This window comes from Canis lupus, chromosome 16, assembly GCF_011100685.1.
Source record: "Canis lupus familiaris isolate Mischka breed German Shepherd chromosome 16, alternate assembly UU_Cfam_GSD_1.0, whole genome shotgun sequence".
NCBI classification, from domain to species: Eukaryota; Metazoa; Chordata; class Mammalia; order Carnivora; family Canidae; genus Canis; species Canis lupus.
The window spans coordinates 30,556,707-30,628,795 of record NC_049237.1 but is presented as its reverse complement, the minus strand read 5'-3'; the positions used below and the strand labels follow the sequence as shown (position 1 = coordinate 30,628,795).

Sequence of the window (72,089 nt, the reverse complement as noted above, 5' to 3'; positions counted from 1 at the left end):
TTTGTTTAAAATTCAATCTTTGCTCCATTGTATAGCCTTTGCTCCATTTTCAAAGATCTTCCAACTTTGTTATTCTCCTTCAATATTGTGTGGACTATACTGGGTCTTTTGCCACTCCATATAAACTTTAGAATTAGCTTGTCAATATACAGAAGTAGCTTAATGAGATTTTGATTAGGATTGTATTGAATCTATAGATTAACGGAGGAAGAAGAGACATCCTTACAATGAGGATATCCCCATTCATAAACATGGAACATCTCTCTACTTATTAAGCTATTCTCTGATTTCATTCATCATACTGTTGTAGTTCTCTTCATACAGACCTTATACATATTCTGTTAGATTTATAGATAAGAATTTAACTTTTGGATGCTAATATAAATGGTATCATGTTTTCTTTTTTTAAGATTTATTTATTTAAGAGACAGAGTGGGGGAAGGACAGAAGGAGAGAATTATTCAAGTAACTCCCCACTGAATGTGAAGCCAGACTCAGGGCTCAATCCACATCCCTGAGAGCATGACCTGAGCGGAAACCAAGAATTAATACTTAACCAACTGAGCCACAAAGATATGTTTCAATTTCAACACCTGCTTGTTAATTGGTGGTATATAGGAAAGCAATAAATTTCATATCTTAACTTTTTATTCTGTGACTTTGCCATATTAGTTCCAGAAGGTTTTTTTGTTTTTTGTTTGTCAATTCTTTCAGATTTTCTGTGTAAATGATTATACAGTTTGTAAACAAGGATGTTTTTACTTCTTCTCTTCAGATTTGTATCCTTTTTATTTTCCTTGTCTTATTACATTGGCAAGAATGTCTAGTAACATGTTGAAAAGGAGTGATGGAAGGGATATCCTTACTTTGTATCTGATGTTAGTGGAAAGCTTTGAGTTTCTCACCATTAACTATAATGTTTGCTGTACAGTCCTTGTAGATATTCTTTACCAAGTTAAGAAAGTTCCTTTCTATTCCTAGATTATAGAGAGGGATATATAGGGATATATATATATATATATATATATATATATATATATATGAATTTTATTATGAATGGATGTTGAATTTTGTCAAATGCTTTTCTAAATCTATTGACATAATCATGTGAGTTTTTTCCTAAGGCCTGTTGGTGTGATAGATAACTTTGTTTTTTAAGGGTTGAACCAGCCTTGCATACTTGAGATAAAGCTAATCACGAGAAAAACTTGGTTATATTGTATAAATCCTTTTCCAAAGTGTTGGATTTAATATTTCAATAATATTTTGTTGAGGCTTTTTATATCTATATTCATGAAAGATATTTGTAGTGTTTTGGATTTTTTTTCCTGATTTGGGTAGTAAATAATGCTGGCCTCATAGAATGATTTACGAAGTCTTCCCTCTGTTTCTGTGCTCTAAAAGAGGTATTGTGGAATATTATAATTGTGTCCTTAAATATTTGGTAGAATTCCATAGTAAACCGATCTGTGCTTAGTGTTTTGCCTTTGGGAAGGTTATTAATTGTTGATTCGATTTCTTTAACAGATATGGACCAAATTAAATTGTCTAGTTTTTCTAGTGAGTTTTTGCAAATTGTGTCTTTCAAGAAATTGGTTCATTTAAATTATTAAATTATGGACATAAAGTTGTTCATAGTATTTCTTCATTATTCTCATAATTTCTATGGAATGTGTATTGATATTCCCTCTTTCATTTTTGATGTTTGTAGCTTGTGTCCTCTATTTTTCTTAGTCAGTCTGGCTAGACGTTTAGGAATTTTATTGATCTTTTCAAGGGCTAGCTTTTGGTTTCATTGATTTTTTGCTGTGATTTCCTATTTTAAATTTCATTGATTTCAGCATTAATTCTTATTATTTCTTTTCTGCTGCTTGCTCTGGATTTAATTTGATCCTCCTTTTTAGTTTCCTAATATGGAAGCTTAGATGATTGATTTTAGATCTTCTTTCTAATGTATGTACTTGATGCTATAAATAGCATTAAAGATTGTTAGAAAATTGAACTTGTTATATGACAGTCCCTGTACTTAGACCACTGATGTTCACAATGATTACTAATATTGTTGGATTAATATCTATTCTATTTGTTACTGTTTTCTCTTTGTTGTCCATTTTTTTTGTTTCTGTCTTTTACTCTTTTTCTGCCTTCCATGGTTTTAATTGAGCATTTTATGTGCTCCATTTTCTCTCCTTTCTAAGCATATCAGTTATGCTTCTCTTTTTTTAAAGACTTTTTTTTAGTAGTTGCCTTAGAGTTTATTTATTTATTTATTTTTTTGCCTTAGAGTTTACAATATGCATTCGAATCCAATTTCAAATAATACTATACCAGATTAATGGATAAAGAAGAGATAGTATATATAGATAATGGGATATTATTCAACCATAAAAAAGAATGAAATTTTGCCATTCACAACAACATGAATGGAGCTACAGAGTATACTTGTCTTAGTGAGCACTGGGTGATGTATGGAATTGTTGAATCACTATACTGTACACCTGAAACTAATATAACAGTATATATTATATGTTAACTATACCAGAATAAAAATAAAATACTATACTACTTCACAAGTAGTGTGAGTACTCTATAATACCAAAATAATCTTAATTCTTTTTTCCTACCCTTGTATCATTGCTGTCATTCGTTTCATTTATATATAAATACATATGTAAGTTACAGATATGATGCATACATGAGCACCCCTGGAGTATGTAGTTACTATTGTTGTTTTTAACAAAATTCTATCAATTAACAAGAAAAATAAAAATAAAAGTTTTTTTCTTTTACCCTTAAGACTTCTTTGATGCTTTTCCTTTCTTTGTGTTGATCCAAGTTTTGTTTATTTTTTATTATATATGTATTATATATATATATTTATTTTTTATTATATATGTATTATATATATATATATAATCTTTTAACATTTCGTGCAAGGCAAATCTACTGACAAAAAATTCCCTCTTTTTTTTTTTTGTCTGAGATAATCTTCTTTATTTTTTCACTTTTATTTTATTTTATTTTTTTTAAACTTTTTATTTATTTATTTATTTATGATAGGCACACAGTGAGAGAGAGAGAGAGAGGCAGAGACACAGGCAGAGGGAGAAGCAGGCTCCATGCTCCGGGAGCCCGACGTGGGATTCGATCCCAGATATCCAGGACCGCATCCTGGGCCAAAGACAGGCGCCAAACCGCTGCGCCCCCCAGGGATCCCTATTTTTTCACTTTTAAAGGATAATTATATATGGTACAGAATTCTAGGTTGGTACTTTTTTTTCTCTCAATACTTTTTAATATTTTACTCCACTCTTTTCTTGCTTGCATGGTTTCTGAGGAGAATTCAGATGTATTTATCTTTGTTCCTATATAAGTAAGGTGTTTTTTCTTTCCCTGGCTTCTTTCAAGACATTTTCTTTAGCTTTGGTTTTTTTGTAATTTGCAAATTATATACTTAGGCTTATGTAGAATTTTGGGAGTTTGTTTTAGTTGTTGTTGTTGTTATTCGTGGTAGCAGTAGTGTTTTGTTTTGGTTTTGGTTTGCTTTTTGCATTTAGCATTTATCCTACTTGGTGTTCTCTGAGCTTTCTGATCTCTGTTTTGGTGTCTGACAATAATTCGGGGTATTTCTCAGTCATTATTATTTCTAGGATTTCTTCTGTTCCTTTCTCTCTTCCTTCTCCTTCTAATGCTCCCATTGTGTATATGTTCCACCTTTTGTTGTTGTCCCACAGTCCTGGGATATTCTCTTCTGTTTTGTTTTGTTTTGTTTTGTTTTTCATCTTTGTTCTCTTTGCTTTTCAGTTTTTGAAGTTTCTATTGAGATATCTTCAGGCTCAGAGATTCTCTCCTTAGTTCTGCTTCTAAGTCTTTCAAAGACATTCTTTATTTCTGTTCTAGTAATTTTTTCATCTCTAGCATTTCTTTTTGGTTCTTTCTGAGAATTTCCATCTCTCTGCACTCATTGCCCATCTGTTCTTGCATGCTGTCTACTTTATCCATTCAAGCCCTTAGCATACTTGTTTCAAATTTCTCATCTAATAATTCCAATATCCCTGCCATATCTGGTTCGCAGGATTGCTCTCTCTTCAAATTGTGTTTTTCTTGCATTTAGGTATGTCTTATAATTTTTCTTTTTTTTCTTTTTTTTTTTCTTTTTTTTTTTTGATAGTGAGACATGATGTACTGGGTAAAGAAACTGCTGTAAGTAGGCCGTTAGTACTATGATGGTGAAGTGTAAGGGGAGAGGAAGCTTTATATAGTTCTATGATAGGTGTCAGTCTTTTAGTGAGGCTGTGCCTCTGGACTGTGAAATTCACAAGTGTGTCTTGGTTTATTTTCTCTTCCCTCAGGTAGGAGAGGGTGGCTAGAGTGGGCTGAATTTAGGTATTTCCCTTCCCCCAGGTCAATTAGGCCCTGATAAAATGCCAGCAAGTTAGGTTCTGGTTAATTAGTTTCCCTTGAGGGCAGACCTTATTTGTTTGTTTTTTTAAAGATTTTTTAAAATGCATTTATTCATGAGAGATACAGGGAGAGTGAGGCAAAGACACAGGCAGAGGAAGAAACAGGGTCCCTGCAGGGAGCTGGATATGGACTCAATCCTGGGACTCCAAGATCACGCCCTGAGCTGAAGGCGGAGGCTCAACCACTGAGCCACCCAGGCGTTTGAGGGCAGACCTTGTTAAGAAGGACAAAGTACTCTCTTATTTCAAAATGGTTCCTTTTCTCCTCTCCCTGACAGGTGTTTGAGGGGATGTTTCTTTATAATTTGCTGTGGGAATCTGATTTGATCTCCTGGAGGTAAATTTTACGGTATTTGAGGGGCCTCCCTATGACTAGTTTCCTGCTAGTTTTTAACTCTCAGAGTTGTCCATACTAAGCCTCTGGTAGTTCAACTATAGTTTGAGCTTTCTCTGTTCTGGCACTGGTTCCTGCAGCAGTTTTCACATGAGTCTTGCTCTAGTGAGTTGTTATTCTCTGTATTTTCCTGTCTTTCCAACATTGGTTGCGGTGGTTTATCCTGTGTCCTCCTCTTTTATGGGTGCTACAGGAGTTCTTGATTTTTCGGTCTGTTCAGACTTTTACTTGTTATCAGGATGGGGTGACAACTGCCAAGCCTCTTATCTGTGGAATGAGAAACCATAATTCATAATTTCCTGTTTTAATGCATCAGTCCCATTCCCAGTCACACATGCTTTCATTCTCTTAACATCTCTTTCAGCATTCATTTTTCTCTCCCCCTTTACAAGAAAACTTGTTTAAAGAGACATGCTTATTGCAGTCAATTAGGTTCCTCCCATTTCCCTTGGGTCCACACCAGTCAGGCTTTCACCAGTAATGCTTTACTGAAATTGCTGTTATCAAATTCACACAAGCCCTCCATGTTATATGTTAATTATACTGGAATAAAAATAAAATAAAATACTATACCACTTCACAAGTAGTATAGGCAGGTCTGATAAATAATTCTTAGTTATCTTTCTTGAGGTAACACTAATACTTTGCATAATCAATCACTCCTTCCTCTTGGAAACATTTCCTCTACTTGACTTGAAGGACATCATACTCTATTTTTTTCTTCTCTTTGCTGGGGGCAGCTTCTCAGTTTCTTCATCTGGTTTTCCCTTCTGTCCTGGCCTTCTAGGTAATATAGGACTTACTCTTTGGAGCTCCATCCTTTTGTACTTACTCTTCTCATTTTGTGGTCTTATCTAGTAGCCTCACTTTAAATAGCATCTGTAGGCTGATGTTTCCCAAATTTGTATGGCAGCCAGGTCTTCACTCTTCCAGACTTGTAATTCCAACTCCCAGCTGTTACACTCAGCACACCCACCATTAAAAAGACATTTCAAATTGAGCATATGACCTTCCTCTCTAAACATACTCCACCCACAGTCTCCATTTCAGTTAGTGCTGAATGTACATGTCACGTAGCTTAGGAAAATCTGTCAGGAATCGGTTAGGAAAACCTCCTGTCTCCACCACAGTAGATATCCAGAATCCTCCGATAATTATCACAATTCCTACTATAAGGCCTTTGCCAAAGCAGCATTTGCTCTTCTCTGTTATTGACATATTTTTATAACTTGTCTTCATTTTTTTTTCTCTTTGCCAAACCTCAGGATGCAACCAAGTAGGCTAGATCCTCTTACTTCTCTGCTCTAAACCCTCTAATGGCTTTCCACACAACCTAAAGTAAAGGTCAGGATTCTTTCAAAAGCCTAGAAGGTCCTACACAATCAGCCTCATCCATTACCTCTCAAATGTCATCTCTTCACATCTGTTTACTTAATCTGCTCTGGCCACATTGGCCCTCTTGCTGTGTGTGTGTGTATGTGTATGTTTCCCACATTTTATACACAATTAGAACTTGATACAATGTTCCTGTTTCCTCAGATACTTGTATGCCTTGTTTTTTTCCTCCTTCAGATTTTTACTTACACGTATTATTAGTGAGGTCTCCCATAATCATTTTATTTATAACTGGAAGCTTTCAACCTCTCAAACTCCTTTATTTTTGATTTTGGAACTTAAGCCCTCCCACTGTGCTGCATGTGTCTATTTATCCATTTATTTTTTTGTCTTCCCCTCACTCAGTTCCACTTGTGGATAGATGTTTGTTTATCTATTCACACATTTAAAATAAATATATATTTATGGCTAAGCACTAATTTTTCTAACCAATGGAAGATGGATCTGAAGTGTGAATAATGAGATAATTTCAAGTGTTGAATAATTAAAGTAGCTTTTATGTGCTGAAGATTTGTAATATGTCAGCCTCCAGATGAAGAGCTATTCACATAGTATCTCACTTAATCATCACAGCCATCCATTTAAGTACATTGTTTTTTCCTCAAATTTTCAGGCAAGGAAACTAAACAAGAGATAGTAATTACCAGTATGATGGTAAGGTTAGTATTGGAACCCAGGTGTTCTGATTTGAGAGCCCATATTCTCAGCCATTACAGGAACATCTGACATGTTCTACCAGGGATTCTTCCTGAGTTTTGCTTTTGACTTGCTTTTTATGGGATATTATAGATATTTGTGAACAAATACTGTTTATTTCTCCTATAGATTACACTCTGTCAGTGAGAGATCCTTTCTTAGTCAACTTTGTATATAATGTCCAAAGCAGGGTCTTTCACAAGGAAAGAGCTCATTAAGTGTTGGCTTAAGAAATGTAAACCAACATTTGATGACTGATTGAAATTAAAATAGTAACTTCGCATTATGGAGGTTTGATTCTAGAAACACAGGGAAGCTGTCCAATTTCTATCCTTTTTCTTTCAATTAATCCTTTTGATCTATTGTATGCTAAGAGATAGAAGGAATACTTTCTCTGGATATTGCCAAGTTTATCTTAAATGTTGAATAGCATACAGTTTTCTGCATCATTCATAAAATTGAAGGGATTGATGTCCATAAAACTTCAATTATGCAGGTTAAAGACTTCATAGTTAATTCATGGCAAAGCACTCTCCTAGCTTTGTGATATATAAAAAGATGATATAAGTAAATTTGTCTTTCAATTAACTTGAAAAAAATCTAATTGCCATTAAGATACTTCTCTCACCCCAAACATAAACTTTCTTTAAATATTATTCATCAGGAAAATAAAAGCTTCTAAAGTGTTTTTGAATTAAAATTATAGAACCATCACACTTTGGTAGGCTCCCCATCATGAGTTATGTAATTGTTATAGTTACATTTTTTCTGTCATGGGCAGCTTTGAATTTACAGCTCTTAAAAACTCCTAAAAGGACACAAATAAAATTTTAATGGGCATTTCAGCGAAGTCTTTCTGAATTTTGTATTAGATTTCCCTTTAGCCTTGGGTAAAGCCATAAAAAAAATTGCCTGCTTAAAAATGTAATCATCACACAGGAACCTTCCTAAAGTCAGCATCAAATAGAATAAAATATATTTTATTAATGATACAATTCACAAAATTACCAGCCCTGCCACTCTCTGCCCTCCAGGGACACCTCCTCCTCCTCTTACATGTACACCAGTCACTGGTGTTTGTTCGGTGTAATTTAACCTTCTGATTGCCTTGAATGTTTAATGAGCCAGATTAAGTGAAATGCTGATGAGGAGTGTTGACTCCTGTTGGTAAAGTGGACTAGTGAAATCCCTTTCTTGAGGCACAGCCCAAGCAAGGCCCAGTCCTAAATAAAGAACTAGAATCAGGAAAGGACAGGCAAGCTTTGTTTGTTTTCACTTCTAAAGACAAGTTTTAATAAATAAATGGAGCCCATTTTCAAAAAGATCCAGTCAGACCTGGAAATCTGAGCCCTTTTCCAGATGCAGTGACCACATTCTCTTTACATGACTTATTTATTTCTCAAGGTATATGTCTAGGACTCATACCAAATTATAAGTGATCTCTCTTTTCTTTGGCCTCAATTTGTTTGGTTTATTCTAGTCTAAGAACTAAATATGTTTCTTCTTCAAATGTGTTTTCAGAGAAGGTGGAGGTGTACCTTCCTGGGAAACTAGTCCACGAGCCTGAGATTAGCTCCATTGCGAAGCTAACACCTTACTCTTACAGACTCCCAGTGAGGTTCTGTGCTTTCTTAGAGAGATAGAAAAAAATGCTATTGGTTAATACTTATCATTTGGCAAGCAATAAAATTTGATTGTAGTGATTTAATCTGGGATTCATTAAACACTGAATATGTATTATTTGTTAGATATTAAAATTGATTAGGCTTTGTCGGCAAACCAAAAAAAAAAAAAGGAAAATAATTTTCTCAAGCAGTTCATAGTCTTTTTTTTTTTTTTTTTTTTTTTTTTTTTTTTTTTTTTTTTTTTTTTTTATTTATGATAGGCACACAGTGAGAGAGAGAGAGGCAGAGACACAGGCAGAGGGAGAAGCAGGCTCCATGCACCGGGAGCCCGACATGGGATTCGATCCCGGGTCTCCAGGATCGCGCCCTGGGCCAAAGGCAGGCGCCAAACCGCTGCGCCACCCAGGGATCCCAGTTCATAGTCTTAATAACACCTGGTGAATAAAAACATAGTAACTTAGAAATATCAAGTACAAATTTAAAGTACTGTTGACATGTTCAAACTCAAGAATTGAAATGCAAAATATAAAACCAGGGATATTTACAATAACAATATCCTAATATCTAACATGAACTTTACTATTGGAATTGAAGAAATGGTCAAAATGGCATGTTGATTGTCCTAAGAGTAAATTTCTACTGGCTATCTAGACTTCTACAGAAAAATAATTTTATTTACTGAACTTATTTAATCCTTGGTGAAATTATGTCTCCACTTCAGAAGACATAAGCCAATGAGAAGATAAACTCTTGCTTCCAGGTATCTTAGAGTAGAAGAATAAGTTACTTCTAACAGACAGAAGCTTTATGTGTATGTGTGTGGGGATTTCTAAGGGACATATATGGCAGCAAAGCCACAGTTACACACAGGAGCTTATATGATTATCCTTCTTTCCATCCTGTTCAGAAACAGCCCTAAAGACTCAGCTCTCCAAAAATAAAACCATGTGAGATTCAGAAGAAACTTTTAACAAGCATCATATCTGCTGTAAGATATATAGTTCACAAAAGTAGAATGTCTATATGATAATCCTAGCCTTAGTATAGGAGTGGGAAATTGGGAAATACTTAGCACTACTTTCAACTATTCCTCTATTCTTATGCTCCCAATAAGGTGGATTGTGAAGACAGTAAAAAAGTCAGTTGTTTCCAAGGGTTGGGGTGGAGGAAGGATAAATAGGTAGAGCACAGATTTTTAGAGGAGAGAAAACACTCTGTAAATTGTTAAAATAATGGATACATCTCATTATTTGTCATGACTATAGAATATATATAATAAGTCCTAAAGTAAATTATGGAGTTGGGGTGATTATATGTCAACACAGGTTAATCAGTTTAACAATGCACCACTCTGAGGAGTGATGTTGATAAAGAGGGACACTGTGCAGGTGAGGGTGAATTACTATAGTAATGTCCTTGGAGAGATAGGATGAAGTCTAATATTAGGAATACCTAGGATGCTAAGTGAAGAGGCAGGACATCATGGAAATTTTACCCTGAGTATTTAGATTTGCTCAGAGAACAAAGAAACTATAGGCTAAGAGTATTTCAGAGAGAGGAGAAAGTGTGAATCATTTTCTAGAAGGGTGCTACTTTTTCCTAATCTTTTGGTAAGGTGTGTAGGGACTGTCTGCCAAGATAGCTGGTTATCTGGTCATCTCAAATTGTCATTTTCTTTCTTTGCTGAGATAATTCAAAGATTCACTTTTGCCACTATACTGTTTTCAGAGAACAAGGATCATCATGCCTTTGTATCATTGACACTTCTATTAGTGTCTGGCACATAGTGGACATTGAATCAGTGTTTATCAAATCAATAAATATTTTAGGACCTTACTACATTTGTGTATATTGCTAACTTTTTACATAGCTGTTTTTTGAAGGTATGTGTCATGTTAGTCTCGAATACTTCCCAGCACTAATTATCCAGCTCTATCTAGAATATTCTTTCTCCTAAAATTAAAAAAGAAATGTGCTATCTTTTAGAGAATATTTTAATGGCCCATACCCTGTAAATATTCCCATTAAGGAAAGTCTTTTTTGCTGATTTCTATCCTAGGGCTGAAATTCCAACTGTTTTTAGTGTATTATCAGCATGAAGCATTCTGACACAGAGGAAAGAACATACTGTTTAAAATCAGAAAGACTGTAATTGGAAATTATGGTTTTATTTTGAAATTTATTTTAGCACTTTCATGGCCTGTGTCTATAGACTGGAATTACACATTAAATGAGATACTGTGGTCCAGTTCAAAGTCAGTATACAGTGGGTATTCAATAAATTGTAGCTAAGCAATCCAGTGCTTGAATATTATGCTTCTATTTTTAAGACAAGTTGTCATTGAAAGTTGTCCAAATAGAAATCACATGTTACCTTGGACTATATTTTGTTCAAGGAAGAATCACTTGAGTGTAATCCTATTTTTATCTAAATGTAAGACACATAGGTACCCAATGACTCAGAAAAAAAGACTGTGATCAGATTTTTTTATGTCGGCTGAGAAAGCCCAATTACACTCAGTGGATGAACTTTGGACAAGAAGGCAAGCTAAAGAACAATGGGCAAATAGATCTCTCCAACTGAAAACCACCAAGGCTTCTACAACTGTTTGAAACAGAAAAAACATCATCATATCAGTGAACAAGATAGCTTTAGACTGGCTGAACCACTACTTCACTGGTTGCTCAGAATATAAACAGCAGCAATGAAGTAACCCTTTAGTAGACATTATATCCTCTACTGTTTTGCCGTAATGCACTGGAGCAGAGTAAGGATCCTTAGTTTCACAGACAATCCTGCCCCACTATCAAATGGAGATTCTAGTCAGTAGTGATGTGAAAAAAATTTAAATGTGTACCTTTACTTGATAGTAGCAGTTAGATTGTAACAATTACATTATTGTTACTAATAATATTATAATTATTATTACTTAATAGCTTCATATAGAGAAACTCCATGGGAAGAACAGAATGTCCACTGTTTTCCTCTTATATGTATCTCTTGAGTGTCAAAGTTTTCTCTGAAGCTTTTTTTTTTTTAAATCTCAGACATCCAAGCTTCTGATCCCAACTCCATACCAATTTTCAGTAAACTCTTCTACTCTGCTTCTTTTTCAAAATACTCCATAGACCAGAAATAAAGAAGAAGAGGAAGAGGAAGATGAAGACAAAGATGAAGAGGAGGGGGAGAGGAGGAGGAGGAGGAAGAGGAAGAAGAAGAAGAAAAAGAAGAAAGAGGGGGAGGAGGAGGAGGAGGAGGAGGAGGAGGAAGGGAGGAGGAGAGGGGGAAAAGGAAGAGGAAGAGGAAAAGAAAAAGCAACTGGATATTTTTACTTCCTCTGGAGAACATGTCATCATATCTTGCCTTCCTAGAAAAGCCATAAACTCTTAGTAGGTAGGTAGTATTTTATGCTTGATTTATGGTTAGTTCTACATAACATCCAGTACAGTGAGTAGATTTATGATTGATGGATTGGTTAGTTGTGAAAACATATTTTATAGTGGGCAGTGAACCCAGGAATTAAGAAAGCTCCCTGTCACAGCTGGAAATTCCAATATCCCGTTGGTGCTAATTCTGACTTTCCCATTGCTTTATAATCTGATACATCTGTTTCTCATCAGCATTCACCAAGTGCTACTGTTCATGTTTTTCTTTTCTTCATGTTGACTTCCTTTGCTGCCGTGCCCTCACCACTACCACCACCACCACCACCCCCAAAAAAAACACACACTGGAAATATTTTTGGTGGTATAGTACATATATTCTGGTTGCTTTTTGTGTAAAATGACAAGTCTATGAAAATTTAGTTTATACAAAGACCAACAAGAAAAAAAGAAAGCAGTTAACGTAAAGACTTTGACTCATCCTTCCCCCCACACTAACATTATCTCTTTGGAGTCTTTCTTCTTGTTTTTGTTATTCTATTCTGTGACTGCAACTATATTTAGTACCTTGACTATCTTCATTCTTAAAAGTGAAGAATCATGTCAAAGGTTAAGCATCATTTAATTACACATTTTAAAGAAGGTTAAAGGCATTAAAATATTTAGCCACCAGGTGACCTCAGTAAAGTAACAAGGTTAGACAGGACAGTGTTCCAATTCAATAAGCAGCAAGCTGGATTTAAAGAATATAAGTGAATGGAAGAGAAAATGTGATTAAAATGTCAGTCCTGCCAATGGTCAATTACTTTTCCCAAAAATATACTAATAGAGTTCTTCAAGCAGTTTATTGTGTCTCTTATCTCCATCATCACCTTTCTTTTGGGGGCAAGTAAGGCCTCTAATAACATTTCCTAGTTTCTTACTGTTGAAGCAGATGTAAGCCTTCAAAAATTATGTAATTATTTGAAAACCAGGTGCTTGAATTTTCTGTCCTGGTTTATCTTCCTAAAAGGAATTTCAGCCATGAGATTTTCAGCCACCCAATTCTCTGATTCAGACTTGTAATGGACTGAAGAAAATGGGGTGGGTGATTGGGTAAATTGGGTAGAAATGACTCATAAATAGGACTATAGTAGAGGAGGGTAAAAATGGATATCTAGATTAAGTCCAAGGTGCAATGAGTGGGTACTCACCACCATACCCCTATTCTAAAGAAGCTTCTCAGATATCAGACTACCCAGCATCATTCACCGCTCCCATTCATTGTTTTAATTCACCGAGTTTATGTTTTTAGGACTTTGATTGTATTATTTGTTCACTTCAAGCATTCAAAAATGTATATACTTATCACCTTCTCTAAGCCAGTTATCATGGTAGGGAAAATGTTTTTGTTTGTTTTTTTTAAGATTTTATTTATTTATTCATGAGACACAGAAAGAGAGAGAGAGAGGCAGAGACACAGGCAGAGGGAGAAACAAGCTCCATGCAGGGAGCCTGACATGGGACCCAATCTCGGGTCTCCAGGATCAGGCCCTGGACTGAAGGCAGTGCTAAACCACTGAGCCACCCTGGCTGCCCCGGGAAAACAATTTAAAACAATTAGAATAATTTAAAACAATTAGAATAATTTAAAACAATTAGAATGGGTGGCACCCAGGTGCCCTTGTCGGTTAACTATCTGCCTTCTGCTCAGGTCATGATCTCAGGGTCCTGCTTCTCCCTCTCCCTCTACCCCTTCCCAACTCAGGCACTTACATATTCTCTCTCTCTCTCTCTCTCTCTCAAATAAATAAACAAAATATCTTTAAAACATTAAAAAAAATAGAAGGTATTATGCTAAGTGAAATAAGTCAAACAGAGAAAGACAAATACCATATCATTTCACTTGTATGGGGAATCTAAAAACAATAAACAAACAAAACAGACTCTTAAATACAGAGAACTAGTGGTTGCCAAAGGGGATGTGGGGTGTATGGGTGAAATAGATAAAGGGGATTAAGAGACAAAAACTTCCCGTTATAACATATATAAGTCACAACAATGAAAAGTATAGCATAGGGTATATAGTTAACAATATTATAATTACATGTATGGTTATAGATTATGATTACACTAATTGTGGCAAATGTTGAGTAATGTATAGAATTGTCAGATCAGTATGTTATACACCTGAAACTAATATAACATTGTATGTTAATTATACTTCAGTTAAAAAAAATAGAACATACATTAGGGGAAAAAATAGTCTTTTCAAAAATAGTGCTGGAAAAAGTGGACCCCCAACATGCAAAAGATTGAAACTAGACCACTTTCTTCCACTATACACAAAAATAAACTCAAATGGATTAAATACCTAAATATGAGACCTGAAAACATAAAATTCCTAAAAGAAAACATAAACAGTAATCTCTTGGACATCGCCCTTAGCAACGTATTTATGAATATGTCAGGCAAGGGCAGCTAAAACAAAAATAAACTATTGGAACTATGCCAAAATAAAAAGCTTGTGCACAGAAAAGAAAAAGGAAACCATCTATAAAATAAAGGCAGCCTAGTGAATGGAAGAAAATATTTGCAAATGATATATCCAATAATGGGTTGATATGTAAAGAATATATAACATATTTTTAATATATAATATATGTTATATTTTTATATATATTAATATAATATATATAATTTAATGCATATAAAGAACTTATACAACCCAACACCAAAATGGGCAAAGGATCTGAATAGACATTTTTCCAGGGATCCCTGGGTGGCGCAGTGGTTTAGCGCCTGCCTTTGGCCCAGGGCGCGATCCTGGAGACCCGGGATCGAATCCCACGTCGGGCTCCCGGTGCATGGAGCCTGCTTCTCCTTCTGCCTTTGTCTCTGCCTCTCTCTCTCTCTCTCTCTCTCTCTCTCTGTGACTAACATAAATAAATAAAAATTAAAAAAAAAAAAGAAGCCATACAGATGGCCAATAGACACATGAAAAGGTGCTCAACATCACTAATCATCAGGGAAATGCAAATCATACCTGTCAGAATGGCTAGAATAAAAAAGATAGGAAATAACAAGTGTTGGTATAGGTATGGAAAAAAGGGAACTTTCCTGAACCGTTGGGAATGTAAACTGGTGCAACCACTGTGGAAAATAGTAAGGAGGTTCCTCAAAAAATTAAAAATAGAAATATCACAAAATCCAATAATTCCACTACTGGGTGTTTGGCCAAAGAAAACAAAAACACTAATTCAAAAAGATATATGCACCCCTATATTTATTGCAGCATTATCTGCAATAGTCAAGAGATAATGGAAGCAATGCAAGTGTCCATCAATAGAAGAACCAATAAAGACATGGTATATATACATTAGAATACTACTCAATCATAGAGAAAAATGAGATCTTGCCCTTTGTGACAACATAGATGGACCTAGAGGTATCATATTAAATGACAAAAGACAAAGAAGAACAGATATATGATTTCATTTATATGTAAAATCTAAAAAGCAAAACAAATGAACAGATAGAATCAGATTCTTAAATCCAGAGAAACAAATTGGTGGTTACCAAAGGAATGTGGGGGAGGGGCAACAGGAAAAAGAGATAAAGGAAATTAAAGGTAGCAAACTTACATATAAACTCTAAAAAGCAAAACAAATGAACAGATAGAATCAGATTCTTAAATCCAGAGAAACAAATTGGTGGTTACCAAAAGGAATGTGGGGGAGGGGCAACAGGAAAAAGAGATAAAGGAAATTAAAGGTAGCAAACTTCATATAGTCATGAAGATGAAAATACAGCATAGAGAATATATAGTCCATAATATTGTAATAATGTGTGGTGACAGATGGTGACTACGTACATCATGGTGAGTATGAACAACAACAAAAAAAATGAAATAGCATATGATCCTTTTCCTAAAATGCTCACACAGTCTTCCTGGGGCACGTTCATACAAACAAATCAAAGCTTGAACCTAATGCAGTGGAGCATAGAAGAAAGAACACCCAATTGTATTTGGTGTAACCATCAAACCATCATAGATGCTTAGAGCTTGAGCTTTGGCACAATAAATGAGCAACAGGGAACACATGCCAGGAGAGAGAACAACAAGAATAAATGGACAATGGTATAAAAGAAAATGGCACTTCCAAGGAAATGCATTTGTTGTGATGACAGCAGCACAGGGTACATACAGGAAGGGCACCAATTACAATAACTGAAACTTAAAAAAAAATGTAAGTTGGGCACAGGCCATAATAAAAGAAAATATCACTATGGGAAGCTATTGAAGAATTTTGTTAAGGAAATTATATGATGGTGTAAGTAAGACCCAAGTCAAGGAAAATAATAGGATGATCATCCCCATAGTTGTGAAAAGAGAAGATGAAAACCTTTGCAAAGGCAATGGCAATGATTATGGAAAAGAGGAAAGAGGTTGAGGATATATCGGAAGTTAAAATAGAGATAATTGAGTCATATAAAAAGATGGAAAGAAGACTAGAGGCACTCCCTGGTTTCTGATTAGTTTCTGGATAGCTTAGATTGTGTTTAATAAAATCAAGAATATAGGAGGATGTACAAGCTTTAGTGGAAAAGATAGCATTCTGATTTGACCATGTATATTTGGAGTTATCTGTGGAATTCTCCAGGCATTGGCACCCATACATCTGTAATTCAGGAAGGGGTTCTGGTTTGGAAACTTGGTTGTAAGAATCATCACTAGATAGGCATTAGTAGAAGCTGTGTCTTTGTATGAGAAAGCATTCAAGGTTCTTACCAACCACATCAACATACAATTCTAGCATCATCTATGGCATTTTTCTAATCAATTCCTTTCCTACAAAGAACATATTCTTTTTACTATCTCAGCAAAAATGTTGTGCACTTGTACCCCTATGTCCATGTTCATACAATTGCATTTTCCTAAAAAAAAATCTTCCTCCTTGCCAACATATTACCTTTCCATTAAATTAAACCTGAGTCTCTCAGGGTACCTGGGGGGCTTAGATGGTTAATCATCTGCCTTTGGCTCAAGTCATGATCTCAGGGTCCTGGGACTCAAGCTCCACATCTGGTTCCCTGTTCAACAGTGAGTCTGCTTCTCCCTCTCACTATGCTCCTTATCCCCTCATGTTCTCTTTCTTAAATGAATAAATAAAATCTTAAAAAAAAAAAGAATCCTGAGTCCTTCTTAGTCTGGGAACCCTTTTCTAGATAATTCAATCTCACGAATGCTTTCACTCCTTTCTAATTCCTATAGAATATATTGTCTATCTCAACTATTAGTTAATTATACCCTAGTAAACATTAATTTATAACTTTGCAATAATTTATATTAATGTACAATATAACACACATATAATATATATGTAAATATTTCTGTTCTACAAACTTATTATTTTTACAAGCAATGGATTATAACCTTTATGGTTGTATGTAATGTACCATATCACATACAAAATTTTAACAGTATCTGCTGTGAGTTTTATAATATACATCTTGGAACAACTATACTGCTATTAATGCTTATAAGACCTCTACAAAACTGTTGTGAGATTCAAGTGAAATTTATGAAAAGTAAATACTTTATAATTGTAAGCCATTTTATAAATTTGAGAAAGATTATATATTAATTAGATAGTAAGTATGTAAAATTGCATACATTATTATTTCCTCTATGCACAATGAGTGAACAATAAAAATGCACAATAAGAAACTTTGGATCAGCTAATAGGACACTACAGGCCAAACTTTGTGAAGTATAACTTCAGAGTCTTAGACGGTTGGCCTCTAACAGTAGGACCCCTCTTTTATGATGAGGGAAATATTTGCATTCTGAACTCAGAAAACAGAAGAAAAGAACAATTCTAGGATCACAGATGTTCAGGAAAATATCATGTTATTTCCTTCTTACATTTCCTTACAATTATGTTTTAAAACATGATGGCCATTTGCACACATTTTTAGAATGTAGAAATGAACACAGAAAACAACTTTTAAAAATAAGAAGTTGGAAATTTATGCCCAACTTCTAGACTTATTGTAAAGTTTTAGTAATGAAGACTGTAGTATTGACACCAAGATAGGAAACTACAGCATGATGAAAGTGAATAGGATATCTAAAAATAAACTCACTTATTTGGTCAGTTGCTTTTTCATTAAGATACCAAGAGAATTTATGGGAATAGCTTTCAACAAATGGGGCTGGAAAAATTGGATACCCATATGCAGGAAATGAACCTTAATCCTAACCTCACAGCTTAAACAAAAATTAAATCAAAATTGAACATAGGCTTTACTGTAAGAATTTAAAATCTAAAATGCCTAAAAGAAACAAAAGAGGGGCATCTGGCTGGCTCAGTGATTGAACATCTGCCTCTGGCTCAGGTTGTGATTCCAGAGTCCAAGGATCAAGTCCTGCATCAGGCTCCCTGCCCCACCCCGCCAACAGGGAGCATGCTTCTCCCTCTGCATGTGTCTCTGCCTCTCTATCTGTGTCTCTAATGAATAAATAAATAAAATCTTTTAAGAAAAAGAAAGTAAAGAAATCAGAAGAGAAAATCTTAGAGACCTTGGAATTGGCAACAATTTTTTAAATAGGACACAAAAATTATGAACTATAAATGTACAATTCAATAATAAATACAATTCAAGTACTTCATCAAAATTTGAAAAATGTGCTCTTCAAAAGATACTTTGATAAAAATGAAATAACAAGCCAGAAACTGAGAAAATATTTGCAAACATATATCTGAGAAAGGCTTTGAGTCTAGACTAAATAAATATTTATAATTTGATGTTAAGAAGATAAGGAACACAAATTTTTAAATAGGCAAAAATAATTGAATAGACATTTTACAAAGATGTGAATGACAGTAAATATGAGAAAAGATGCTCAAATCATTAGTCATTAGGAAAGTACAAATTCTTCTCACAACTACATATTACTGCATACCCACCAGAATGTCTAAAGTTTAAAAAGAATGATCTTATCAGTTGTTGGTGAGAACATAGGGCAATTAGAACCTACATTCACTGCTAGTGGGGATGTAAAATGGTTTAACTTCTCTGAAAAATGTTTAACAGTTTCTTAAAAAAGTTAATCATAGGCATAATATACAAGACCGATATTTACCCAAAAGAAATGAAAATTTGTGTCTAAACAAAGATATGTACATGAATATCCACAGCATTTTTATTTGGAATAGAAAAAAACCTGGAAACAAGTAAGATGTCCATCAATATGTGAATGAATAAATGATTTACAGTATATCCATACAATGGAATATTAGTCAACAATAACAAGGAATACATTATTGATAATAATATGCCTTAATAAAACTAAAAAAATACATTAAAGACCAAATGTCTACTTCAAACAAAAAACATGCCTATTTGTATGCTTTCTTGAAAAAGTAGAAATTACTGCCAGAACTTCAGCTATGTTAACCGAAATACCTGCTTTGCTTCATATTTCTCTTATTGACCCTCCAGAAGTCCCACATTCATGCTCCATATTGTGTTGGGTCAGTGGAAAAAGAAAGCCAGTGTTCCACCTAGAGACTAGGAAAGATATGTATCTGCCTCTAGTCTCACACACGTCTCATAAGGGCTCAGACTGGCACTGTGTTTGGATGTGAATTCTGCTATGTCAATAAAGCAGGAAGCGTTTCTTCTCGCCAATAGTGATCAAGTAATTTCACTGATAAACTCCTTTCATTTGAGAAGTCACTCAACAAAGCAGGATCTATATGAGACACTTTTATCAGCCCCTTCACAAAGTAAATTCTGGACCTTTTCCTGCCATCCAGAATTCTATTTTCTGACATCTATGTGTTTCCAGGTACATCTACAGATTATAGAGATGTATCATATTGACCACAATAAGGGTTACAACAGAAAGTTACAAGGACAGTATAAGTTATCTCCATAAGCAGTCTGAGTTTAGTCCACTTGAAGATAGAATATGCTATATATCCAAGAATGAAGGAGCTTAGTCTTCCTTGGAAGAAAAAGAAACTTACCAAAAGAGAATGAGAATTGGCTACTCGCCTTCACCAGGCTTTTTCAGTCTCATGCACTGAGAGGATCACTTGCTGACTGAGTTATGAGCCAACTCTGACCATGGGTAGTAGTATATCAAGAGATACCTTCCCATCATCAAGGAGCAGTGAGCCTGAAATTTCTTTCTGCATTAAATTTGGTGTCAGCTTTGAACACTTGTGTACTCGCTGAGTTGTAGCTTCCCATTACCCATCTATAAATAGTTTTCCTAGTCCTAAGGTTTGGTTTTCTGAATTGTCTGATTACATTTCAATTCACTTCAGTGAATAGTCACTAAATCTTACTCTGTGCATTGAATTCTGTTAAATCAAGGGACCACAGGGATAAATACTGACTGAAAACTTACCAGTTCATGAAAATAGAAATCTAAGAAATACATGGACCTTGATCCCAGTGGACTCCTTTAAAATGGAAGACTGATCACCAAGCTTCTTACTAATCCTGGTCACATACTTATTTATTGATTGGTTCCATACATCTCCAGGGACCACTTTCTTTTATTGACCCAAAGTTCTTGCAACCATACCAGGGATCATCTTGGGCTCCTTGGGTACTGATACACAATGTGTGTTTTCCAAAAGTTTGGACACTGTAGTTTGTATAATGGGCAATCTATCTGGAATCATCCTTTCTGTTAACTGTTAGTACAGTCCATTCCTGCCATCTTTATCTTCCCTAGCAGCTTGCTATAATGTTCCATGAATCTTTGTACCCAAGCCTGACACGCTAAGAAACTCTAGTCAGTTTAACTCCAAATATCATTATAATTCACTTTAATATTCAAATATTGTCCTTTACTCACCAGAAATTCAGAGAGGGCTTCCAAAGTAAGTGCAAATATCAAGGATCAAGAGCTTAAATGCCAGCAGAGGCAAAAGAGACCATAATTTTATGCAAATGTTACAATAGAATAATTTGGGCATTGTAGAGAATGATCCAGAAAACTAATTTTTCTAGAATAGTGGAATCTGGCCTTGCTCTTTGACACAATAAAAGAAAAGAAATCATAGATAAGGAGATGCTCAAAGAGAGGGTTAATTTATAGGAACTGGTTATAAAGACAGGGGTTATTATCAGATGCATAGGAGAAAACTTTGGAAACTTTGGAATAGATAAAGGATACGGTTTTATATGACTCTGTAGTAGGAAGAGAAGAGAACAGGAAGGACACATGTATGTATTGAGATATTGAAGAACATAAAGAAACTCAAGTCAGAAGTTTTCAATGCTGCTAGTATCATAACTGTAGTTAGAACCTTCAGGTGACATGTGTAGGGGTGGCAACCTAAGGAAATTAATAATGTGGAATAATGTGGAGCAGTGGTTGTGGGGGATGCAACAAAGCATCCCCCACATATAAATAAATAGATCAAGGATTACTGAGCAGCATGGAAGGCCTGACTGTGTTTACTTAGCATGAAATTGCAGTGGACCCAATTATTTTAGTTTTGTGACTTCCTTTGTCTACTGCTGGCAGCTCAGCAGAAAGAGTTGAGAATGCTTGATGGGGTTATCCTGGGTTAGGGATAAAGTAAAGTAAACAGGACAGAAGGTTGGGAGTGGTAGTAGAGAATTCTAAGATATTAATGAGATGTCACTGAATTGTCTGACCATAGGTCCTAGGCTTTGTAGGAAGGCAAGTGGATTCATTATAAGAACTGGAAAATTTTAAGGGATTCATATTTATGAAGAAAGTAAAAGGCATGTCAGCAAGAATGACGATTACAAGGGCCTTATAAAAAGTTGATAGTCAAAAAAAAAAAAAAAGGCATCCCAGAGATCCCAAACTGAATGATAATGAGGTCTATTAGGCATTCTTACTATTATATATGTATTATGAAATAGAAGGATTGTAAAGGTCAAGACAACCATAAAAAAAGAGGAAATGTATAAGCAAGATGCTATGCTCATTGTGAAAGAGGGAAACATCATGGATGTTGATAGATGAATGTGGTGAATGTCTTCAGTCACCTAAAGGATACTAAAAGAAAATGGCAAAAACCTCAAAAGTAAACAAGTTACTGAGTGAAGCCATAGTCTGGAAGTAGAGACAGCATGAGACAGGTTAAAAAAAAAAAGTATGACTCCATCAACTTGTCTCACGAATTGTCAAGGCAAGAGGACAAAGAATTTGGTAAGAAAGCCAGGAAAAGGAAGCCACTGGAGAAAGCCAATTTTCATTTAAAGCTAAGAAACGGAAAGAGCACAAACAGAAAAGTCTCAGATCAGAGGAAAATTTCCTTGCTTACAGTACCACAAAGCTTCCATGTAGGAGGAGAGATGGGAAATGTGGAGGGCTCCTAAGGGCAAGAAAAGTCCAACTTGAAAAAAAAGGGGGAGTGCTGAAGACAGGAAGGAAAGGATTTGTTCCTGCAACAGCAAGTGTTGATATGTGGCGTGAAGGAAGTATTGTCAAAGAATAAGTGGCCTTAGCACTACCCAACAATTCTTTGCTAAATTCCTTACACTTTCACCTTACTACTTAAGGATAGTAGTCTAATATTGAAAAATATATCACTGAAGGTTGGTGGAGAAAAGAAGGTAAAAAGTAATGTGAGAAATAAATTTAGAAGTCAATCAACTCTTACAATACAGAAAGTGAATTTAATGAAGTTAAATAACCTGTCTCAACTTCCCCAGCTTGGAACTAGAATTCACATCTTTTAACCATCTGCCCCTAATTAACTGTCAGTCAAACAGACTCGTATTTTTGCCCCATCTCTGCTATTACCAAGCTTTCTTTGCTTTATTTTTAGTCACTGCCTGCTCTTTTGCTTTTATTATTTTTTTTATATATAAGTCACACAAAAAGGCAGAGTGCTTGAATCTTCCTGTGTCTCTTGGTGGTAGGGCGAACTAATGCTAACAATACTGCATGGGGCCTCATTTCCTCTTATTTATTTTTTAACATTTTATTTATTTGAGAGAGAGAGAGGAAGTGAGAGAAAGCACGAGGAGGGGGAGGGGCAAAGAGAGAGGGAGAAGCAGACTCCCTGTTGAGCAGGGAGCCTGATGCGGGACTGGATCCCAGGGCCCTGGAATCATGACCTGGCCGAAGGCAGACACTTAACTGACTAAGTCACCCAGGTGCCCCTCATTTCTTTTTTCAAACAGAATGGCAGGATAGACTTTTATTTATTTATTTATTTTTTAAACAGCCTTTTTAAAAATTTATTTATGATACAGAGAGAGAGAGAGAGAGAGAGGCAGAGATACAGGCAGAGGGAGAGGCAGGCTCCATGCACCGGGAGCCCGACGTGGGATTCGATCCCGGGGATCTCACCCTGGGCCAAAGGCAGGCGCTAAACCGCTGCGCCACCCAGGGACCCCCCAGGATAGACTTTTAAATCTGAGTTCAAGATTCTCACATTTCCACTGACAGTTTTTGTCAAAATCTTATTTTATTAAAATTGCACACAGCTACAGGGTTTTCATCCTAGCCTGTGCTTTCCCTTTTATTTCTCATATTATTTCTCTGTAAAATAGTATGTAAAACATTAACAGACTTTACCACTGACAAATGTTTGAACTATGTCTAGTCAGTTCCTCTTTCTGGGTCTCTAAGTCATTTGTACATGAAATGAAGAAGTTGTATTATACTATTTCTCAAGTCATAAAAGCAGATATAAGAATTTGCTATAAAACTCATCTTCTTTCCTATTCTCCCTTCCCTTTCTCCACAAGTGTCAGGATTTTCCACAATCTCTATGGGTCCAAAAGTCTGGTCAGCTCTGAAATGGATGGTGGACAGAATCTACCCTAAGGTCATGCTGCCGTAACAAACAGCTCTCAAACTGCAATTTATACCCAAAGGGCCACAAAGTATCAGTTATGCAAGACCAGTAAGTTCTGGGAATCTAATATGCAGCAATACGACTATAGTTAGCAATATTGCATTGTGTACTAGAAGTTTGGTAAGAAGGCATATCTTAAGTAAGCCTCACCACAAAAGGAAACAAGAAGGATGGGATGCCTGGGTGGCTCAGTGGTTGAGCATCTGCCTTCAGCTCAGGGCGTGATCCTGGAGACCTGGGATCTAGTCCCACACCCGGCTCCCTGCGAGGAGCCTGCTTCTCCCTCTGCCTGTGTCTCTGCCTTTCTTTGTGTGTGTCTTTCAGGAATAAATTAATAAAATCTTAAAACAAAACAAAAAAGAAAACAAAAAGGTAACTGTGAGGTGATGACTATTAATTAGTTTGATTGTGGCGATTATTTCACATGTATATGAATATCATCAAAACATCAAGCTGTGTACCTCAAAAGTATACAATTTTTATTTTTCAATTATAACACAATTAAGATGAAGTTTAGGGACACCTGGGTGGCTCAGCCTTTGAGCATCTGCCTTCGGCTCAGGTCATGATCCCGGGTCCGGGATCGAGTCCCACATCACACTCCCTGCAGGGAGCCTGCTTCTCCCTCTGCCTATGTCTCTGCCTCTCTCTGTGTGTCTCTCATGAATAAATAAGTAAAATCTTAAAAAAAATTAAAATAAAGATGAAGTTGGTCATTTTATACAAAGTCCATTGTGGGTCTGAATGAATCCCAGATTAACATTTTTCCTTGTGAAATCTCAGTATTCCAGGCAGCTTGGATCTCTACGTCAGAACTCACTGCCAAATCCTGGGTGACTAGATAGTCAAGCATTGAAAACAAAACGCCTTACAGGAAGATGACATGCAGTGCTTTTGCTCTCATTATATAGGCCTTCTGTAGTCTGTAGCTTTGCAGAATTTCAGGGGGTTGGGAAGTGTAAATCTCTCCAATCTCTTGATAAGAGAATTGGTCAATGAGAAATATTTGAAATGCCAACAATGAAATGGAAAAGTAGCATTTAGATTCCATTTTTTCCCCACTCTAAGTGCTGATAATAGCTAGAAATAATTCAATATTCTAAGCATTCTTACATTAACATGCTATTAAAATGTATATAGTAATACATAGGTACTTGTGTCTTAGTTTGAACAGTAGCTAAGGGAAACTGGTTGCTTCGGAAATGGTTATAAAGAATACCTGAGGGCAGCCAGGATGGCTCAGCAGTTTAGCACCTGCCTTCAGCCCAGGGTGTGGTCCTGGAGACTCGGGATCGAATCCCATGTTGGGCTCCCTGCATGGAGCCTGTTTCTCCCTCTGCCTGTGTCTGTGCCTCTCTCTCTGTGTGTCTCTCATGAATAAATAAATAAAATCTTGAAAAAAAAAAAAAGAATACCTGAGATTCCTGAAATCTAAGTCACAAATGACCATGGATTTAATACTCTGTATTTTCAAATTCAGGCAGTTTTTATTATTTGTGGAATTGGATTTTTCTGTTAGACTTTTGGTTTGGGATTGTTTTTTGGCCTATAAAAACATGTAAAATTCAAAAATCACGTATCCAATATATATATCTGTTGTATTAAATTACATATCTCAGTAATATAAAAATAAAATCCTTACCCAGCATGTAGTTCTGTGCCGCAGTAAAAAGGCTTCTAGCAGTAGATTTAAAAAGGGAAATAGGTAGTAATAAATTCACATGCAAAAGGATTGATTTCTCACCATCCATTGACAAAATTACCCCGAATTTATGCAAAATTAGTAAGGTTAAGATAAGATGTCTGGATCTATGCTTTGAGATTTTCTTGAAGGTGCATTTTACTGTTCACCTCTTTATTTTCCTTGATTTGCACTTCATCTATGGAGAGATGGACACATCTATCAAAAGTCTACCAAGGCACCGTAGGCATTTTCTTCGCATGTTTCAAACTAAAGTTAGTGGTTAATAGGTAAGCAATGTATCTATATCCTCTCCAGGCCCTTTCTCATATAGTAGATTCCCACAATAATTACTAGTGGGCAAGTGGGACTCATGATTCTGAAACTCTCTCCACAATTGATTGGATCAGGGACAAAGGGTCATCTGATTCCCAATAAAATAAGAGATAGAGTGCCTTGAAGCACTTCAGAGTGCTTCTGAGTCTGGCTGAGGAGCACCCAGAAAACCAGCTATACTGGTATCCATAAGATTATTACTCTAACTTTGGGGGGAAAATGTAGTTTTTCATGTGTTTGCTTTGCTTGGGGTAGTTTTCAAACCGTTATGTTCCTTTATAACCAAATTATCCCTGATGAAAACACAAGACATATGCTTAGATAATAGTAGTCACAATGGCGGGTAATAATTTTGAGAATTTACTATGTTTCAGACACTATTCTAAGTGCTTTGCATGTATTAATTCTTTCAATCCTCACAACTGCCTAAGATAGTTACTAATATTATTCTCAATTTATATAAAGAAACCAAGGCACAGAAAGGTTAGATCACCTGACAAAATCACAGAGCTACTAAGTGACAGAGCCAGAATTCAAACCTATGAAGTCTGACTCGAAAGCATGTGCTTTCACAACTGTGTTACAGTGCCCTGGTAGGCAACAGTGCTTGGTGTCTCTCTGCTTGGGTTTACATTTATTAATGCTGAAAGCAGAAAATGGTAGATGTGAGATGTTCCAAAGTATAGCATCTCCAGAATAAGACATCTGGGAAATCGTTGGGAGTCTGAAAGAGAGTATCAGGTCTGGAGATGCCAGGAACTAATGAACAGTAATCAGAACGCTGCAGTAATTGCCTGAGAAGTTTGCTGAAATCCTCGCTCAGAGCAATGGTGTGAAGTGGAGTATGAAAGTTATGTGTGATGGTGGTAAGAGGAATGTTTTTGCTATTGCCTTATAGCCCCTTAACTAAGAGTTTATAAATTAAAGCATCAGCTTATATACATGAATCATTTCCTGAGTGGCTAGGTTCAGTAAGCTTTTACTTTTCCTGAAAGATAATTGATTTAGCTGTTTTGAACTATATCCTTTCTATTGCTGATAAATTCAGTACTGTACTGACTGGCAAGAACTTAATTATTATGTTTATAACAGGTAACTTCAACAATTGAATTAAACCCTACCACTTCATTACCAGAACTAACATAGGCTAAGCATTCTGCTACCTGAACAGATTTCTGCAGATACTGCCACAAGTCATGCTTCTCATTTCCTCTCTCTTGACAAGAGACATCAGGTATATTATGAAGTGTGGCTAATTTTAATCCACTGTGTTAAACAAAGCACCTTTTGTTACCTCAATCATACTCCATTCCTTCATGGGAAACACTCAGCATGACTCATGGTACCTGCTGGTACTCATTACCTTGGGCTGTGTAAGAGGTAAAATAAAAATGATCAGATTTAAAGGGCCAGAAGTAATAAGGAAGCAGAAGGAAAATCATCTGGAATAAATGGTTATACGAGGACATGGCAAGTGCCCAGTAGCTAAGTGTTGAGCCTTGGCAGTGCTTCCTGGTCCCCACATCACATAAAGGCAAAACAAAATTTCCTACATTCGGGATCCCTGGGTGGCGCAGCGGTTTGGCGCCTGCCTTTGGCCCAGGGCGCGATCCTGGAGACCCGGGATCGAATCCCACATCAGGCTCCCGGTGCATGGAGCCTGCTTCTCCCTCTGCCTGTGTCTCTGCCTCTCTCTCTCTCTCTCTCTCTGTGACTATCATAAATAAATTAAAAAAAAAATTTCCTACATTCTAAGTAGTAGGAAACAAATCAGTGACCCTGCAGGGAGAAAGGCTCACGATTGCTCTGGCGCTTGCATCTACAAGTGATAAGCAGAGGAGTCAAAATCATTGCAGAATATTGAGAAGACTTTACTACCAACAGGTGAACCTGAAGTTTAATATCCAGGTTAAGATAAAGGAGGTAGTGTTAACTAATAGATCAATACAAAATATTCACAGATGGAGGCTGCTAAGGAATATGATTCACTTTCCTCTCTTTTTACCAATGAAGTCAAAATGCTTTTGAAAAATTTGGAGACTGAAATAATGGACAAGATTTTGTGGAACAACGTTTCACTCTCTAACCCTTTGAGGTGCAGCCTGGAGACCTCAAACTTTGCACTTGAATTTAGGAATTTCCTAAGTGTGGTGGCCCTTGTTGGGAGCCTTTAATAAACTGTGGTAATTGTCCCTTTTCATCAACTTGGCATTTTTTTTCTGGCATTTTAGAGATTATCCATCACTTTCATGGGGAGGGGAGCAGATGTATCACATCAGGCAGTTTTATAATCAGCAATTTCCTTATCTATTAGGCTCTTCCATCATTGATCTAGGCTAGAGATTCCCGAACATTTTTAATATAAGAATCACTTGGAGAGATAGAACTTTTATACCATTACTGGGATCACTCCCAGTAGTTTTAGGTGGGGTCTGGAAATCTAAATTTTTTAACAGTGACTCAGCTGATTCCTAAGCAGGTGCTCCAAAGACCACACTTTAGGAAACACTTCCCATGAATCACCAAATCTGCAGAGCCCATTGCTTAGGAATAACCCTGGTGAGGGCTCTGCTTAATACCAATTTGAAATTAGGTTCAGAGGAGTGCTGAAGATGAAAAGATAGATCAACAAGAAAGTCTACCACAAGCCCATGATGCATCTAACTCCAGTGCATGGGCTAGCTGTCCCTAGAGTGAGAAGCAAGTCTTGCTTTTGATAACTAGAAAAGAACTCAAGAGGAAGTTCCTCAGAAAATGGAGTTTCCTAACATCTTAGATCCATTCACTCTAGTGGTCAGAATCATACCTATTTCTAGTAATCAAGATTATTCTGGAAGTTTATTATGATCAGTCTTCTCACTGAGATCTGCAATCTCAAAATAGTAGCTCTGTTCCTTTCTCTTGACCTGGAAATCCCAGAGGTGTGCTGCTCACCGATGCGGTTCTTTACTTAAGGAAAAGCACCAACCCATTTTGATTTTGTTTCACTGTCACTGCTCTCAAGTCCCCTAAAGTTCCACTTTTGACCAGCATGAGGTCTAAGTCCCAAGAGGAAACCTGTGATAGTTCAGTCAGTTGCTAAACAGCTGTCTATCATCTTGCTGAGTTTATTCCTAACCCCCACATACTCGTGCATATGTAAAAAAAAATAGACCTACAGCAAAATATCAAATAAAAAATTAATATTTTATAAATATTTCATGTTAAAATGGATCAGTAGAACTATTACATTATGTACAAAATATTGTTTTTTTTAAAAATTCTATTTTCCCAAAGAATTTAATAAACCACCAATTTATACAACCCACTAAACAAAGTCCTCTAATACTAGTATTAGGAGAACCAAACCATTTTTGAAACTAAAAACTACATGAAGAAGGTCTCATAAGAAGTGGACCTTGTAATTAGTTAAGCTTTTAACCCCTGCTGCCTCTGTAAATTAAGATGTTTTGGTTCTTATTAACCACTGCTCCTGTAAGTTCCTTTTCTTTGGAATCTGAGATAAATCAAAATGGGAAATATTTTTGACTTCTGAATTGATTAACTGCTTAACCAACATTTACAGAAGGTATCCATTAGGATCTATAGGAGCAATTTCTTAAAATAAGTACTTACAAGTTGCTTTCCATTTGCCCAAAGTGATCCTTCACCTTAAAGTATAGTGAGGTGACTGAATGTCAGAGCTATTTCTTTGATGGCTAATAATGAGCCTTGCTCTAAGGGCAGTGGCCTGGTCCCTTTTCGATGATATTCCCTAGTAATACATCATGTCTGACATTTAACCCTTTTATAATTCAGTGGAAATACAGGCCCCTGCTGTTTTAATGCCTATGGGAGAATCAAATATGCTGAGGGATGTAATCGCTCCTTCTTAAGGAAAGCCTTAGCCTTCAAGTCACCTATTTTTAATATTTTTCAAAAGCTTGCAGCTGAGAGTAGATAAACCTGTCAGTTATTTGCTCATATCAAAGTTTAATTGTATTATTTTAACAGGATAGTGGGCTACTTCATACACTTGGCTTTCTTTGACACCAAATATGGGAACAGGAGATGCACAAGTCACAGAGGTAACAACAAAATCTTAGAATAGTAAAGTATAACAGGAATTTAGAGATGATGGTGTCTAACTTCATTTTACAGACGAAGAAAACGAGGTCCAGAGAGTTGTGTTTCTGTTGTTCCAGTAGTCGCATTTTCTAATGACTCTCTTTTCTATCTCTTCCTGGAAATTTCAGCTTTCTTCCATGTGACCAGCTTCTACATATTCTAAGCAGCAATCCAATGCTGCAAGCCCATAGCAGTTTGTTCTTATGATACACTGCTAATAATATTTTATTAAATAATTGGCTGCATATCCATCTCTTTAGGGGCAGTGCCTTAATTGTCTTTTTAGTCTCAGTTCCAACAACAATGCATTGAACAGAGAAGTTAATAAAATGAAAAAAATCAGTAACTTGCTCAAGTTCACACAAGTAACCATGAAGAGGGCCACTGGTTTTTGTTTTTATTTTTAAACTCTCTCCACCTAGTATTATTTCTACCATGTTAGGCTGACTCAGAGATTGTAGAAGAATCAGCGATGTCTGTTATGCTTCTCTTTTTATCACAATACATCTGGAAAAGGTGTAAATTGTTGAAAAGACTTAGATATATTTTTTTAAGTAACATTTGATCTCATCTTTTGGAAAAGAGAAACAAAAATAGCAAGACCTTATGACTTAAATAGCATAGCTTTAAAATGCTGGTTTTCCTAATATCTGTGAAATTATTCAGTTAACCTGAACTGTCTACCTGAGAAATTAATCAATTTATCTGAATCCCTCTTCCTAAAAGGATTACTGTAAAAATTAAAGGAGATTGTTGGTAAACTATGACATTTTGTAGAGGCTAGTTCTCTCCTGCATTTCTCACTAATTTGACACTATATAATTTCCAAGATTTTTGTTTTTAACATTATCTCAGCTGAGTCATTATATAGCTCTGTGAGGTGGCCAAGAGAGATATTACCCTCTAATTATAGGCATAGAAAATGGCATGTTTGAGATATGTTTCTGAGAATTATATAAATAAGAAACAGATTTTTTTTTTTTGCATCTATCAACACAGTGTCCATCCAGTGCCAGGAATCAAACCTAAATCTTCCCATGTGCTAAAGTAAAGATAAATATAAGCTCTCTCTTCCATGGATAGCTGGACTTTCCTAGAAAATTCCAGGAGAATCCAAGATGAACTGTGATTAGTTCTCAGAAATAACCACAATCCAGTCTGGCAAGGACTAATTTGGGTCAGGCATGCTATCAATGTGATAAAAACTATAAAGAAAAGAAACTAAAAATATACATCAAACAGGGAGGTGATTACTATTCATTTATAAATGAAATATATGGACATATCTTTCTACATACCACTGAGATGCTTCAGGTGACAGATCAATATTTTCTGAGTGGGTCAATTTATTCATTATGTCTCGAATCTTAGTGATGGTTCTAAAAGCATTTGAATAGCTGATGGACGCAGGAAGCTCTAGTCATCTGTTTGTTATGTAATACAGAAGACAGAAGTCAGATTGTTAAAGTACGGTGTTGCCCAAGATTCATGTAAGCATGTGGTTATCCAGTTTTCCCAGCATCATTTATTGAAAAGATTATCCTTTCCCCAGTGAATATTCTTGCTTCTCTTTTCAAGTATTAGTTGACAACATACATGAGGGTTTATTTCTAAACTCCCAATTCTGTTTTCTTGATTTATGTGTCTATTTTTATGTCAGTATCATACTGTTTTGATTACTATAGCTTAATAGTATGATTTGAAATCAAGATATGTGATGCCTCCAGGTTTGTTCTTTCTGAGGATTGCTTGGGGATCAAGATCTTTTCTGGTTCCAAAAAAAATTAGGACATTTTTTCTATTTCTATAAAATAATGCCATTTAAATTTTGGTAAGGATTGCATTGAATCTATAGATGGTTCTGAGTAATATGGACATTTAAACAATATTAATTCTTCCAATGCATGAACATATTTGCCATTTGCTTGGGTCTTATTCAACTCCTTTAATTTTTTATGATCACATTCATATTATTATTTACTAATCAGTTCATTTTTAATTTTTATTGAAGTATATTGACATACAATATTATATTAGCTTCAGTGTACAACATAGTGATTCAGTGATTATTTACATTATGAAATGCTCACTACAGTAAGTGTAGTTACCATCCATTGGTACACAAAGTATTATATTATTGACTATATTCCCTATGCTGTACTTTACATCCTGTGACTTATTTATTTTATAACTTGGAGTGTGTGCCTTAATCCCTTCACTTATTTCACCCAATAGTCCCACCCCTCTCTCTCTGGCTTCCACTAGTCTGTTCATTCTATTTACAAGTTTATTTCAGTCTTTGTCTGTTTGTTTGATCATTCATTTTGTTTTTCCAGATTCTACATATAAGTTAATTCATATGGTATCATCAAAGTCCTATAGTATTCAGTGTATAGATCTTCCACTTCTTTTGTTAAAGTTATTCCTAAATATTTTATTGTTTTTATTGCTATTGTGAATGGGATTGTTTTATTTCTTTTTCAGACATTTTGTTGTTGATGTTTAGAAACATAACTGATTATTGTGTGATGATTTTGTATCTTGCGATTTTACTAAATCTGTTAATTACTTCTAACAATTTTTGGTGGAGTCTAAGATTCTCTCTATATAAAATCACATCATCTGCAAACAAAGATAGCTTTGCTTCTTCCTTTTCAATGTGCATGCCTTTTATTATTTTTTGTTCCCTGGTTTTCCTAGATGTGGGTTTGTCATATATGGCCTGTATTGTGTTAAGGTATGTTACTTCTACATTCAGTTAGTTGAGCATTTTTATTATAAGAATGTTTTATTCTGGCGGATGCTTTTTCTGCATCTATTAAGATCATCTGACTCCTATCTTTCAATATATTAATATGGTGTATCACATCTATTGATTTGCTTATGTTGAACGGGCTTTGCATCCCAGGAATAACTCCCACTTGATCCTGATACCAAAGCCAGAGAAGGACACCAGAAGAAAAGTGAATTATAGAACAATGCTTCTGATGAATATCACTCTTAAAATTTTCAATAAAATATTAGTGAACAGAATTCAACAGCACATTAAAATGATCATATGCCATGAACATCTAGTATGTTTAAAAATTATGCTGGAGTAAGGAGATAGAAACTGAATGAAGTACTGATATATCTTTAGAGACCTTGGATCAAGGAACCAAAATTTGTGGGAGAGAGAAAATAACAAATAAACAACCTATACAAGTAATATATAGAGAGATATTCCTAAGCTTGAATCCCAGATCTACAAAGTAATAGCTGGTGACATTGGGTTAGTAGCTTAACTTTTCTGGGATTAAAAATATTCTGAAAAAATAAATCTTCATAAGTGTGTTCAGAATATAAAATTTAGATCAATTTAAATTGACATGGGGGTGGTAAGTTATTGTGGATAAGAACTCACCCTCAGGAGTTCTACTGCCTTGGCTCATACTCTACCTGTCCCATTACTAGTTCCTTGACAACTTAGACAATTTTTCAGATTGGATAATTTAGTTGTTTTCTTGGTTCTTAGTTTAATCACCTGTGAAATAGGGAAAATGGAAAAAGCAGAAGGTTTAAAGTGTTACCAACAGCTCTGACTTGTCTACTCTGAGTTTATCATACCTTTAAGAAGAAGTAGGGCTATTCCAGGGAGAATTCATGGCTAGAAATATAGATATGGGAATGACAAGTATATACATGATAATTAAAGTCAGTATTAGACATAGGGCAGATGATCTGAAAGTGGGGGAACTATTAGAACTAATAAATGTAGTTAGTAAAGTTGCAGGATACAAATCAATATACAAAAATCTGTTGTATTTCTATACACTAATAGTAAAGTAGCAGAAAAATAAATTAAGAAAACAATCCAACTTATAATTGGCATCAAAAAGAATAATTTACTTAGGAATAATTTTTTAATTCTATTTTCATTATTTTTGAAATTTATCTATCTATTTATTTATTTATTTAAGACAGAGAGACAGCATGAGTGGGGGAAGAAGCAGATGGAGAAAATAGACTCCCTCCTGAGCAAGGAGCCTGATGAAGGGCTCAATCCCAGGACCCTGAGATCATGACCTGAGCTGAAGGCAAATGCTTAACTGACTGAGCCACCCAGGCACCCCTACTTTGGAATATATTTAACTGAAGGGGTGAAAGACCTGTATTTTCAAAACTATAACATATTAATGAAAGAAATCAAAGGTGACACAAATAAATGGAAAGATATATCACACTCATGGACCAGAATAATTAATATTGCTGAATGTTTACACTACTTAAAACAATTGACAGATTTATAGCAATCTCTATCAAAATACAACAGGGGCACCTGAGTGGCTCAGTCAGGTAATTGACCAACTCTTGGTTTTGGCTCAGGTCATGATCTCAGATCACGAGATAGAGCCCATGAAGGGCTCTGCACTCAGCATGAAGTCTGCTTAAGGATCTCTCCCTCCCCCTTTCCCCACCCTGCTTTCATTCTCTCTCTCTCTCTCCCTCTCTCTCTCTCTAAAAAAAAAAAAAAAAAAAAAAAGTAATTACCACAGAATTAGCACAAATAATTCTAAACTTTGTATGGAACCACAAAATACCCTGAATAGTCAAAGCAATCTGAGAAAGAACAAAGTAGAAGTATCACAATCCCAGATTTCAAACTATATTGCAAAGCTACATACTGGCACAAAAATAAACACATAGATCAATGGAACAGAATTGAAAACCAAAAAATAAAACCCATGCTTATATGGTCAATTAATATACAGTATAAAAAAATAAGAATATACAGTTTGGAAAAGACACCCTTCAGTAAATGGTCCTAAGAAAACTGGACAGTCACATGCAAAAGAATGAAACTAGACCACTTTCTTATACCATATACAAAAACAAAATGGAGTGAAGACCTGAAACCATAAACTTTTAAAAGAAAACATAGGCAATAATCTTTTGTATATCAGCATTAGCAGTATTTTTCTGGTCCTGTCTCCTCAACAAGAGAAAAAAAGATATAAAAGGCAGAAGTAAACAATTGGGATTGCATCAAACTAAAAAGCTTTTGTACAATGAAGGAAGCCATCAACAAAATGAAAAGGCAACCTACTGAATGGAAAGAGATCTTTGAAAATGATAAAGCAGATAATGGATTAATATCCAAAATATATAAAGAACTTATATAACTCAACACCAGAAAACCCAAATAGCCTGATTTTAAAATGGCCAGAGATTATGAGTAAATATTTTTTCCAAAGACAACAGAGATTGGGAGACCTGGATGGCTCAGAGGTTGGGTGCCTGCCTTGGGCTCAGGTCATGATCCTGGGATACAGGATCGAGTCCCGCATTGGGCTCCCTGCGGGGAACCTGCTTCTCTCTCTGCCTGTGTCTTTGTCTCTCTCTCTCTCTCTCTGTGTCTCTCACGAATAAATAAATAAATCTTAAAAAAAAGTTAAAAAAATAAACAAAGACAACAGAAATGGCCAACAGACACATGAAAATATGCTCAATGTCACTAATCATCAGGGAAATGCAAATCAAAACCACAGTGAGATACCTCCTCAGAGGTATGTCAGTATGGCTAGTATCAAAAGGATAAGAATAGCTTATAATTTAGTCAGAATGGCTAGTATAAAAAAGATAAGAAATAGCAAGGATTGGCAATAATGTGGAAAAAAGAAAATACTCCTGCACTGTTGCTGGGAATGTAAATTGGTGCAATCACTGTGGAAAGCAGTTCAGAGGTTCCTCCAGAAACTAAAACTACCATATGACCCAGTGTTTCCACTTCTGGGTATTTACCCAAAGAAAACAAAAACTGTAATTCATAGAATTCTTTGTATACCTTTATATATATATGTATATATATATATATATATATATATACTCCCTTATGTTTATTGCAGCATTATTTACAATATCCAAAATATGGAAGCAATGTAAGATGAATGGATAAAGAAGATGGCATGTGTGAGTATAGTGTATAAATCAGTGTATATATATACTGATAATTCACTGATAACATAAACATAAAAATTTTAAATGTTATTTATTATATATTTACTAAAAATAAATACATATTTTGTATATAATAAATGTATAACATACTATATATAATAAATACATAAGATATAAGATTATATACAAATATATAACATATACAAATATGTAAGATTTAATATGTACATATAATAAATATATAACATATATATTTTGCATATGATATATATAACATATGCAATGGAATATTACTCCCATAAAAAGAATGAAATCTCACTATTTGTTATAACATAAATATTGCTACAGGTGGGGGATGTACAAAATAGGTAAATAGGGTAAAGAGATAAATTATTCTGGTTCTCAAATAAAATTAAATATAAAATTAAAATGAAATATAAAGTTAAAATAATAAATTATTTTTCATTATACTTAATAATTGATTAGATTATTTACATAATAAAAGCAGGTTGACTAGTTTACCTTGTTTGTTTCAATGCACTGAAATAATATTAATTCAAATAGGCTGTCTTGACTTTCATCCAATTTTTCCTTGTGCTGCAGCACTTCCAACACAGATGAGGGGGCCCAACAGGATCCTAAGTAGTCAAATTCAAAAAGTTTTCTTCATTTCAAAAAGTCACAGCTTAACTATGCATTTTGATATCAAATAGAAGTACCTTTTCAAAGTAGGAATTTGACTGCCACAAGAAGAACAGTCAATAACTATTCAAGAATGAAACACCACTGAGACGATTCTAAGGAGTGAGAGAGAGAAAAAAAAAAAAAAAGAATGAGCTTGAAGCTAACCCCTACACGACAAAGACTAAGGTTACATTAGAAAAATAAGAAAAGGGGCTAAATGTTGACAGCAATGCCTGTTCACCAGGTTAGGGTAAACCATGCACAGAGACCTATCCTGAGCCTCCAACTTCTCTAGTAGGAAAAGAGAACCCAGGGAGGACAATCAGATCCCCCACCAGTACTGTGGGTTGCTTTGTGAGAGCCACTATTCTGATCTTATCCCATAGAGATTGCAAGGGAATCTTCAGGGGTCAACTACTGGGAATGACTCTGATAAGGTAGAGGGGAAAGTCTTACAACAACCAGCACATGGATCTTGGTCGACCAAGTCTATATCCACAGCACCCAAGTGCTAGTCACAACCAGCAGTTTTGTTTATGTGCAAAACCAGGTTAGTAGTGCACTCTGATCAGGAAACTTGGCAGACTGAAGATCTTATTGATTCATATTACTAAACAAGAAGTTCTTGGGGCAGCCCGAGTGGCTCAGCAGTTTAGCATCACCCTCAGTCCAGGGTGTGATCCTGGAGACTTGGGATTGAGTCCCACATCAGGTTCCCTGCATGGAGCCTGCTTTGCCCTCTGCCTATGTGTGGTTTCCTCTGTGTGTGTGTGTGTGTGTGTGTGTCCCATGAATAAATAAATAAAATCTTTTTAAAAATTAAAAAAAAAGAAGTTCTGCAAGCCCTAAAGGCCTGGTTTGCCCATTTGCAGAAAAGATGCTGAATCACAGCCCTTAAACACTGTGGCAAGAGTTTCCTGGGCACATCTGAATACAGGGGTTGGTGACAATACCTGAAAGCTGTGTGGCCCAATAATATTTGAGGTAAGAGGTTTATCACTCCCATAACAAAGCAAGTTCTGAATATAGAAGACTCCCATAGTATGCATAGGCACAAAACTGTGGGTCCCTCCCAGCCTGTCCCAACCAGAGAGGTTGTTTGGGAAATTGAGAGTCCCTTGAAGCAGCCCTTCCCCCATCCTTCTTAGGCAAGGTTGCTGAGACATAGCTCCACCAACCCACTCTGGTTCCTAGCCCCATTCAACCAAAAGGGCTATTGATAACATCTGGAAGCCATACAGATCAGTGGCACTCAAGTGGAAGGAGGGGCAGGCAGAGCAAACCCTGAACTTGTTTGGCCAAGCAACTTGAGGCATGGGTCAGCTTGAGCTAAGACAACAAAGAATCTCAGTGGTCTTAGAGCTCCTTCTCCCATTGGGTCCAAGCATAGAAATTAATTTGTAGTTCTGCTCATTACTGAATATAGACTCCAGCCTGCCCATACAGGGAACCTAAATGGAGCAAATGAGAAACTATGTAGCCCATTCAAAAGTTTTGCTTACAGTAGTATTTGAACAGAGAGAACAGCCCATGGCTTTCTGAATCTGCAGAGAAGAACTGGTAACCTTGCCTGACCAGGAAATTTAGTGCACACTTTTGCCTGATTTGGAGCCCACACAATGAGTCTCAGCTACAGGTCCTGGGTCTCAGATTTTGATGCCTTCTAGGGCAGGCAAGCTAATTCATATTACTACAGAATATAGTCTGTAGTCCCAACTCTCTAGTAAGCCTGACCAGAGAATCCAGGTAAATGCAGGACCCATCTTACAGCATCACTGAGTAGGAAGCCAAACAGTCCAATCCAACTATTCTCAGCCATTAACACATACTCCCATCCCCAACCTCAGAGGGCAAACAGTTTTCTCACTCAAAAATAGAACATAACAGCAATACTCCCTTGCCCAAGAACATTACCCAGAAACTCAAACTAAGCTACTGGTGAAGATCTGTCTCTGCCAAAGCAAACCTAAAGTCTGGAAGGGGAACCTGATTAGTCAAATATGCAAATATCACTACAAAGAGTCAATGATTTTTTAAAAAGTAAATATAACACTGACAAAGGAAACTAATAAAGCTTTAATAACCGATCTTAAAGAAACAGAGATCTATAAACTATCAAAAAATCAGAATAATCTTAAAGACATTTAATGATTTAATGAACTGCAAGCACAGACAGACAACTAAATAAAATTAGGGAAATAATGCATTAAAAATGAGATCAACAAGGCAATGGAAACCATTAAAAACCCTAAAAATCCTAGAGATGGAAAATATAATAACTAAACTGAAGAATTTAATAGTTTCAAAAGTAGACTCAACCATATAGAAGAAAGAATAAGTGACTTTCAATCTTATAACTTGTAAAGTGAAAAGAAGGAAAATAGTTAAGAAATTCTACAAGACTTATGGGATCCAATGAAAGGGAACAATATTCACATTATGGAGATTCTAGAAGAAGAAGGGAAAGAGAAAGGGGCAGAAAGTATATTTAAAGCAATAATGGCCAATAACTACCTGGACTTGGGAAAAGAAATTGATATCCATATCCAGGAGGCCCAAAGGTCTCCAAGTTGAACCCAAATAGGACTACATTAAGACACATTACAATTAAACTGCCAAAAGCCAAAATCAAAGAATTTTAAGAGGAACAAGATAAAAGAGAAGTTACATACAAGGGAAACCTCCTAAGACTACAAGCAGATTTCTCAACACAGACAATTCAAGCAAGGAGAGAATGGGATAGCATATTTAAAACATTGAAAGAAAAAAATCTATCAACCAAGAATGTTATGGCCAGCAAAATTATCCGTCAGAAATGAACACAAAGCTTTCCCAAACAAAAGCAAGCTGGGGGAGTTCATAACCTTGAGACCTGCCTTACAAGAAATACTAATGGGAACTATGTGAGTGGAAGTTAAAGGACATTGGTTAACATCATAAAAACAGAAAAGTTAGCATATAACTCACTGGTAATGGTAAATTAACTCCAAATTAGAGTTGAATTAGAGTTAAAATTAAATTCTGTAATTAGGTAATAATGGCACATAATTCACTTACAACTCCAGTTCAAAAATTTAAGAAAATGAATGTAGTAAAAATAACCATAACTAGGATAATCCATTATTAGTTTTACTGTATTAAAAACATTTAAATTATGACAGCAATAACATAAAATGTGAAGGGAGAGAAGAAGTAGAAGTGTAAGGTTTGGGGACTCTATTGACTGAAGTTGATATCTCCTTATAACAGGGTTTATAAATGTTTATATTTCATGTAAACCTAATGATAAACATTGGGAAAAACCTGTGGCAATTACACAAAAGAAAACGTTAAAGAAATCAATTTATACTGATATCAAAAGACATTAAAACAGAAAAAAAAAAGCAAAATAAGAGACTAGGAACAATGAATTTGCAAAACAACCGAAGAGCAATTAACAAAATGGCAATAGTGAGTCTTTACCTATCAACAATTACTTTAAATGTAAACAGATGAAATTCTTCAAAGACATAGAATTGCATAAAAAAAATACAATAATATGCTGCCTACAGAGGCTTATTTTAGCCTTAAAGATCCACATACACCATAAGTAAAATTAAGTAGAAAAATTTATTTCAAACAAATGGTAACAAAAACAACAACAAAGCAGAGTTAGCTATACTTACATCACATAAAATAGACTTTAAAAATGGAAAAAACAAAAAACAAAACAAAGAAAGTCATCACATTATGATAAAGGGGTTAATCTGGGCAGCCTGGGTGGCTCAGAGGTTCAGCGCCACCTTCAGCCCAGGGCCTGATCCTGGAGACCCAGGATTGATTTCCACGTCTGGCTCCCTGCATGGAGCCTGCTTCTCCCTCTGCCTGTGTCTCTGTCTCTCTCTCTTTCTGTCTCTCTGTCTCTGTCTCTCTTTCTGTGTCTCTCATGAATAAATAAATAGAATCTTAAAAAAATAAAGAAGTTAACCCATCAAGAAGACATAACAATTGTAAATATTTATGCTTGCAGTATCAGAACACCTAAATAATAATGCAAAAACAGAGCTAAAATGAGAAAAAGTAATAAAACGTAATGCACTGATAATGGAGACTTTAATATTCCACTCTTGCTGATGGATAGGTCATCCAGACATAGAATCAATAAGAAAACAGCAGATTTGAACAGCATGATAGACCAAATGGACCTAACAGGCATATACAGAACATTCTGTCCAACAACAGCAGAATATATATTCTTATTAGGAACACATGGATAATTTTCTAAGATAAACCATATGTTATGCCATAAAACCAATCTTAGCAAATTGAAGAAGATGGAAATGTCTTCTCTGACCACACAGTATGAAACTAGAAATTAATAACAAAAAGAACACTGGAAGATTCACAAACACAGATAAACAACACTCTTCTGAACAACCAATGGATCAAAGAAGAAATTGAAGGCAAAATAGCAAAGTTTCTTAAGACAAAAGAATATGGAAACACAACATACCAGAATTTATGGTATGCAGCAAATCAATCCTAAGAAGAAAGTTTAAACTTATAGCAATAAATGCCTACATTAAGAAGCAAGAAAGATTCCAAACAAACTAATTCTGCTTTAAACAACTGGAAAAAGAAAAACAAACCAAGCCCAAAGTTGGCAGAAAAAAGAAAATAATAAAGATTAGAAAAGAAATGAATAAAATAGAGAACAGAAGAAATAGAAAATATTAACCAAAGTAAGAATTATTCTTTGAAATGATAAATAAAATTGAAAAACCTTTAGCTAAACTAACCAAAGAAAAGGTAACAGTACCCAAATCAGAAAACTATAAATGAAAAGGAAGACATTACAATTGCTATCAGAAGTACAAAGCATTATAAGAAGCTACTATGAAAAATGATATACCAAAAAATTAGACAACCTAGAAGAAATGGAAAAATTCTTAGAAAAATATAACTTACCAGGACTGAATCAGGAAGAAATAGAAAATCTAAACAGTTCAATAACTAGTAAGGGATTAAGTCAGTAATTAAAAAAAAAAAAATCTCTCAATGAAGACAACCTCAGGACCAGAAGGCTTATTGGCAAATTTCACCAAACAGTTAGGGGGGAATTAACACAAATTCTTCTCAAACTTTTCCAAAAAAATCAAAGAGAAGAGAACACTGCCAAACTGCTTTCTAATGCCAGCATTATCCTAATACTAAGACAGAAATTTATTTCATTTACAATAGCATCAAAAACTATAATATACTTAGGAATAAATTTAACCAAGGAAATGAAAGATCTCTACTCTGAAAACTAAAAGACATTGATGAAAGACATTGAAGAAGTAGATATGTATCCCATAACCATGGATTGAAAACACTAATATTATTGAAGTGTCAATACTAAAATCATCTATAGACTCAGAAAAATCTCTATTAAGTTTTCAATGGAATTTTTACAGAAGTGAACAAAACACTCCTAAAATGTATATGGACTCAGAATAGCCAAAGAAATATGAGAAAGAAGAACAAAGCAAGAGGCATCACACTGTCTGCTTCAAGCTACAGTAATCAAAGCAGTATGGCATAAATCAGACAAATAGACCAACAAAACACTATTAAGAGCCCAGAAATAAACCTAAGCATATATGGTCAAATAAGAGTTGACTAGGGTGCCAAGAATACTCAGTAGAGAAATTCAGTCTCTTCAATAAATGTTGCTGAGATGCTTGGATATTCACATGAGAAATAATGTAGCTGGACCCCTATCTTCCACCATTCACAATTAACTCAATAGATTAAATAGATTAAAGATTTAAACATAAGATCTGAAACCATGAAACTCCTGAAAGAACATATAGGAATAATGCTCCTTGACATGGGTCTTGGCGATGAGTTTTGGATATAACACTGTAAGTACAAGCAACAAAATCAAAACTAAACAAATGGAACTACTTAAAACTAAAGAAAAATTTTGTGCAGCAAAATAAACCATCAATAAAGTGAAAAATCAACCTATGATATGGGAATAAATATTTGTTAACCATATATCTGATAGAGGGTTAATATCCAATATATATAAAGAACTCATACAAGTCAATAGCAAAAAAAATATCCAATTAAAAATTGGGGAAAGGACCTGAATAAACTTTTTTTTTTTCAAAGAAGGCATATGAAAGACTAACTGGTACATGAAAAGATGCTCAAGATCAAGTCATAAGGGAAATGCACATGAAAATCAAAATGCAGTATCATTTTGTGCCTGTTAGAATGGCCATCATCATAAAGGCAAAAGATAACAAAAGCTAGCATGGATGTGGAAAAAAGGAATTCTTGTGCATGACTGGTGGGATTGTAAATTGGTACTACCATATGATCCAGCGATTTCACTTCTGGAATGCATCCAAGAAAAATAAAAATATGAACTTGAAAAGATATCTGTACCCCTCCCTGTTCATAGAAGCATTATTTACTATAGCCAAGACATGGAAACAACCTAAGTGTCCACTGATGGATGGATGAAGAAACTGTGAGATGATGATAGATGACAGATGCAAAAGTATATTATTCAGCCACAAAAAAATGAGAAAATCTTACCATTTGTGATAGCATGGATAGAACTTAAAGGCATTATGCTAAATAAAATAAGTCAGACATAGATGATATATGATCTCACTTATATGTGGAATCTATTATTAATAGATACATACATATATACATACCAAGCTCATAGAAAAAAATCACACATGTGATTTTCAGAGACAGAGGGTTCAGGAAGGCAGAATTGTGGAAAGGTGGTCAAAAGATACTGATTTCCAGTTATAAGAGAAGTAAGTACTAGGTATGTGCAACTTGAGAATTATTGGTAACACTGCTGCATGATATCTAGAGAAGTTTTTAAAAGAGTACATCCTGAGTTCTCATCACAAGAAGAAAAAATTTTTAAAGATGTTTGTTTGTTTGTTTGTTTGTTTGTTTATGAGAGAGGAAGAGAGAGAGAGATAAAACAAGCAATGGGGAGGGGCAGAGGGAAAGGGAGAAACAGACTCCCGGATGATCAAGGAACCCACTACAGGGCTGGATCCAGGATCCCAGGATCATGATCTAAACTGAAGGCAGATACTTAACTAACTGGGCCACCCAGGTGCCCCTGCAAGGAGAAAATTTTTTTCTTCTTCCCTTTTTCTTTATTGTAGCTGTAAAAGAAGACACGTGTTATCTGAAGCTATTCCAATAATCATCCTATAATATGTGTAAGTCAAACCATCATGCTTTACACTTTTTTTTTTAAGATTTTATTCATTTATTCATGCTAGACACACAGAGACAGAGAGAGGCAGAGACACAGGCAGAGGGAGAAGAAGGCTCCATGCAGGGAGCCCGACGTGGGACTCGATTCCCGGACCCCAGGATCACACCCTGGGCTGAAGGCGGTGCTGAACCGCTGAGCCACCGGGGCTGCCCCATGCTTTACACTTTAAATAGAGACAGTGATGTATGTCAATTATTTTCTCCTTAACCGCCCCCCCCCCCCAAAAAAAAGTACTCTCTTCTCCATCTCTACTGAAAGAAAAAATCCTGTCCAAATACAATTTATATCTTAAGCTAACTTCAAAGTCGAGGTCTCTGTATGCACTAGGAGCCAAATGTAGAGGTGATACAGAGAGGTCCCCCCTCCTTTTTTTTTGGCAACAGCATTTATTCTTTATGTATGAAGTACTTTGAAGGCCTAATAGGAAGTTAAAATAGCAACAGATGTCATTCCTTTAGGAAAGGATTAATATCAGTCCTGACCCACCTATCTTTATTTAACATACAAAAAACTGGGGCACCTGAATGGCTCAGTCAATTAAGTATCTGCCTTCAGCTCCAGTCATAATCCCGGGATCCTGGATCAAGCTCTGCATCAGGCTCCCAGCTCAGCAAAGTCTGCCTCTCCCCCTTTTCATGCTTTCTGTCTCTCTCAAATAAATTAAATGTTTTAAAAATTAAAAATAAAATAAATTTAATACTAAAAACTACTTAGATATTTTTGTTCATAGGAATTCTCTTTTCAAATTTTGAATGCTGTTAACATGGACTTTCGAAGAGATGATCACTTCTTTTCAGGACTGCATGGATTTTGCTTCAAGGTTTAGTTATATAAATTATTAGGAGGCCTAGGTAGATGACATAACAAAATGAAACTGAACTCTGGAACCTCATTTTATGCTTCTTCATTTCTGCTAGATTGAACATGTGCAGGGATTGTGGGATTGGCAATGGTATGACAGGGGTTTTTTTTTGTTTTTGTTTTGTTTTGTTTTGTTTTTGGTGTTTAATTTTGTTTTGTAAACTTCCTTTTCCTTATCCTTCCTTTTTTTCCTCTTACTCTTCCTTTTTCCTTTTCTTTATTTCTCCTGTCGAAATAAGTAAAGACCAATCAAATGAGACAGGAAAAAGCGACTGAATCAGAGTTTACAACAGCAAGAGAGTCAGCCACCATCATCTAGGTTCTGGTGGAGATGCAAAGGCAGGTAAAGGAAACGGAAATTTTTAGAGTGATATAAAGAGAAGTCTCAAATGGGCCCTGATCAGAGGTTATTGGCATGGGAAGCTGGAGACAGGCAAACTAGAAGTGGGGAATTCTATGAAATTAACATTGGGTACATATTTGGCTTTGTCTGGTTGGTCCAAAGTTGGAAACAGGAGCAAAATTTAGAGAAGTTGTCAGTTATTAATTAAGCCCCTGGACTTTTGGGACCAATTGTTCAATTGTTACAGAAGTTATTGTTCCCCTTCCTGTATTAGTATTAGATACCAATCTGGCTTCCTACAAATCTGACTTATAGAAAGCTGACTTCCTGAACTATTCACTGCAGATTGTGGGTCAGATTTTTGTTTTTCCATATGATCTGGCCATTGTCCATATGTATATTCAGTCTCTCACTCCTCTTAACTTTTTATCTCCTTTTCTCATCTTTCTTTATTTCTTCTTAATATTTATGTATTTTCTGAGAGTTCAGTAAAATTGGGTAAAGAGAATGTGAAATGTGGTCAAGGTTCAGTGTTTAAGGAGACAGTTTGTTCATTCACAGCACGTTCTGAGTAGCTCTTTTCTTAAATAAAGGATGGGCAATTTGGGTAATTTTGTGATCCAGATTGTGTAATTAAATTTGTTCCTATGAACAAATATTAAACACCATGCTATTATTTGACTGTTCTCAAACATAACAGTGAAGTACTTTTCTGTGTAAGTTTCTCAGAAAATAGAAACTTAAAACCTGAAACATGATTCAGTATCTTCTGGAAATGAAATTGAACTGAACATACTTTAGTTTCCCTACTCTGGATTGGCCAAACATGGGACTATTTTGAGATGAGACAGAGGGAAAAAATAACATAGCTTCTAATATGTACCTCCAAAATACTTAATCTTTTTTCGTTTTAGGGACTATGAACAAACCTTAAGTGTGTCCATTTGCCCTAACAATTCTTCCTATTTGAAGTTACATTCAAGTTTTTTAAAAATAGGCTTTAGAGAAAGTGGATGTTTGTTGTCTTTTTGGGATATTGCCAACTGGAGCGGTAAACCTAAGTGAGTCAGTGAGAATCAAGAGAGGGAAACTCATTTAAATGAACCGCCAGATCTGATATTTTTATAGGACATCTGCTCCTGTGTGCTGAAGATCTATGATCAAAGTGCTAGGAGTATAGAAATATTTTATATTCTTTGCAGATTTGCTAACTTTGTGGATCACACTTTATTACTGAAAATATATTTTTAATGGCACTTCCTATTTTCAGGATTTTTAAAGCCAATTAGGCATTGAAACCTTTAGCTGTGAACACCTACAGCATCTTCTTTTATCCACTCTTCACCTAGCATAACACTGGGTTTTTCCAGGGGAAATAAATGTTGCTATATGTCTCCAGACTCAAGGAGGAGAGAGGTAGGTTAGGCCTCCAGATCATAACAGCCTCCTACTATATAAATGTGCTCAAGAACGGCATTTTTGAAGGTAATCCAGCTGTGCAAGCTGAATCATTGCTCACAGTAATTTTACTAATGCATTCCATCCTAAATTTAAAAGCCTGATGAGTCACCCTGTATTGCCAACTGCTTACATTATTAAGCAGAACATAAAAGCATTTACATACATTGGCATAATCCATTGCTGGATCAACCACATTAACTCCCACTTTTATAACCCTTCAAACTTCATATGGACAAAATAAATGATTCTTTAATCAATAGAATGCGCTGGAAAATATAGAATTAAAATGTCAGCTGTTCTATTCTCTCTCATATTTTATGTCTATATTGTTCTTCCATGAAAGTAGTTAGCCAATACACACGAAGTTGAAGGACAACAGAGGACTAGGTTAATTTTTCTAATGTGCTAAAATGGTACCCATGTGAAGATATAGGATATTTTTCTGGCATGGCTTAACAAGAAAGTATCCTTACATTAATTTAAGAGAGGCAGAGAGTGGACTAAATTCTCTCTGAAGAGTATATGGAGTCTAGAAAATTTTCAACTTCAGGAGTACCAGATCTATATGAGAGGTCTTAAAGTTCTTTATTTTTTAAAAAAAGGCAATGTTTCTGTGTTTAAAAAGAAGAAGCAACTTTTTCTAGGTAACAATAGTGTCTCTATACCTGTGGCTATTCTCTACCATTACAATCATCACTCATCATTTATTGTACATGGCACTTTTGATCTTCAGAATATTTGAAGCATTTTATCAAATTTTCCACACATCACTAGGAGGCACAGCTGCCTTTAACAGTGGATATCACACTGCACTTTTGAAAAGTATCTTGGGATTTTATTTATTGAGTCATTAATGATAGGAGCAGAATACCTATATTTATCATCATCTCTAAAAGAACACAATCAGTCATGTGTTCAAGACTTGAAAGCATTTGCTTATAATTTCTAAGGAAAAGATATGGTTGTTTGCCATGTTGCACTTCTTTTGTTCATGTAGTTTTTTCTTATTATGCTTTTTATATGTTTGCTCAGTATCCATATCATGTTACTATGCTGTGTCATTAAACATCTAGTATAGTCACTGAACATTTTACACTCAATGTTCATGAGATAATGATCTCATTTACACAATGAAAGTGTAACAGGATTATATCATATTTATGCAATATCAAATCCATCTTAAAGTTGCAGGGATCTTGAGGAATCACTAACCCATTTTTTTAAAGATTTTATTTATTTATTCATGACAGAGAGAGAGAGAGAGAGGCAGAGACACAGGAAGAGGGAGAAGCAGGCTCTATGCAGGGAGCCCAATGTGGGACTGGATCCGGAGACTCGGGGATCACACCCTGAGTCCAAGGCAGACGCTCAACCGCCGAGCCACCCAGGCATCCCCACTAACCCATTTTTAAAGATTCTTGAATAGCTCCAGCAATAGGTAACTCACTACTTTAAGCAGCTTGAGGAGATGCCAGTTTCCAAAGCTGTACGAGGACTAGATTATTGCATGCATGAAAGGGTAAGAGATAAGGCTTGCCCTTTTCAGGGTATAAAAGTGAAACTGAGATTGCCATACAAACCAGAACCCCTGGAGAACAGCAGACTTAGCACATAGATATATTAGAAAAATATCTGGACACCAAAATAGGAAAAATCATAGAAGTTTGTTTGGGGTCCTCCATTCTTTGTTTCATTGTGGCTTAGCTTCTATGCTTGAAAAGAATCCCTCTCACTCAGAATTTATATTATATACATTTGGGATTTAACTTATTATACCTTAAGGGTTAAAGAACATCTGTCCCCAAGCTAATAAAAAATAGTTCTTGACCAGTGACAACTCTGGGAAGCTAAACATAAAACACAAAACCTCTCACACATCTTGAGGCAACATAGATATCCCTCCAAAAATCTCAGCAATAAATCATTTCATGAACCAAAAGTATAAAACATATAAAGAAATCATCTACTATAAGCGTGAGAGAGGGCTATTGGAATTAAAGTCCTAAGATCTTTGTATCTTTCTCAAGGAAGGAGAAGTATACTCTATATTAACTACTGAATCTGAAAAGTCAAGTATACATATTAAAAATTTAAGGGTACTTATAAAAAATAGAAAGAATATGCAATGTTAAATCAGTGGTGGTATATGGGAAAAGGAATAAACTCTAGAAGATAGAAAAAAAGTCAAGAAGTACCAAAAAGCAAGTAAAACAGATAGCAACAAATAAGATGGAATATTAAAAACAACTGTGGGAAATTACATTTCTAAGAAGATGAAGCATTCCTATTTCCCTATTCCTCCCACTAGGTACAACTAAAAACTTGGACATTATAAATAAACATAAGAAGACTCTGAAGGGTGAAGAAAAGACAGATTGGCTGAGGATCTGAGAACATAAGGAACAGGACAGTAATGATTTCCTTGAGTTTTCTTTTTGCTTTATACATTCCCTACATAGAGTTGAAACAGATACTGACACAGAAATACCAACACATAAGAAGAAAAAGAGCCCCCCAAAGCCTGCCCTCTTTTTTCAAAGGACCAGGAAAGACAGAAAACTCTTGGACAAGAGCCACTCTATTTCAGTCAAATAACACAGAAAACAAACAAACAGAAACAAAAACCTGTGCCAAACCCTCATCCACATCAGAAAAAGCCAAAAGAGGAACCTAGAGTTCCACTCTCAAGACAGTATAGGCAGGTATCTCAGTACCTCTGCCAGAGTGATGTCAGAGATGACCAAGTGGGAGCTTGACTTTGAATCCTTTTGACTAGTAACAAGTGTCCCACTCACGAAGTATCAGAGGAGACTACATAAGAAGCCTGAGTTTCAATACCTACCCAGCACTGACAAGCTGCCTCAATTTATTTCTGCTAGAGTGGCATCAGAAGAGGCCTAGTGAAGAGTCAGAACTTCCACCATTACCCAGAGGAGGTTCCTCCACCCTCAGCTGTCACTGAATGGTGAGTAGGGACCATGGACTTCTGACTCCACCTAGTACTGAGAAGGCAGCTCCTAGCCATCCCCAACTTAGCCTGTCAAAGTGGTATAAGACAAAACCAGCTAAAATAGAAGATTTAAATAATAACCAGAATCCTGTAATATAATATGAACATCTTAGTTTGAATGGAAAATCATCATCATACCAAGTATCACAAGGAGCTCAATCAGAATAAAAAATGGACACCAAATATATATCAACACTGAGATAACAAAGACATTATTTCCTGACAAAAATTTATTTTATTTATTTTTATGGGTATTTTATGAGAACTTTTTATTTTGAAATTTTTAACTTTCATTTTAAAAGTACAATTAATTCTCATTACCTTGGCCTGACAAAAATTTTAAAGCAGGTATTGTAATAATGCTCCAATGAACAATTACAAAAAATGCTGGAAACAAAAAAAAGTCTCAGCAAAGAAATAGAAGATGGGAAAAATGCAAAAGGAAACTTTCTAACTGAAAAATAGAGTATTCAAAATAAAAATAAATGGGCTCAACAACAAAATGTAGTGAATAGAGAAAAGAGTCAATAAACTAGAATATAGAGGAATAGAAATTACTCAGTTTGAACCACAGAGAGAATATGGACTAAATAAATATCATGAGAACCTGAAAGACAGATGAGACTATAACAAAAGATTTACCATTCATGCCATTTGAGTCTTGGAAGGATACAAGAAGGAATGTGAGGCTGAAATGGAATTCTTTACACAAAACTTTCCCAAATTTGACAAGAGACACAAACTGGCAAATAAAAGAAGTGAGTGAATCCAAAACAGGATAAAACCAAATAAATCCATGCTAAGACAGATCATAAGTAAGCTTTAAAAACTAAAGAAACAGAAATAAAAAATCTTGAAAGCAGCACAAAAAATGACACCTTATCTACAGAGGAAAAACAGTTTGAATGACAGTGTGTCCCTTGTCAGAGGTCTTGGAGGCCAGAAGCAAATGTCACAATATTTTTCAGGTTCGACAAAAAAAAAAACTGGTGAGCCAGATTCTTCTACCTAGACAGTATCCTTCAGGAATGAATGGGATAATCAAGATATTATCAGGTGAGAAAAACAAAGAATTTGTCACCAGCAGACCTACACTAAAAGAATGACTAAACAGAAATGAAATGACATGAAGGAAACTTGAAATATCAGGAAGGAAGAATACAGTAAACAAAAATATAGGTAAATAGAAAGGGCTTTTTCTACCTTTTGAGTATTATAGATTATATTTGATGATAGAAGCAAAAATTACAGCACTGTCAGATGCAGATCTACGTGAGCAGAGATAAAATATTTAGGATGATCATATTATAAAAATAGGAAAAGTGAAGGGACATAAAGTAAAGTGTGCTTTCTGCACTTCACTCAAATTGGTAAAATGTTGACATTAATACACTATGATAAATTATGTGCGTATAATGTAATACCCAGAGCAATCACTAAAACAAGCTATAAAAAAGATACAGTCAAAAACACTATAGATAAAACAAATCAAAATTCTAAAAGATATTCAAGTAACTTAAAGAAAGATAGAAAACATAAAACAGAGAAACAAAGAGAACAAGTGGAAAACAAAAATTATAAGGCAGACTCAAGTGTTTTTCTCAGAGAAATGAGAATTCTGTTCACAAAAACCTATATAGGAATTTCTGTAGCAGCTTTATTCATAATAGACAAAAACTAGAAACAACTCAGATGTTCTTTAATAGGGGAATAGGGGCAGCCTGGGTGGCTCAGCGGTTTAGCGCCGCCTTCAGCCCAGGGTGTGATCCTGGAGACCTGGGATCGAGTCCCCTGGGGCTCCCTGCATGGAGCCTGCTTCTCCCTCTGCCTGTGTCTCTGCCTCTCTCTCTCTCTCTCTCTGTCTCTCATGAATAAATAAATAAAATCTTTAAAAAAAATAGGGGAATAGTTAAACTGTAGTACATACACAATGTTGAAGACTACTCAGTGATTAAAAAGGAGCAAACTATATGATACATACAACCTGGATGTATCTCTGGATAATTCTATGTATGAGTAAAGCAAATTCCAAAAATTATATTTATATATATATTCCATTTATATAACATTCTTGGAATGAAAAAACTATGGATTTCTTATGGTTGGTCTGTGCATCGTATATCTTTCCTTATCCCTTTACTTTCAACATATTTGTATATGTGAATCTAAAATGTGTCTCCTGTAGGCAAAACAGGCTATGTCTTTTAATTCACTCGGACAATCTCTGTCTTTTAATGGCTATGTTTACACAACTTCTATTTAATGGAATTATTATGTGTTAGAGCTTATGTCTGCTATTTTCCATTTTGTGATCTCTGTTTTTCATTTTTGTTTTCTTTTTCTGTGTGTTATGAGTTATTTGATTTTTAGTATTTCATTTTTACTTATCTATATGGTTTCTGAGTGTATGTTTTTAGTAGTTGCTTTATGTATTACATTTTATACAAAACTTAACACAGTCTACCAATGTTGACATTTTACCAATCTGAATGAAATGTAGAAACCATGCCTTAATTTCTCTTTCCCCTTTTATAATATAATGCTCAAATATTCCCCCTATGTTCATTTAAATGCTCATCAGAGTGCTATAATTTTTGCTTCAATCATCAAACTTAATTTAAAATATTCAGTATCACAATAACCTATTGCACTTATATATGTTCACTGATACCACACTGGTGGTGAAAGATTTTTACCCTTTCCATTGTTCATTCATTTTTTTTTTTTTTTGGATGTTTCCTTCTGTAATTTCTTGTTTAAGAGAGTTCTGTTAGCCCTTCTTTTAGAATAGGTTTATTGGCAATGATTCCCTTAGTTTTCCTTCATCTGAGAATGTCTTGATTTCTATGTCATTCCTAAGGAATATTTTCACTGGATATAGAACTTGGGGTTGAAATTCCTTTTCTTTTCACACTCTAAAATGATGTTACTTTTTCTTGGTCTCCATGCTCTCTGATGAGAAATCTGCTATTTCTAATTGTTGAATTGTTTTCCTCTGTATGTGGTAAGGTATTGTTTTCTCACTGCTTTCGAGATTTTTTCTTTGTCTTTAATATTCAGAATTTTGACTGCACTGTTTTGATGTGGGTTTCTGTAAGTTCATCATGTTGTGGTTCTTTCAGCTCCTTGAGTCTGTAGGTTTATGTCTTTTGCCAAATATGGAAGTTTCAGCCATTATTTCTTTAATTACTTTTTCTGCTTCACTTTACATTCTTCTGGGGGACTCCAGTGATACACCAGGTTGCTGAAGTTCTGTCATTTTCTCTCTTTTTTTGGTATATTTTTCTATGCTTTTAAGATTTTCCTTTTTCCCTGCCCATTCTGATGTTGTGTTCATCCACTGATATTTTTATTTTAATTAATATATATTTCAGTTCTAAATTTTTTCATTTATTTATTTTTATATCTTCCATTGCTTTGCTGAAACTTTCTGCTTCTTTACTTTATTCAGTCTTTCCTTTTTTTCTTTATTTGTTTTAAGAATTTTTAAAATTACTCCTTGACACACTTTTATGATGGTTGCTTTATCACTGTAGGATAATTCTGTCATCATCTCAATGTTGGTGTCTACTGATTATCTTTGTCTTTCTTCATTCAAGTTGAGATTATCTTCATTCTTTTTGATGCATAATTGTCGATTGAAACCTGGACAATTTTATGTTATGTTATGAAACTTTGGACTTATTTAAAACTTGTTTTTTTATCTGTCTTTGTATGATACTGCTCTGACAAGGAAAGAGGGTGTGGAAGAGCTCTGCATTGTTGCTTTGCATATCAAATAAAAGTCTAGGATCTTTCATTGGCCTTCACTAACATCCAATTAAGGGTGGGCAGCTCCTCATTACTGCTGGGCAGAGATGGGAATTCCAGCTAGGACAGCAAGAAATGCTTTTTATTGCTCCCCAGGCAGCTTCCACTGAGTCACTAAGGGAGAGGGCAGGGGTTGTGTTACTGCTGGATGGTGGTAAAAGTTCTTACTCCACTAGGCCTCTTCTAATTCTATTCCAGCAGGAAATAAGTAGGTTTCCTCATTATTGTTGGGTGGGTGAGTACGGAGAAAATGTCCAGGCTCCCCACATTGTCTCTGGTGATGCCATAGAAAAGGAGAAGGGGACACTTCACCATCTAAGAAGGATAAAACTATTAGTATAATGCTCAACCTCTTCTGACACCACCATAGTGATAAGGTGTTAAAATGCCTCATGTTAGCTTGGTGAGAATGGAAATCTAGACTTCTAGTTTGGCCATTGTAGACTTGGGTGAAGTTGAAGTATGTTCTGTGGTGTTTGGCTCAAGAAGAGTAATTATTGCCCTAAAATTTTTCATTCTCTTATGTTACTCCTTTCCTGGTCCTTTTGTTAAGGCGGCAGCTTTTTGTTTGTTTTGTCTTTTTGGTATATGCAAATTTTCAAGTTGCTCCTTCCAGTCTGGGACATACGAGGCAAACTGAAAACCTAGGGAATTCACCATGTATTGTCCCTCAACTTGAAGTCCCTAGCCATTCTGCTTTTTTCTTTCCAATTTATCTGAATCTCATGGTTGTTTTGTATATAATGTTCAACACATTTTGTTGTACCTGGTGGGAGGAATAGGAAAAAGTACATGTGTTCCATCTTCCTAAAATCAAACTTCTTTAGATTCCTTTTTGCATCTTCTTGTTCCCTGAAATAAAATATATTATAGCCAGGAGAACATAATCCTTGTACAGCAGCTTGATACTTTCTCATAGTCTGTTTGCTAAACTTGGATATCTTTGCTCCTATATGTAGACCAAAGATCAATATCCAAAATAGAGAAGGAAAAGAAAACAATTTAAAATAACCTGTACTTTCTTTATTGTATATAAATATCACCCATTGACAACTTCTCTTACACCTCTGGGCAGCAGTCTTACTCCTTTTTGGTCTTCTGGTTTCTAATGTAATTTAAACATGTGCATACTGTTTCCAGCATTTTTAGAGGTTTGCATATTTTCAATCCTACATGCTACAATTTTTAATCTTAAAAAACAATTTTTTACTTTACACTATCATTTATTTAGTGCTATTATGTATTTCGCCAAGTGACATGTGTTTTGCCAGGTGACTATACTATTGTTAATCTTAAAATGATATGAATATAGGTTTTAGAGCTATTTATTCATAAAACATATTTTTTAATATTTATTTATTTATTTATTTATTTATTTATTTATTTATTTATTTTTATATGAGAGAGAGAGAACATGTGTGAGCAAGGGGAAGGGCAGAGAGAGGAGAAAGAGAATCTCAGATTCTGCATTGAGCACAGAGCCCAAAGCAGGCAGGGCTCAACCTCACGACCCCCAGATCATGACCTAATCTGAAATCTTGAGTTGGACACTTAACCAACTGAGCCATCCATGCTCCCCTCATAAAATGTATTTGTTCATAAAACATACTGACTTCACAGAAAAATAAGCAGACATTGTCCCAGCCTTCACGAATTTTGCAATCTAATGAGAGAGAGAGAAAGAGATAAAAAAGTAAGCAAACAAAAATATACAGTAACTACATGTTGTGAATGTTCCAAATGACTTTAAAACAGAGAAGAGTAGAGAATAACAGGGTAATGCAATTTAGAAATTTTGAGTCGTCAAGGAAGGCTACACTAGGGAGGTCATATTTAAGCTAAGCCTCAAAGGAACAAAAAGAAGTCAGCCCTACAAAGCATGAAATAGAAGGTGTTCTAGGCAAGAAAGGACAAGAGTAAAAGTAGAGTATATCACAAACTAATGCACAAGGTGTAGTGAATGACCTCACTACATTCTGAAACTGCCTTCCAAGGACCATTTCCACTTTGGCTTCCTTCAACTTTTCAAGATGTTGTTTCTGCCTACCATCTGCTCAAGCAGAAGGTGGTCAAGCCTCTGGGATGTTGGCAGTGCCAGTTTTCCTGGTGCTCCAGAAGCCTCCGGTCACTAGCTGATTACCCATTCCATCCAAATTCAAAAATCTCAAAACAATAACATTTTCTAATCTATCCAATCTCCAAAGCACAAGCCACAAGGAAAGTAACAAAATGAAAAGGAATGTTTTGATGAAATAATTTTAGACTGTGGATGGAGAATGGAATGCCAGGGTTCCTGTGCTAATTCTGCCATGTGTTACATGTATAGGCAATTGCCTTCATGACAAATTACTCTTTTCTCCCTGGGAGGATAAAATCTTAGAGGTAGGAAGGACCTTAGAGATTCAGCACTATAGCTTTCCTAGCACAACCAGGTATACACTAATTTTCAACCTCCATATCCACAGATCTATCTACTACATCTCACAGCTGTTACACTCAGAAAACCTGCCTTATCCGAGTTCCCAGGAATTTAAACTAGAATAAATGCTAAGTGATCAGTCTACATGGGAATGTAGGTATATAGTATTTATAAGTATAATCTATACACATTTTTAAGACAAAAGTATAAAATAGTTGCACAAATGCTTTGATTTCCTCAGAAGAACAGCTATACATATGCAAGGAAATGATGTTAGAGAAGAAGCCAAGTACATATAGTTTTTCTACCTCGATGTATATTCCTACCTCTGCTAAAGGCAAAGATAGTTAACTAGTAATTGCCTCAGGAAAATGAGACACAGAGAGCATTTTCTCTTTTCAGATAATGCTGAGCATTTTTTCCAGAGACGAATAAGACTTGACAAGAGGGAAAAGTATGGAAAAGATTTGTTTTCAGGTGATCCGAACACCAACTGTCAGCCTCAAAGGAAAATAATATGCAAGACAGAAATAAAAATGAATGACGACTTAATCAGGACATTATTAGAAAGGGCATGGAGAATTTTAACTATACCACTTCAAAGTTGTTCTACTTTCCAAAATCAAGGCATAATCTATGGCCAAAGATGAAGCTAGCAAGAATTCAGATCAGCTTTATTTTTCTGAGATCTTAAAATTTTTTTCTACTTCAGCCATAAGTAATTTACATAAATATAGTTTGACTCCAGTGATATCCTCCACCTTATCCATTGCCTAGTGAGATTATTTGACCTGACAATATCCACTGTACCTCTTCCAGGACGAACATCTTCCAAAGCATCTTCTGTAAGTCCCATTAAAGATTCAAGATATGTCTCAGAAAAAAAGATTCCATGTGAAGTTAAATTAAGAAATTAAAGCTAAATGAAGCTACATGCATCTTCTTCAAAGATTTTAGCAAAATAAGCTGGATTTCCCATGTCCATTTGAGCAAAGAACACCTCTATGCAACAAGAGAGAGAGTCTAGTGTTCCTTAAAACATAACTTGGGAACAAAACCCATGGCACTCTAATCAAGCTGCACTGTCCATCCACAATTCATACTTGTGTCAGCGGCATATATATTAAAATTGGAGAGATTCAGAGAAGATTAGTATGGTGCCTGCCCAAGGATGACATGTAAACCACAATTCATGGAATCCCTGTGTGAAACCAAAATTTATTTCCCCTTTAATGCTACAAAAATGTTCCATGGGTTATGAATCTGATCATTTGCCACTTAAGATGCACAGATTTATGGTCTTAGAACTCTCAAAAGAAAGGATATTTTTCCTTTATTCTCCTAATCTACTTCAATGCTTGTATCCCACAATGTGATTATCTAATCTAGCTTTGTAGCCCAGAGTAAGTAAGTTTATGTTGAGTAATAAATACTTAAGAATAACCAAGAACATCATGAAACAGAATAATAAGGGTAAAAGTAGTATAGGAATTTGCCTTACCATATATCAAAATATACTAAAAATTCACTTGAATATGATCAGTGTGATAGTGCATAGGAACAGACAAATAGATTATGGGAACCAAAGAAAAAATCCAAAAATAAATCCAAGAAAATATAATTATTTAACAAGCAACAAAAGGGCATTTGAATTCAGTGGGTAAAGATGATATACTTTAAAAGAATATGTGAACAAAGTCATATTTTTAAAAGAAAACAAAATTATATCCCTTCCTCACACCATATACAAAATAAATCACAAATGGACTATAAACTTAAATTTATTTTTTAATGAAATAATATACTGTTAGAAAATCTAGGAGATTAAATGTTAAAAATCTAAAGAAAAGAAGACATTCTAAACCAAACAAGAAACCTAGGCCTACGAATAAATAAATTTAAAATATGTAAGCTTTTGTATGCCAAAATACATAATAAAAATAAATGAAAAAATAATGCAGATGATAAACTAAGTACTGTTGTTTGAAATACACAGGGATTGTTGTAAAAAAACAAGAAAAATACAAACAACCCTATAGAAAAGTTGGCAAAAAGTAGGCAAAGACAATTCACAGCATAGAAGCTTTTAATGACAAAATTAATACTAATTAGGAAAATTCACCTTTACATAACCATAAAATAAAACTTTATACCACTAAGATTAGCAAATATTTTTTAAAAACAGTATGTTACTGGCAAAGATAGGAGATGAAAACATAAATTGTTACCGTCTTTGTAAAATGTAGAAAGAAATCTGGCAAGAGCAATTAAACGTAAACATACGCCTGATCCCACCCCAAAAGTAACTATACTCATACCATTTGACACTGAGTTCCTGCTTTTGGTCTTATTTCCTATTGAAAAGAAAAATCCTCAGTTAATATGAACATATGTATATAGATGATTAATATGAAACTATTTGCAGTGGCAAAAGATACAAATGAGTTTTTCTTTCACTGGGAAGGAGAAAGATGGAAAAAGAAGAGGATTAAGAGGACACTTACCCTGATGAGCGTTGAGTAACATAAAATTGTCGAATCATGATGTTGAACACCTAATACTAATATAACACTGTATGTTAATTATACTTGAATAAAAAATTTTAATTAATTTTTTAAAAAAGCATGGATCCTATGAACAATGAAGAAAATCTGGATCAACTAAAAATCATACCTTTTCTTGACACCATTAAAGAAGCTGGAATAGCCAGAGATGGACAGGTCCCTCCCAGGGGAAGACAAAATAGATTGATTTGCTTGTGACAGAACACAGGGAAAGAAAGGAGCTGGCTATTCAAGCTACTTCCATGGGTTCATTTGGGGCTTTTTCACAGAAACTTATCAGGCAGTCACCAAAAAATACTGGTGATAGGACAGGGGAACAGAACAAGCCCCCCCACACACATCTGCTTTGTAGTGTAGATATGCAAGAGGGGATGAGGACCCACTGTGGAAAAGGCATAGAGCCATAGAGCCTCATCACCCCTAATCCCCCACCACAGACATTTTTCTCATTTCAAACCAAAGCCTTAAGCTTCTAAAAAAAAAAGGTTTTTAAAATGCTGTTACCTGCAGGGTACACATCAAGACCCATGATAGTTCATGAAAGGATAGAAGATAAAACAGAACATTTCCACTACTGATGGAAAAATTAATAATAATAATAATAATAATAATAATAATAAAAACATTGGATCGTAGACTCATTATTAATGCCATTAAAGGTTACTTACCACTGAAAAGTAAATCAGAAAATCTCTTCCATACAAGATTTTCCACAGATACAAAGCTTTGGTTGTCATGGAGAGGAGACTCCAGAAGGCCAAGAAAATCGCATGCTAAGACCCAGGCATGCTGGTCCAGTCTAAGGGGCTAGATCAGAATCACCAAGACTAGCTTGGCAACGCACTAAGTAGAAAGAATTGTGGTGGAGGGAGGGGGGGGAAGTGGGGGGGGAGGTGGGGGGGCACTTAGAGACAGACCTTCCTGTGTGCAGGTGTTGGTAGGCTCAAAGGTGAGAGTAGAACACAAACACCAATAAAAGCCTTCTGTCACCACAGCTACCGCCCTAAGGCCAAGGCAACAATAGATGAACACTTGAGGACTTTTTTGGTAACAGTTTAATTGAAATACAGCTCACACACATTCAACTAATCACTTAAAGTGTACAGTTTAATTATTTTTTACTACCTTTACAGTTTTGTGCAGCCATCACCACAATTTTAGGACATTTTTATCTCCCCAAAAAGAAACTCCACACTATTTAGACAGCCCCATCTCATCCATCTCAGTGACCCCTCCCCAACCAACCAGCTCTAAGACAAACACTAATTTACTTGTTGCTTCTATGAATTTGCCTATTCTGGATATATTCTGCATAAATTAAATCATATAATTTGATTATTAATTGTGGCCTTTTGAGACTGACTTCTTTCACTCAGTGTTTTTTAAAGGTTCATCTATGTCACAGCATCTATCAGTACTTCATTACTATATAGCCAATATATATTCCATATTTTGTGTATCATTTCATCAGTTGGTGAACATAGGAGTTATTCTTTTAGCCAATCATGAATAATGCTGCTATGAATGCTCACATACATTTTTTTAAGGATTTTATTTATTTATTTGAGAGAGAGAAAGAGTACAAGCAGTAGGGAGAGGGAGAAGCAGACTCCCCGCTGAGCAGGGAGGCTGATGTGGAGCTCAATTCCAGGACCCTGGGATCATGTCTTGAGCTGAAGGCAGATATTAAATGGACTGAGCCACCCAAGCACCCCTCACATACAATTTTTGTGTAGATATATCTTGTTTTATGGGATGTATATACTTAGGAGTAGAATTGCTGGGTTATACGGTAATTATACATTCCATTTATTGAGGAACTACCAAACTATTTTCTAAAGTACCTGTATTATATCCACTCTCAGCAGCAGTGTATGGGGTTTTGATTTACCTAACACCTTGCCAAAACATATTATCAGTCTTTTAAATTGCATCCATTCTAGTTGGTGGGAAATGGTATCTCATTGTAGTTTGGATTTGCATTGTCCCAGTGACTAATGATGTTGCACATCTTTACATATATTTATTGTCCATTTATTTATATGTCTTCATTGGGAAAATTATTATATAAATCATTTGCCCATTTTTAATTGAGTTATTAGTCTTTTTACTATAGAGTTATATGAATATTTTATGTTTTATATGTAACTGTTACTTTATGTTTTATACGTAATTCTGATATATAATTTGTAAACATTTTCTCCTGTTGTGTGGATTATCTTTCACTTTTTTCCCCAGCTTTATTCAGATACAGTTTACATGTATATATTATGAAATGTTTACCCCAAAAAGTTAGTTAACACATCCTTCACCATATATAATTACAATTTTATTGTTGTTGGTACTATAGTTAGAATACAACTCTACTTACATAGCAACTTTCAAATATATAGTTGATGCTTCCAGTACTCTGTTGAATAGGCATGGGAAAAGTGGGCACACTTGTCTTGTTCCTTAACTTAGAGGGAAATCTTTCAGCCTTTTATTTTTGAATATGATATGGGTTTGGGTATGGAGTATGGGTTTGTCATATATGACCTTTATTGTGTTGAGATATGTTCCTTCTATATACAACTTATTGAGCATCTTCATAATGAATGGATTTTTTTTTTATTTTGTCAAATGTTTTCTCTGCATCTGTTGAGATGGTCATATGATTTTTGGTCTTTCATCCTATTAATGTGGTGTATCATGTCTATTGATTTGCGTTTTTTGAACCATCCTTGCATTCCAGGGATAAATCTTGCTTAATCATGATATATATGATCATTTTAATGTGGTATTAAATTGGGTTCCATAGAATTTATTTCAGAATTTTTGCATCTGTATTTATCAAGAATATTGACCTGTAGTTTTCTTTTAATATAGTATACTTACTTGCCTTTTGTATCAGGGTAATGCTGGTCTCACAAAATAAATTAGGTATTCCCTCCTCCTCAATTGTTTTGAAGTTTCAGAAGAATCAGTCATAATTATTTAAATGTTTGGTAGAATTCACCAGTAAAACCTTATGTCACTGGGCTTCTTTGTTGTTTTTGTAAGACATTTGATTAATGGTTAAGTCTCCTTACTTTTAATTGGTCCATTCAGATTTTCTGTTTCTTCATGATTCAGACCTGGTAAATTGTATGCTTTTCAAAATCTATCCATTTCTTCTAGGTTGTCCAATTTTTTGATATATAAATATTTATAGTAATCTCCTATGGTCCTTTGTATTTATGTGTAATCTGTCTCTTCATTCACTTATTTTGTTTATTTAAGTCCTCTATTTTTTTTCCCTTGGTAAGTCTAGGTAAAGGTTTGTCAATTTTGCTTATCTTTTCAAAAAACAAATTCTTTGTTTATCTTTTTTAAAAAAGATTTTATTTATTTATTCATAAGAGACACAGAGACAGGTAGAGACACAGGCAGAGGAAGAAGCAGCTCCTTCTGGGGAGCTTGATACAGGATTCAATCCCAGTTCACGACCTAAGCCAAAGGCATATGCTCAACCATTGAGCCACTCAGGTGGCTATATTTTTTATTGTTTTTCTGGTCACTATTTCTACTCTTACCTTTGTTATTCCCTTCTCTCTGCTAACTTTGGCTTAGTCTGTTCCTTTTTTTTCCAGTTTCTTGAGGTGGAAATCACTATGAACTTCCCCCTTAGCCCTGCTTTTGTTGCATTTCATAAGTTTTCATTTATTGTGTTTCCATTTTCATTGGTTTCAAGATCTTTTTAAATCTTCCTTTTGATTTTTTTTGACCCATTGATTATTCAGAGAGTGTTATTTAATTTCCACAAATTTGTGCATTTTTCAACTTTCTTCCTGTTATTGGTTTCTATCTTCATACCACTGTGGTCAGATTTATAGCTAAGTATTTCACTTTGAAAATACTAATGTAAATGTTATTGTGTTTTTAACTTTTGTTTTGTTTTGTTTTGTTTGTGTGTGTTTTTAGCTTTGAATCCCATTTGTAAATAGTTACTTTGGTATGTTCATATAATATCATCAATGTATCATGTAAGCTTGGTATTACTGCTTATTCTTATTAGTTCCAGGAACATTTTGTTTATTTTTTTAAGGCCACACACACAAATAAACAAAGATGTCTGCAAACAAAGATAGTTTTATTATTTCCTTCATAATCCATACTTTGGCCCTTTTCTTGTTTTATTGTATTAGCTAAGACATCTAGTATAATTTGAAAGGGGTGGTGATAGGAGACATCCTTGCATTTTCCTAAATTAGTGAGGAAGCTTCAAGTTTCTCATGATAAAGTATGATTTTAGCTGCAGAGTTTTTGTAGATATTCTTTATCAAATTGAGGAAAGTTCCTTATGTTTCTAATTACTGAGAATTCATCATGAAGTGTTGAATTTTGTCATATACTTTTTCTGAATCTATTTATATAATCATGTGACTTTCTTCTTTAGCCTATTGATTTGATGGATTACATTAATTGACATTTGAGTATTAAATAGCCTTGCATACCTCAGATAAACCTCACATTTTCATGGCATACAATTCTTTTTACACATTGTTGGATTTAATTTGCTAATATTTTGTTGAAGATTTTTCATATATGTTTATGAGAGATATTGGACCATGGTTTTCCTTTTTTGCAATGTCTTTGTCTGTTTTCATATTAGAATAATGCTACTCTCACAGAATGAGTTAGGAAGCATGCCCTCTACTTCTATCTCCTAAATGAAATTTAGAGGATTGGCATAATGCCTTCCGTAAATGTTTGTTAGAATTCAACAGAGAATCATTTGGGTCTGGTACTTTCTATTATGGAAGCTTATTAATTAGACTCAGTTCCTTTTTTTCTTACTATTTTTTATTGAGATAAAAAGACATACATTACTTCAGCTGTATAACATATTGATTCAATATTTGCATATACTACAAAATGATCACCATAATAAATCTAGTTATCATTCATTACTACATATATTTGTAATTTTTTCTTGTGATGAGAATTTTAAGATCTCTCTCAGCAACTTTCAAATATGCAATACAGTATTAATAATAGTCACCTTGGTGTACATTACGTTCCCATGTCTTATGTATTTTAGAAATAGAAGATTGTACCTTTTGACTCCACCCATTTTGCCTCCAAGCCCACCCCACCCCCACTGTGCCTCTGGCAACAACCACCCTGTTCTTTTTTTTTTTTTTTAATTTTTTATTTATTTATGATAGTCACAGAGAGAGAGAGAGAGAGAGAGAGGCAGAGACATAGGCAGAGGGAGAAGCAGGCTCCATGCACCGGGAGCCCGATGTGGGATTCGATCCCGGGTCTCCAGGATCGCGCCCTGGGCCAAAGGCAGGCACCAAACCACTGCACCACCCAGGGATCCCCCAACCACCCTGTTCTATTTCTATAATTTTTTTTTCTTTTTTAGATTTCACATGTAAGTGAGATGTTCAGGTATTTGTCTTTCTCTGTCTAGCTTTCTTCACTTAGCATAATGTCTTAATGGTCCATTCATGTTGTTGCAAATGGCAGGATTTCTTTCTTTTTTGTGTTTCAATAATGTATGTTGTACATATATACCGCATTTTCTTTATCCATTTATCTTTTGATGGACATTTAGGTAGCTTTCATATCTTGACTAATGTAAATAATGCTGTGATAAACATGGTGTGCATATATCTTTTTGAGTTAGTGTTTTTATTTTCTTTGATAAACATCCAGAAGAAAATTGCTGGAGCATATGGTAGTTCTCTTTTTAATTTTTTGAGAAACCCCCATACTCTTTTCCATAGTGGCTATACCTATTTACATTTCCACCAACAATTCACAAATGTATCCTTTCTCCATATCCTTGTCAACACTTGTTATTTCTTTTTGATAATATTCATTTTAACAGATGTGAGGAAATATCACATGTGGATTTGATTTGGACTTCCAAAAGTGATGTTAGGCCTATTGTTATGCATCTGTTGACCACCTACATATCTTCTTTGGGAAAATGTCTATTCAGCTCCTCTGCCTATTTTTAAAATCAGATTTTTTGTTGTTGTTTTGGTTTTTTGTTTTATGCTACTGAGTTGTATGCATTCTTTTTTTTTTTTTTGAGTTCTTTTTTTTTAATTTATTTTTTATTGGTGTTCAATTTACTAACATACAGAATAACCCCCAGTGCCCGTCACCCATTCACTCCCATCCCCCACCCTCCTCCCCTTCTACCACCCCTAGTTCGTTTCCCAGAGTTAGCAGTCTTTACGTTCTGTCTCCCTTTCTGATATTTCCCACACATTTCTTCTCCCTTCCCTTATATTTCCTTTCACTATTATTTATATTCCCCAAATGAATGAGAACATATAATGTTTGTCCTTCTCCAATTGACTTACTTCACTCAGCATAATACCCTCCAGTTCCATCCACGTTGAAGCAAATGGTGGGTATTTGTCATTTCTAATAGCTGAGTAATATTCCATTGTATACATAGACCACATCTTCTTTATCCATTCATCTTTCGATGGACACCGAGGCTCCTTCCACAGCTTGGCTATTGTGGACATTGCTGCTATAAACATCGGGGTGCAGGTGTCCCTGCGTTTCATTGCATCTGTATCTTTGGGGTAAATCCCCAACAGTGCAATTGCTGGGTCGTAGGGCAGGTCTATTTTTAACTCTTTGAGGAACCTCCACACAGTTTTCCAGAGTGGCTGCACCAGTTCACATTCCCACCAACAGTGTAAGGAGGCTTCCCTTTTCTCCGCATCCTCTCCAACATTTGTGGTTTTCTGCCTTGTTAATTTTCCCCATTCTCACTGGTGTGAGGTGGTATCTCATTGTGGTTTTGATTTGTATTTCCCTGATGGCAAGGGATGCAGAGCATTTTCTCATGTGCATGTTGGCCACGTCTATGTCTTCCTCTGTGAGATTTCTGTTCATGTCTTTTGCCCATTTCATGATTGGATTGTTTGTTTCTTTGGTGTTGAGTTTCATAAGTTCTTTATAGATCTTGGAAACTAGCCCTTTATCTGATATGTCATTTGCAAATTTCTTCTCTCATTCTGTAGGTTGTCTTTGAGTTTTGTTGACTGTATCTTTTGCTGTGCAAAAGCTTCTTATCTTGATGAAGTCTCAATAGTTCATTTTTGCTTTTGTTTCTTTTGCCTTCATGGATGTATCTTGCAAGAAGTTACTGTGGCTGAGTTCAAAAAGGGTGTTGCCTGTATTCTTCTCTAGGATTTTGATGGAATCTTGTCTCACATTTAGATCTTTCATCCATTTTGAGTTTATCTTTGTGTATGGTGAAAGAGAGTGGTCTAGTTTCATTCTTCTGCATGTGGATGTCCAATTTTCCCAGCACCATTTATTGAAGAGACTGTCTTTCTTCCAATGGATAGTCTTTCCTCCTTTATCGAATATTAGTTGACCATAAAGTTGAGGGTCCACTTCCGGGTTCTCTATTCTGTTCCATTGATCTATGTGTCTGTTTTTGTGCCAGTACCACACTGTCTTGATGACCACAGCTTTGTAGTACAACCTGAAATCTGGCATTGTGATGCCCCCAGATATGGTTTTCTTTTTTAAAATTCCCCTGGCTATTTGGGGTCTTTTCTGATTCCACACAAATCTTAAAATAATTTGTTCTAACTCTCTGAAGAAAGTCCATGGTATTTTGATAGGGATTGCATTAAACGTGTAATTGCCCTGGGTAACACTGACATTTTCACAATATTAATTCTGCCAATCCATGAGCATGGAATATTTTTCCATCTCTTTGTGTCTTCCTCAATTTCTTTCAGAAGTGTTCTATAGTTTTGAGGGTATAGATCGTTTACCTCTTTGGTTAGTTTTATTCCTAGGTATCTTATGCTTTTGGGTGCAATTGTAAATGGGATTGACTCCTTAATTTCTCTTTCTTCAGTCTCATTGTTAGTGTATAGAAATGCCACTGATTTCTGGGCATTGATTTTGTATCCTGCCACGCTACCAAATTGCCGTATGAGTTCTAGCAATCTTGGGGTGGAGGCTTTGGGTTTTCTATGTAGAGTATCATGTCATCAGCGAAGAGGGAGAGTTTGACTTCTTCTTTGCCAATTTGAATGCCTTTAATGTCTTTTTGTTGTCTGATTGCTGAGGCTAGGAGTTCCAGTACTATGTTGAATAGCAGTGGTGAGAGTGGACATCCCTGTCTTGCTCCTGATCTTAGGGGAAAGGCTCCCAGTGCTTCCCCATTGAGAATGATATTTGCTGTGGGCTTTTCGTAGATGGCTTTTAAGATGTTGAGGAATGTTCCCTCTATCCCTACACTCTGAAGAGTTTTGATCAGAAATGGATGCTGTATTTTGTCAAATGCTTTCTCTGCATCTAATGAGAGGATCATATGGTTCTTGGTTTTTCTCTTGTTGAAAAGATGAATCACATTGATTGTTTTACGAGTGTTGAACCAGACTTGTGTCCCGGGGATAAATCCTACTTGGTCATGGTGAATAATTTTCTTAATGTACTGTTGGATCCTATTGGCCAGTATCTTGTTGAGAATTTTTGCATCCATGTTCATCAGGGATATTGGTCTGTAATTCTCCTTTTTGGTTGAGTCTTTGTCTGGTTTTGGAATTAAGGTGATGCTGGCCTCATAGAACGAATTTGGAAATACTCCATCTCTTTCTATCTTTCCAAACAGCTTTAGGAGAATAGGTATGGTTTCTTCTTTAAATGTTTGATAGAATTCCCCTGGGAAGCCATCTGGCCCTGGACTCTTGTGTCTTGGGAGGTTTTTGATGACTGCTTCAATTTCCTCCCTGGTTATTGGCCTGTTAAGGTTTTCTATTTCTTCCTGTTCCAGTTTTGGTAGTTTGTGGCTTTCCAGGAATGCATCCATTTCTTCTAGATTGCCTAATTTATTGGCATATAGCTGTTCATAATATGTTTTTAAAATCGTTTGTATTTCCTTGGTGTTGGTAGTGATCTCTCCTTTCTCATTCATGATTTTATTAATTTGAGTCTTTTCTCTCTTCTTTTTAATAAGGCTGGCTAATGGTTTATCTATCTTATTAGTTCTTTCAAAGAACCAACTCCTGGTTCTGTTGATCTGTTCCACAGTTTTTCTGGTCTCGGTTTCGTCGAGTTCTGCTCGAATCTTTATTAACTCTCGTCTTCTCCCGGGTGTAGGATCTATCTGCTGTTTTTTCTCTAGCTCCTTTATGTGTAAGGTTAGCTTTTGTATGAGTTCTTTCCAGTTTTTGAATGGATGCTTGTATTGCGATGTATTTCCCCCTTAGGATTGCTTTTGCTGCATCCCAATGATTTTGAACGGTTGTATCTTCATTCTCATTAGTTTCCATGAATCTTTTTAATTCTTCCTTAATTTCCTGGTTGACCCTTTCATCTTTTAGCAGGATGGTCCTTAACCTCCACGTGTTTGAGGTCCTTCCAAACTTCTTGTTGTGATTTAGTTCTAATTTCAAGGCATTATGGTCTGAGAATATGCAGGGGACGATCCCAATCTTTTGGTATCGGTTCTGACCCAATATGTGGTCTATTCTGTAGAAAGTTCCATGTGCACTTGAGAAGAATGTGTATTCAGTTGAGTTTGGATGTAAAGTTCTGTAGATATCTGTGAAATCCATCTGGTCCAGTGTATCATTTAAAGCTCTCGTTTCTTTGGAGATGTTGTGCTTAGAAGACCTATCGAGTATAGAAAGAGCTAGATTGAAGTTACCAAGTATAAGTGTATTATTATCTAAGTATTTCTTCACTTTGGTTAATAATTGATTTATATATTTGGCAGCTCCCACATTCGGGGCATATATATTGAGGATTGTTAAGTCCTCTTGTTGGATAGATCCTTTAAGTATGATATAGTGTCCCTCTTCATCTCTCACTACAGTCTTTGGGGTAAATTTTAGTTTATCTGATATAAGGATGGCTACCCCTGCTTTCTTTTGAGGACCATTCAAATGGTAAATGGTTCTCCAACCTTTTATTTTCAGGCTGTAGGTGTCCTTCTGTCTAAAATGAGTCTCTTGTAGACAGCAAATAGATGGGTCCTGCTTTTTTATCCAGTCTGAAACCCTGCGCCTTTTGATGGGGTCTGTAGCCCGTTCACGTTCAGAGTTACTATTGACAGATATGAGTTTAGTGTCATCATGATATCTTCAGTCCTTGTTTTTGTGGATTGTTCCACTGAACTTCTTCTTAAAGGGGAATTTTAAGAGTCCCCCTTAAAATTTCTTGCAGAGCTGGTTTGGAGGTCACATATTCTTTTAGTTGCTGCCTGTCTTGGAAGCTCTTTATCTCTCCTTCCATTTTGAATGAGAGCCTTGCTGGATAAAGTATTCTTGGTTGCATGTTCTTCTCACTTAGGACCCTAAATATATCCTGCCAGCCCTTTCTGGCCTGCCAGGTCTCTGTAGAGAGGTCTGCTGTTACCCTAATATTCCTCCCCATAAAAGTCAGGGATTTCTTGTCTCTTGCTGCTTTAAGGATCTTCTCCTTATCTTTGGAATTTGCAAGCTTCACTATTAAATGTCGAGGTGTTGAACGGTTTTTATTGATTTTAGGGGGGGATCTCTCTATTTCCTGGATCTGAATGTCTGTTTCCCTTCCCAGATTAGGAAAGTTTTCAGCTAGAATTTGTTCAAATACATATTCTGGCCCTCTGTCCCTTTCGGCGCCCTCGGGAACCCCAATTAAACGTAGGTTTTTCTTCCTCGGGCTGTCGTTTATTTCCCTTAATCTATCTTCATGGTCTTTTGTTTGTCTCTTTTTTCCTCAGTTTCCCTCTTTGCCATCAACTTGTCTTCTATGTCACTCACTCGTTCTTCCACCTCGTTAACCCTCGTCATTAGGACTTCTAGTTTGGATTGCATCTCATTCAATTGATTTTTAACTTCTGCATGATTAGCTCTAAATTCTGCAGTCATGAAGTCTCTTGAGTCCTTCATGCTTTTTTCTAGAGCCACCAGTAGCTGTATAATAGTGCTTCTGAATTGGCTTTCTGACATTGAATTGTAATCCAGATTTTGTAACTCTGTGGGAGAGAGGACTGTTTCTGATTCTTTCTTTTGAGGTGAGGTTTTCCTTCTAGTCATTTTGCTCAGTGCAGAGTGGCCAAAAACAAGTTGTATTGGGAAAAGGAGAAAAAGAGAGGAGAGAAAGAAGGAAAGAAAAGAGAAAGAGAAAAAAAAGGAAGAAAAAAAGAAAAAAAAAGAGAAAGAGAAAGGGAAAAAAAGGTTGGGGGAAGCAAACAAATCAAAAAGCAAAGCAAAACAAAACAAAACAAAAAACAAAAAGCCCACGGGGGAGTGTCTTCTGCTTCTGTGTACTTTAAGTCCTTTGACTTCCCCTGGAACTTGTCCGTCTTGCTGGTCTTCCGGGGGAGGGGCCTGTTGTGCTGATTTTCAGGTGTGAGCACTTGGGGGAGCTGCTCTGCCCCTGACTGGTGCAGGGCTCAGTGGGGGTTGTTTACCCCGTGAGGCCGCAGGAGCAACAGCCCCAGTGGCGGGGCCAGCTCTGGAGCCCTGGATTCAGCCCCCGCAGTAGCTCCAGAGCTCTCCGTCTGCAGGGCCTGGAGGCTCCGGGGCGGGGCCGCTGATCTGCTCAGCTCGGGGCAGGAGCGTCCTTGCTGTCCTGGGCCCTCCCGGCCTCTGCCTGTCCCGGGGGAGGCCGGATCCTGGGCTGTGTCCTGGCGCCCTGTGCTTCGGGACCTGCGTTGTTGGATTCGCGCTCCCGCCCCGCAGCCCCCTCCGCAGAGCCGCCGCCCGAGCCCCCCGAGCTGCTCCCGGGGCCCCGCAGCCCCCTCCGCGGAGCCGCCGCCCGAGCCCCTCCAGCTGCTCCGGGTCCCGCCGTGCGCGCTGCAGCCCTTAGGGAGCTCGGTGCACTCTCCCGGGGCGCAGGTGTCTGTTAGTGTCCCCGGGAGCCCGAGGGCATCCCCGCCCTCCTGGGTCCTGCTCCACCTCCCTGCGAGCCCCTTTCTGCCCGGGAAGGTCGGTGCAGCTCCTGCGTCTCTGGGACGGGGCTCTCCTGTCCTGGGGACACTCGCCCCTGGCCTCAGCCCGGCTCCTCGCGGGGCCCCTCCCCCTTGGAGGCCTTTTGTTTCTTTATTTCTTTTTCCCCGTCTTCCTACCTGGATAGAAGCGGGAACTCTTCTCACTGTAGCATTCCAGGTGTTCTCTCTTTAAATCTCAGGCCAAATTCATAGATTTTCAGGGTAATTTGAAGGTAATTTGGTTGGGACAGGTGATTTGGGGACCCTACTCTTCCGCCGTCTTGCCCCTCCTCCGAGTTGTATGCATTCTTTATATATTTTGGACATTATACTCTTATCAAATAATATGATTTGCAAATATTTTCTCCTTCAATAAGTTACCTTTTCATTTTGTTGATGGTTTCCTTTGTTGTGCAGGAACTTTTTAGTTTAATATGATCCCACTTATCTTTTGTGGTTTCATAGAAATTTAGAATTGCTTGTTCTATTTCTGTGAGAAATGCCATTGCAATTTTGACAGGGATCACATTGAATCCATAGATTGCTTTGGGTATCATGGGCATTTTAACAATATTAATTATTCCAATCCATGAGCATGGAGTATCTTTCTATTTATTTATGTCTTCTTCAATTTCTTTCAGGATCTTAGTTTTCATTGTACCGATCTTTTCACCCCCTTGGTGATTTACTATATCAGCTGCAAATAGTGACAGTTTTACTTTTCTTTCCAATTGAACATTTTTATTTTCCTTGCCTAATTGCTCTGGCTAGGACTTTCAATATTATATTGAATAAAGGTGGCAAGAGTGAGCATTCTTGTCTTAATCCTGATCTTGTTTCAGCATTTTGCCATTGAGTATGATGCTAACTGTGGGTTTCATAGACTCAATTTCTGTAATAGAATTAGGCCTATACAATATATCTATTTTGTCTTCTGTGAGTTTTGGTCTTTTAATGAATTGATCCATTTCATTTTAATTATCAAGTTTATGGGCATAAGGGGCTCAGTCAGTTAAGTATCTGCCTTCAGTTCAGGTCATGATCCTGGAGTCCCAGGATTAATATCCACATCAGGCTCTGCATTCAGTGGGGAGTTTGCTTCTCCCTTTGGCTCTCTTCTCTCTCGTGTTCTCTCTCTCTCTGTCTCTCTCAAATAAACAAAATCTTCAAAGAAAATTGTGGGCATAGAGTTGTTCATAGTATTCCTTTACTATCCTTTAATGTCTTTTGGATTATAGATGTCTTCCCGTTCATTTCTTTTTTTATCATTACTATTATTATTTTTAAAAAATTTTATCTATTTATTTATAAGAGACAGAGACAGAGAGAGAGAGGCAGAGACACAACACAGGCAGAGGGAGAAGAGGCTCCATGCAGGGAGCCCAAGGTGGGACTCAATCCCGGGTCTCTAGGATCACACCCTGGGCTGAAGGCAGTGCTAAACCACTGAGCCACCTGGGCTTCCCATTCCCTTTCATTTCTGATATTCATGATATGTGTCCTTTTTTTTTTTTCTTAGCCTGGCTGAAGATATATCAATTTTATTGATCAAGGAACTAATTTTTTATTCCATTGTTTTCCTAGTTCTTTTTTAGATTTCTCCTCTCACTTTTATTTCATTTTTCTTCTTACTTTGGTATCAATTTACTTTTGTTTTTCTGATTTCCTAAAGTAGAAGCTTAAATATTTGATTTTAGATCTTCTTTTAGTCACTCAATGCTATGAATTTGCCTCTAACTACTGCTTTTGACAAATTCCACAAATTTTGATAAGTTGTATTTTTATCCTCATTTAGTTCAAAATATTTTTTAAAGTTCACTTGAAATTTCTTCTTTGGTCTGTGG

The 72,089-nt window shown here is 35.8% G+C and overlaps 1 long non-coding RNA gene and 1 other non-coding gene across 3 annotated transcripts; one reads left to right on the top strand and one right to left on the bottom strand.

Annotated features, from left to right (window-relative positions):
• Positions 1-25,455: 25,455 nt before the first annotated feature.
• On the bottom strand, positions 25,456-59,178 carry LOC111090166. Of its 2 annotated transcripts, none has more exons than XR_005371084.1 (5): positions 58,976-59,178; positions 36,393-36,508; positions 33,337-33,456; positions 31,232-31,357; positions 25,456-25,689 (listed from the first exon to the last, which is right to left on the bottom strand). It is a non-coding gene; the product is annotated as an uncharacterized LOC111090166 (long non-coding RNA). The 2 variants fall into 2 exon arrangements; XR_005371085.1 differs by lacking the exon at positions 25,456-25,689 and adding an exon at positions 30,313-30,440.
• Positions 56,843-56,950, top strand: LOC119869659. The gene has a single exon (XR_005371752.1). It is a non-coding gene; the product is annotated as a U6 spliceosomal RNA (small nuclear RNA).
• Positions 59,179-72,089: the final 12,911 nt, after the last annotated feature.